Source organism: Oryza glaberrima, chromosome 2 (genome assembly GCF_000147395.1).
Source record: "Oryza glaberrima chromosome 2, OglaRS2, whole genome shotgun sequence".
Classification (NCBI taxonomy): Eukaryota; Viridiplantae; Streptophyta; class Magnoliopsida; order Poales; family Poaceae; genus Oryza; species Oryza glaberrima.
Window position 1 is genome coordinate 9,120,108 of NC_068327.1, and position 72,089 is coordinate 9,192,196.

At 40.8% G+C, this 72,089-nt stretch overlaps 2 protein-coding genes, 2 long non-coding RNA genes and 3 pseudogenes across 4 annotated transcripts in view; 4 read left to right on the plus strand and 3 right to left on the minus strand.

Annotated features, from left to right (window-relative positions):
- The first annotated feature begins 822 nt into the window (after positions 1–822).
- Positions 823–9,609, plus strand: LOC127761089 (putative disease resistance protein RGA4; annotated as a pseudogene).
- On the minus strand, positions 6,251–9,143 carry LOC127761090 (uncharacterized). Its single transcript, XR_008015201.1, has 3 exons — positions 8,412–9,143; positions 8,197–8,298; positions 6,251–8,109 (listed from the first exon to the last, which is right to left on the minus strand). It is a non-coding gene; the product is annotated as an uncharacterized LOC127761090 (long non-coding RNA).
- A 9,074-nt stretch (positions 9,610–18,683) lies between the features above and the next one.
- LOC127761950 (putative disease resistance protein RGA3) lies at positions 18,684–25,557 on the plus strand (annotated as a pseudogene).
- A 7,746-nt stretch (positions 25,558–33,303) lies between these two features.
- On the plus strand, positions 33,304–38,140 carry LOC127763908 (disease resistance protein RGA2-like; annotated as a pseudogene).
- A 15,551-nt stretch (positions 38,141–53,691) lies between these two features.
- Positions 53,692–59,081, plus strand: LOC127761952 (disease resistance protein RGA2-like). The gene is made up of 4 exons (XM_052286287.1): positions 53,692–54,880; positions 55,211–57,890; positions 58,762–58,813; positions 58,986–59,081. The coding sequence occupies exons 1-4, from the start codon at positions 53,692–53,694 to the stop codon at positions 59,079–59,081; spliced, it is 4,017 nt and encodes a 1,338-aa protein (XP_052142247.1).
- Positions 59,082–61,897: 2,816 nt separating this feature from the next.
- Positions 61,898–64,207, minus strand: LOC127764361 (uncharacterized). Its single transcript, XR_008015860.1, has 3 exons — positions 63,742–64,207; positions 62,857–63,135; positions 61,898–62,679 (listed from the first exon to the last, which is right to left on the minus strand). It is a non-coding gene; the product is annotated as an uncharacterized LOC127764361 (long non-coding RNA).
- A 5,362-nt stretch (positions 64,208–69,569) lies between these two features.
- LOC127761306 (plastid division protein PDV1) overlaps positions 69,570–72,089 on the minus strand; it is a 3,050-nt gene continuing 530 nt past the window's right edge. Inside the window, exon 2 of the mRNA XM_052285578.1 lies at positions 69,570–71,088. Within this exon, the coding sequence (XP_052141538.1) occupies positions 70,597–71,088 (492 nt within the window). The 3' untranslated portion in view covers positions 69,570–70,596. The remainder of the gene's footprint in view (positions 71,089–72,089) is intronic.

The following is a 72,089-nucleotide window of genomic DNA, read 5'->3' on the forward strand; positions in this document are numbered from 1 at the left end:
TAAAAGTTTTCGGTTTTTGGGTATACCAACCATTCACCCCCCCTCTGGTTGGCTTAGTTCTTGTGATTCGATCCTACAAGATGAAGTATGTTGAATAGTCCCACATTGGTTGTGGAAGGGCAAAGGACCTAAGATATAAGTGGGGGAGCCCCTCACCTCAATGGCTAGCTTTTGGGGTGGGAAAGGCCCTTTACGATCCTACAGTTAATATACGGTTACGTTATTTTTCGGTGGTCATTGTTGCTTAATAAGTTGGGCCCATCATGTCAAAATCCTAGCTCCGCCACTACTTCTTTTCTAATACATTTATGATAATATTGATGTGCACATTGTCACCAATTAGTATGAAATTAGGTTTCATGATGATTAAATGTATCACCTTTGCTCCTACAACAAAAAAATTTCCATTAATACCTAGATTTAATCACAGGCCTCCATTTTTAGCTCGCTCTAGGCCTCGAAAAGTTCAGGACAGGCCTTGCCTACACCTGCCTATCTAAGAAGATAAACAAATCTTTCTACCTCTGTCTATAATACCCATGTCATCCTCTAAAAATCATTATATTTTGAGACTGAGGAAGTGCTTGCAATATCTTCTTTTCTAATCCTAAGACGAAAGGCGGAAATGTCCAAAGGACGTCGCAGTTGTCGATGGACCTACGCTGTCCAATTTTTCGGAGGTCCCTACATTGTCCAATTGCGATGTTTCAACAAGTCGTTGATCATTACATTTCTGACTAGTCAAGGGAAATCGATTTATTTGTTACAGAGTGGCCTAGCATAACGGTGTATAATACAGCTGCCTCTTGTAGAGAAACTCAACACAGCTTTAGAGCCATCCACTCCCTGGCAGCTTAGAGCCAATCCTAAGCAAACACTGACCTTGGCAGGCAGCTCCATCTTGGCTGGCCAGCTGAGATCAATCATCGATGGAGGTGGCCGTTGGTGCGGCGAGCTGGCTCGTCGGCAAGGTGGTGACGCAGCTGTCCGATAGCTTGGTGGAGGCCTACGTGGCCAGCACCGAGCTTGGCCTCAACATGGAGCAGATCAAGAGCGATCTCATGTTCACGCAAGGGCTGCTCCACGAGGCTCAGATGAGGAGGGATGTGAGCAACCCTGGCCTGCCTGGGCTTTTGGAGATTCTCAGCAAGAAGGCTGACGAGGCTGAGGACACGCTGGATGAGCTCCAGTACTTCATCATCCAGGACCAAATTCATGGCACCCATGAGGCCACCCCGGTGGTAGACAGCAGCATCCGTGGCCAGGCACTCCATGGCCACCATGTTCTTCACCGTACCGTTGGTAACTGCCTTTCATGCTTTTCTTCTTCTTCTACACGAGATGGTGCCGGTGACCATGTTGGCAAGTTGACATTCAATCGAGTAGATATGTCAAAGAAAATCAAATCAATAATAGAAGGCATACATGCCGCATGTAACCATGTATCCAATTTGCTCAAAATTATCCATCCTACAGTAGGAAGGGTTCTAAAGCGACCTCCCAGCAGCTCAACAATTACACAGAATGAATTATATGGGCGGGAAGACATCTTTAACCAGACTCTTGATGACATGTGCACCATTCGTACTGAAACACTATCAGTTCTTCCCATAGTTGGCCCTGGTGGAATCGGAAAGACTACCTTTGCCCAACACCTATACAATCACAAAAAAACAGTGGCGCACTTCTCTAAAAACAAGGCCTGGGTTTGTGTGTCTACTAATTTTGATGTGGTTAGGCTCACCCAGGAAATCTTGAGGTGGCATATGTCAAAATGGAAATGAGGGAAGTAGTGAAGCACATAAAACATCCAACTTGGATCAGCTCCAAAAATCCATTGAAGAAAGACTGGATCCTAAAAGATTTTTACTTGTCTTGGATGATATGTGGAAATGCAACAGTGAGGCTGAATGGGGAAGTCTACTAGCTCCATTCAAAACAGGAGAAGCCAAAGGAAGTGTGGTTATCGTCACAACTCGCTTTCCATCTATAGCACAAATGATGAAAACAACCAAGCCAATAGAACTGCAAGGTCTAGAGGATGATGAATTCTTGACATTCTTTGAAGAATGTATATTTGGTCAAGACAAGCCTGCATGTTATGAAGATGACTTCATTGATATTGCAAGAAAAATTTCCAAGAAATTGAAGGGTTTTCCACTAGCAGCCAAAAGCGTTGGTCGATTATTGAAGAATAACCTTTCTCAGGAAAGTTGGATGGAAGTTCTTGAAAGAAATGAGTGGAAAAATCGGCAAGGTGACGATGACATAATGCCAGCACTACATATTAGCTATGATTATCTTCCATTTTATCCAAAAAAGTGTTTTTCTTATTGTGCCCTTTACCCTAAGGACCACTGGTTTAATAAATTAGAGATTACTCATTTTTGGGAAGCATTAGGCATCCTATGTTATGGATGTCAAAATAACAAAGATACTGATATAGGATTAAAGTATTTGGATGAACTTTAGGTAATGGTTTTCTCATGAAGGAAGGTGATGATAGTAGGCCATATTATGTAATGCATGACTTATTACATGATCTAGCACAAAATATTTCGTCACAAGAGTGCATCAACATAAGTTCATATAGTTTTAGGTCTAATAGCATCCCGCAATCTATTCGACATGTATCCATCACCTTACAAGATAAGTATGAGGAAAGTTTTGAGAGAGAAATAGAAAAATTCAAGAAAAAAATAGACATAGGAAATTTACGGACATTAATGCTTTTTGGAGAAAGCAATGCAAGCATGGCCTTTTTCAAAGACTTACTAAAACAAACAAAATGTCTTCGTGTTCTGTTTATGCATGCAGACTCACTCGAATCATTCCCACACAACTTCTCGAAACTGATCCACCTTCGATATCTAAAGTTGAAAATACCTTATAACGTAAAATTGTCTCTACCAAACGCAGTAAGTAGATTTTATCACTTGAAACTTTTGGACCTAGGGAATAGAAATTGTATTTTGCCAAAAGACATTAATCATCTAGTCAATTTATGCCTCTTTCTTGCTTCGAAAGAACTTTGTTCCAACATTCCTGGGATTGGCAAGATGAAGTATTTGCGGAGGTTGGAAGAGTACCATGTTAAGAAAGAGGGTATTGGGTTTGAGCTGAGTGAGCTAGGGGATTTGACAGAGCTTGGAGGTGAACTGAAAATATTTAATCTTGAGAACGTGACAACAAGGGAAGAAGCTAATGAAGCCAAGTTGATGATCAAAACAAATCTGAAAACATTGAAGCTAGTTTGGAGTGTGGTGCAACGGACAACACGATCTGATGTTCTTGACGGTCTCCAACCACCTCCTAATCTTAAAACACTTGTCATAATAAACCATGGTGGTTCGGTTGGTCCTAGTTGGTTGTGTAGTTATATTTGTGTAAAATACTTGAAATCATTGCATCTAGAGGGTGTCTGTTGGGGCACTCTCCCACTTTTTGGTCAACTGATGCAGCTAGAGGAACTTACTTTGAAGAGTATTGCAGGTATACATCAGTTGGGACCTGATTTTGGTGGTGTAACACAAAAAAGTTTCTCACACTTGAAGAAAGTTGAACTTATTAATATGCCAGACCTTGTGGAGTGGGTTGGGGGAGCTCATTGCCATTTGTTTTCGAAGATTACAAGCATCAAGTGTGAAAATTGTCCTAATTTCTCTTCGTTGCTGCGGCCATCCTCGGAGTGCTCTGTCTCTCATATACAAGACATAAACACCACATGGTTTCCCAACTTGTGTGATCTTGACATTAGGAGTTGCCCCAAGTTGTCCCTGCCCCCCATGCCTCATACTTCCACGCTGACACGTGTTAGTGTGAGAAAAGGTGATGAAACACTCTTGTATTTACGGGAAGAAGAGCTGACAGCATACCATTATGATGGTGCTTTGGCACTCCACAACCTGGGTAAAGTAAAAGCTATGGAAATTGTAGATATGCTGCATTTTCCATTGGCTGACCTCCAAAATCTAAACTGCCTAACACGACATTCTTTCGAGGATTGCGATAACATTGACAATACTGTTGTTCTCCATTCAGTTCAGTCGCTCTATCTCGATGATTGTCATCTTACTGGAAAATCATTGACAATGGTATTAAGCATTTTTCCGGCTCTTACCTACTTCAATTTGAGAATGTTCGGTGAAAATCATGACATAGAGGAAATAGTGCTGCAGGCCCCAATCACCTGCTCATTGTGCCATATGTCGATATCCTCCAGCAAGAACCTAGTTCTGCCAGTTGAGGACGGAGGAGGTCTGCAGGAACTCTCCTCACTCCAGTCACTCAGGATTTCAGATTGTGGCAGAATGTTCTCTCGATGGTGCATGGTCGATGCAGGAGCTCGTACCAGCAAGCCCCTCCCTTCTTCCCTCAGGGAGCTCAGTATTTGTAGAGAGTCAAGCATGCAGTCGATGGCTCTGCTCTCAAACCTCACATCTCTCACACATCTTACACTATTGGAATGTGAAGACTTAACAGTAGATGGATTTGATCCTCTCATTACACTCAACCTCAAGGAATTGGTGGTTTTAAATAATTGTTATGAGAACAATTATACTTGTTCCATAGCAGCAGATTTGCTCTCAGAAATGACAAGGACCAAAGTATTATCTGCTGGTTCCTTACAACTGGAAGCACTTAAGGTGGACAATATCTCAGGAGTGCTTGTTCCCTCCATTTGCAGCCTCCTTGCTGCCAACCTCCACAAGTTAATTTTCAAATCTGACTTGCAGATGGAAAGCTTCGATGAAGAACAAGAGCAGGCGCTTCAGCTTCTCACCTCCCTCAAACAACTATATTTTGCCGACTGCCTAAGTCTACTTTCCCTCCCCGATGGGTTGCATCGCATTTCTTCTCTCCAGAAATTGCACATATATAATTGTCCTGAAATTGGATTCCTACCCAAGGAGGGCTTCCCCTCTTCATTGAGAGATCTGGTGTTATCAGAGTGTAGCGTCGATCTACAAGATCAATTGAAGAAATTGGAGACATCAAACCCAGATTTATTTGTACACCACATGAGGTAAAAAGGAAAGAAAAAGAGGTGTTCTCTCAACTACTACTTATTTCAGCATCCATCTGTAACCTTCAATACTAAACTAAAACTGCTCTGCTTTGTTTCCTACTTTGCTGTGAAGGATGGGCCGAATCAGTCTGGAGATATAGCGGACTATCTGCATCCGCATGCGAGTAACACAATAGCACATGCGGGCCAAAGGATCGATCGGTTCTTCCCTCTGCAACAATCTGGAAGGTTCTTGAAAAACCAACTTTTTTTAATTTTATGTGGTCGGGAATTTATGATCTCCTTTTTTTAGTGCATGCAAGCGACCACTCTGTTATTCGCCCATGTAGTTCATTGCTTCCTTCACCTAACCAATGTTATATTAACTGTCAGACAGTTTTGGTAACCTTGGCTAGAGACTCAGCATGGTGATAATGCATGCAGCAGGCTGATAGCTATGCGGTAAATTTGAGACGCGCCTTGCCCTGGTCTGACCTCTACAACATCAGTTACACCTAGGTGGTCAGTAACCTCTCCTCAACTCATCTCGTCTCTCTCTCTCTCTCTTGATCTCTCCAAAATAGGGAAGTTAGAGGATATGTCCTTTAAAACTACTCCCTCTGTCCCGAAATAAGTTAATATAATATGACATGTAATATTTTCAAGTAAAGTATGCTAAAAAAAACAAGTATGCTAAAAATGACTCTAAAGTATGTATAGGGTAAAAGTATTCTAGGCAATTTTTAAAATGCCTCTAAAAGGTGTTTACACTTTTGAACTCCCGAATTTAGAGACAATTTGAAATTCTCTTCTACAAAAGTGTCTCAACATAAGGTTTTTGTTATAGTGTGAGCTTGGCATTGAGTGTGTATTCTTTCTGTGGAAACCTATCAATCCAAAAGCTTGTCCAGAACTCATCAGTTTGACATGGTACAGTAAAGTTCAGACCTGCCTGCCAGTTCATGTAATCATTTGCTCTTTAGCTTATTAGCCTTAGCGAAAATTTGAATTTCAGAACTTAATTTTAGGGTTGATTTTATTAATTGTTTTCCATCATAGTTTGTTTTCTGGCATTGTGTCACGCCCACGCCTACCATCTTTCATTGGCAGCTTACAACGGACAAATGAAGAACAATAGAACATCATTGCTTAAAATAAAGACAGATGATGATCAAAAGATCACCACAGTTGACATGAGTTCTGTGGAGCATCGATTCCATTTCATCATCTGGTATGTTCATCTATGTAAGCAGTTTTAGATGACAGCATCAGGCCCAAATACGAATTATACCCTTACATACTCTTTTGTCCTTGCTCTAAGTAGAAATTTAACAAATAATATATTATGATTGAAACAAATGAGTTTATATGTTTTACAGCCCATCTAAACTTTTCATTGAGACTGGTCCCACCAACTCCAAACAACATAGACCACACAGCTCTACTAGACTACTAATAAACTGGCAATGGATTCTGGTGTTGGTAACAGAGGCATATATGGTCTTTCTTCTTTTTTTTTTAATTGAAGAGGTGCATATGGTCATCGATAGGAGAATCATTTTGAGCTTATTAGTTTGTTAAGTCCCATTTAATCATTCATTATGGAATGCTAAACCGATTGCACATAATACTGATATAACTGGAATGATATAATATTTCTTGACTACTAGATAATACCCCGCGCGTTGCTGCGGACATAATAAATAACTTTCAAACATGCAATATGTGCATAACATTTGAGAAGAAAAAAGAAAAAAACTACTTATTACCATATAATTGATGGAGTATATACAGTGGTAATTATAACTAAATATTACATGATGGAGTATCTCCCCAGGTAGCAGTGGTTGGCCAATGCAACTAACAGAATTACAACTCAAATATATGGCTGTTGACCGGATAGAGCAAGTATTAATAAACAAAATTGAAGGCCACTAAACATTACTGGAAAATGAAAAATATACACCATCAATAAAATTACCCAAAATTATGTACTATGTGTTTATGAACATAGCATGTATGAAAAATAACAGTAGAAAAGCAAGTAAGGTGTCATACTGTTGTCCTCGTTAACTTGATAGCCTTTATTCAGCATGACATTTTTCCTAGTACCGCTTCCCTCGCTGACCCATTGATCTCAGTTTTGGAAATTCTGTAGTTAATCTTGCAAATGAATGCCAATTGATTCATGAATAAGGTGCTAGAATATCATAAATAATTGTGGTAAGAAATGTTTATTTAACTGGAAGTAGCAATTATTATGCATATCTTATCGTATAAATATGCGATGAACATTAGGAGCGCATTTGTAGTTGCATAGCTGATCAGGAATGTAGTCAAGTCATGTAGCAAACCTAGGTGATGAGTGATGACTACTTTACAATTACAAAACTGATAATAACCATAACTGAAACATCAATATTTTATATTTTTAAACATCTACAAATATAGTCCAATTATCACTGATAGCAAGGAAATCATAACTAAGGTGTCAAACTATTATATAATAATGGTAGAAAATTTTCATGCTTGAGTAAGATATGGGAAGTTGGGAAAAGGATTATTACCTCGTATATATAATTAAGTACTCATCCTTGATTAACTCTTTGGAGTGATTTTAGCTTTCAGAAAACTCCAAAAATATTTATATCACCAAGCTAATTCAAGAGTGACAAAAGATACTTAAAAACATATCTAGAGTATACATGATCAGAAAATAAAATGAACTTTGAGACGGAAGACAACCTAATCTATTTAAGAGCAAACCTGTGTGTCTGTGTGTGGAGAATCTGACATCATTCTTGATGAGGACCTTATCAAAAGTGAAAAGCACATCAACGACATAGATGTACCGAGATATATATAGCTTCACCAGTTAAAGACCATAATTAAAATACCAAAAGAAGAAAGCTCCATCCGCTTAGCAGCCCATATGATTGTTACTTAGCTCGATGAGTTCTTAGATCTGATCGCGTGACGACAAATCAACCAATAGATGCATATTTGCCACGTCTTCAACCACTTAAGAATGAGAAGTGGTCTATAATTCAGGATAAATAAAGAATATGAATCAACTAAATCAGTAGCCAAGAACCTGAAACCTGGAAAAAGAGGATACAGCAACAATAAAATTCTCTGCTGGGTATCAGATTTATTGAAGATAAGGAAAGGGGAAATCGGTAGGTAACCTGTGTTAGATCATTGAAGTAATTGGAGAGGATCGACCAGGTGAGGGCTGCATATGAATCCAGCAAGCAGAGTTGCAAGAACGGTAGTAAAACGCCAGCAGCCTGGTAGAGTGTGGTAGATCGACGAATAAGCGAGATGATAAATTGGATATAGATGCAGAACTGATAAAGGGATAAGAGGAGAAGAAAACGCATTAAGCCATTAATGGATTTACTTGATAACAGCCGTGAAGTGTTTTCCTCGGTGGTTGTCGACGGTTTTCATTAATCATGGTAACCTAAAGAGGCGAACAACCTTAGACATGGGAGAGGAAGGGGAAGCAGCGCACGAGCCGCCATGGGGGCGACAGGAGGGGAAGCGCCACACCCTCATCCTGCCTCTGTGTGGCACGGGAGGCGGATGACATGCCAGCGCCGGTACGGGCGAGCACGATGCGGGAGATGGAGAGGATCACGGCGAGATTGATACGAAGGGGGCGGCGGAGCGAGATGCGGGAGAGGGAATCGATGCGAGCGTGCGAGGGGAGAGGAGAGGAACGATGTGGGAGAGAAGGGTTGATGCGCGTGGGGCCGGTGAAGCAGCGAGATGTGGGAGAGGAGAGGAGCGATGCGACCGCTTGATTGAGATCGAACGGTGGAGAGAAAATGGGGTGATGTGGAAGCACCAGGAAGCAGAGAATTCTAGTAATTGGGATGATTTGTATAGGTATATAGGATTCCTGCTAGGGGAAGGTAATAAACCTGTGATTCCAACCACACAATAATCTTAATTATCTAGACTACACAGTACAAACTGCATATGCAGATAATACTGATGTACGATGGATTGATGGCTCAGTACTAGCCTACGAAGGAACTTTTGATCTAGCAGATGTTTTTCGTCCTAACTCAATGCAAATGTTATATCTGGAGTTTACCATGCATTAGCCTCGTACTTTTTTTTTTCTTTCCAGGTGACTTCCAAGACAAAATTGGTGTTCCATCCAACGACAGCGAGTAACGCAACCTGCACTATCTGTCTCCATATCTTGAAAGAGGCAAAGAGCTGCTTCTTCGTTCCGGGCATTCCCCCTGCTGTTCCTACTGAAGATCACAAAAGAGATAGCCGGCGGTGGCGATGGTGGTGGCGGAAATTGAGAGCCGCGGCCTAAATGCGAGGCCGGCGGTGGCAGACGAGCGGAGGCGGCGGAAAATGCTCGTCAACCTGGTCCGCTGGGAGACGAGCAGTTTCCACGCGTGGGGTTCGGCTGGCGGGCGACGGCGCTCTGCTCTGGGTGGTGGCACACTGGAGAGATGAAACATCTAGAGGGAAAATGGAAAGAGGGGGAGAAATTTGTTTTGTTGCCAAAAGAAAACAAATTTCTTCGAGTACATATTATATATACAGTATATCAAATGGCTCTGATTTCTTCTTGTCTTGGAAATTACAGCCTGACTTATTAGCTTAGAATGAGGTCAATAACATAGCCAACTATTGGCTGCAATAGATGGGCACATCATCTGGAGTAGGATTCAGCTTATCTGACTTCAACCCTCACGATGGCAGAGAGCAGTAGAGGTCATCCAACTATCCACGTTCGATCGAACCGTCTGCCTAGGAAGCGCATCAAATACTCCTCGTCTGACCTGTATTTGTTGTGCTTCCTGGGCGGACGGTTCAATCGAACGTGGACGGTTGGATGACCTCGACTGCTCTCTGCCGTCGTGAGGGGTGAAGTCAGATGAGCTGAATCCCTGGAGTAAGCATTATAGCTAAGTGATACAATAGATATATCATATACTTACTGGAACACAAATATTCTTTTTGTTTTTATAGGCCCACCATCCCTCTACTCTCTTTCTTGCCGGAGGAGGAGATGCATGGGATCCTTCACGTGCTAAGGGTCTGTTTGGTTGCTACCCTGAGCACCAAGCCTGAGAAATTTGTATGCCTGTAGGCATCCGAGATGCTCATGAAGCTTGCCTGGCCAGGCCGCCTGATGCTTTCCTTGTTTGGTTTGCCACTCCTGCCTGAGAGGAAAAACTGATGTTGGGCTTGAGATTATTACTGCTAATACTGATGTTAGAGCCAATACGGTTGGGCTTGAGAAATTGAGATGATTAGTGTAGATGCTAATTGCAGACACAAATCATAGAAGACAACTGAAATCCATGGGGAAAAAATGGGGAAAAAAAGGGAAAGAGAAATAAGAAAGAAATCCCCAAATCCAAGCATGCACCAAATTAAATATTCCATGATTTCTCCCAGCCATGTAAAGCGATTCAATCAATGATATTTCTCTCAGACACACGCAGAGCACTTACTATCAACGAATCCAATGCTAGCAGCCATGGTGGCATCTTCTCGAGGCTGCAGATCTAGCAAGGCGGCCGGACTGCTTCGTGCGCGAAATCCTTTGAGACGACAGCATCGAGGGCTTCGCCCAGCGGCAGGGGGCGAGATGCTTTACGTAGCGGTGGGTTTAGCATGTTGGTGATGACTCACACGCCGGCATCGGAGGCAAAAGCGGCGGTGGTGGGGGTCTTCGCGCGACGACGCCGCCCGCTTTTTCTTAGCGATACTGCGCATGGAGCTCAAGCGACCGATTTTGGTCGCCTGGCTCACGCTAATGACATTACGTGTTTGCTTAGGCCAGGCAAGAGGAAAACAGACTCAGGGTGGCAACCAAACAGGAGGTAATCGAACTCAGGCTAGATCCAGGCCAGGCTAGTTTTGCTCAGGGTAGCAACCAAACAGCCCCTAAGTACAAGGACGAACATCAGTACATCATGGCCGCCGCGTTCATCCGGTCCGGCGCGTGCACGTCTGGCGCTGCTGTACTAGGAGACGACGACTGTGGTGGACGGGGATGGCGGCCGCTGCAAAGGCGGACGAGGGTGGTAGGACGGGTGTGTGTGAGGATGACAGGATGGATGAGGACGAGGATGGCGCGGCGCGGCGGATGTGGGCGAGGACAGTGGGATGGACGAGGACGAGGACAGCGGCCCGGCGCGGTGGATGCGGGCGAGAATGACAGGGTGGACACCGGCGACAACGGCAGCCGCTGAGGATGAGGACAGCGGCGGCCGCGCGGGCGACGATGGCGGCCATGGCATGGCTGATGTAGGCGGCCGGGCTGGACGAGAACCACAACGGCGACGGCCACCGCCGCCGTGGACGAGGTCCGCGGCCGAGGCAGTTGCGGTGGGCGAGGGCCACTGCCAAGGCGAGCAGAGGCGATGGAGACGACAGCCATGGCGGACGAGGGTGGCAACAACAGTAGACAAGGGCGATGGAGACGCCGGCCATGGTGCACGAGGCGGCGGCCCGGTGGAGCGCGACGACGGCAGATGAGGGCGACGGAGACGCTGGCCATGGTCGATGAGGCGGCGGCCCGGTGGAGCGTGACGGCAACAACAGGGAACACAGGCGGAGCGAACGCGCTGGTGGTGATACCGGCGGACGCGGGCGGAGTGGATGGTGATGCAGACGTGCTGGTGGGCCCCGCTGCCTCGGGGCGAGCGTGCAGTCAAGCGACTAATTAGGCCATCCCCAACAAAGAAACTATCTAGTTGGTTTCTATACTTGCCATGTCATATAGACACTATGTATTCAATGGATGGTGTCTTTAAATTAAACTAGCTGGGTGGCCCACGCAATTGCGCGGCTAGCACCCATACAAAATATTTATTTTTTAATATGATTTTACTTCATATTTATTAAATAACTATTTTGTTGTCTTAAGACTTTGAAAGGTCAAACCTTATCATCCCCATGTTTATGCCTTTATAGATTTTAAAAGTCACTCCTGTCGCTACTCCTATGTCTGTTACCTTTTTATTTGTTTGTTTGATCTATCACTATTTCTATTCATTCTTCTTGGAACATTTAAAAATTAGACTTTATAGTTTGTTTTTTGAGTTTATTGTCTCGTTGGGTTTTTATAATTTTTAGAAGTCCCGTCAAACACTGCCACTAACTCATCTATGGTTCGTCCGCTGCCGCTTCTCTTTATTATCATTGGGGTTTTATAAATTGAATATAATTATCGTTTGGGTTCAATTTTTTTTTTGCTTTTTAGAAGTCCCGCCAAACCGTCAACGGCTTTGCCACTATATTCCTCTACGGCTCACACGCTGCCTCTCTTCTTTATTGTTATTGAGATATAAAATCAAAAATGATTATCATTATTTTTCTTTACTTTCTATAAGTCTCAAACCTTTCAAAATTGGACCTCATAGTTTTTATAGTTTGTTGTCTCGTTGGGTTTCATTTTTATAATTTCTAGAAATCCCATCAAACGCGGCTATTATACCTCTCTACAGCATATCCGTTGTCTCCTCTATTTATTGTTATTGGGATTTTAAAAATCAAACATAATTATTATTTAGGTTTATTTTTTTGTCTTTCAAGAAGTCCTGCCAAACCATGAGCGACATTGTCACTATACTCCTCTACGGCTTGCTCGCTGTCTCCCCTCTTTATTGTCACTGAGATTTTAAAATCAAACGTGATTATCATTAGGGTTGATTTAATTAATCTCGTGTTCTACCCTATCTAGACTATTCTTTCGATATGCTTTATTTTCTATTTCAAATTTTAATTATTTATAAATTCTATTCCTATTAGAACTCTTCATTATTATTGGGATTTTAAAAATATAACCTGACCATTCTTTGGTTTTCTTTTTTAGTTTGTAGAAGTCTCGCTAGCCGTCATTGCCCATTTCCTTTGTCACCCTCGTTTTGTCCTCTTAATAATACAACAGAATTCTTTTTTTTTCTTTTATTCTATATGGTAGTTCTCTTTCAATATTTTTCTTTCTAATTCTAGTTATTTTTAATTGTATTCTTACTTGAACTTTTATTTTTTTTTAATTTGAATTTTATTTTATTTTTCATTTCCGAATTTGATTAATCTCACGTTATGCTCTAGATAGGCTGTTATTTAAATATTTACTTATTTTTATTTTGAATTTTAGTTATTTTTAAAAATATATTCCTACTTGAACTCTATTTTTCCCTCCGATTAATGTGATAATTTTTACTTCAGATTTCAGTTATTTATAAATTTATTCCTATTTGAACTTTCATTTTTCTTTTTCTAATTTTGTAATTTATTTTATTTTTTATTTTAAATTTCAGCTATTGATAAATTTTATTCATAATTGAATACAGTTAATGTTGATTTTTTAAAAGATAACCAAATACTATTTAGAAAACGAGCTTATCAGTTGCCCCTTGCCCGATTGGGAGTTCAAATAGATATATTCTTGTTTTGTTCTCGGGTACTTTTATATTTTTCTAGTATTTTTATAACTTGTGAGTAGGATTTGCCCAGTACTTATTTCTGGGCAATCGTTCTCAACCACTATAACATATGTCCACCATGAATTGGTACAGATTGTTCGTTAAAAAAATTGGTGTAGTTCTTTTTATTTTTCTTTTTATTATTTATTAATTTTGTAATTTTTAGATCTCCTTATATAATATTTGGATGTATTATTAATTGTATGCGCCATTGCTGCCTGTAGCGGGCAGATTGCCAATTAAGAGGATTGAATTTTTGGTTTTTTTTTTACAAAGTTTGAGTAGGACTCTTAATAATATCTGTCCAATCAATCTCAATGGTTAAATTATAGATCTACCATAATTCAATGGTGTAGATTATTCACTTTTTCTTCGATTAATGTGGGAATTTCTAGCCCCCACAGCGAACGTGGTGCCTCCTTTCAAGGCAGTTTTAATAATATAATAGATTCTCATCCAATCACATCTTTTCTCTCTTCTTTTATCAACATATTCCCATATTTTTATTCTTGGTTCTTGTGTAGAGATGGTTTCTTCATCTTTTTACCTCTCTTCTCGTTAACTTTTTTGCCACATACTCCCTCCGTTTCTAAATATTTGACGCCGTTAAATTTTTTACATATGTTTGACTATCCGTCTTATTTAAAAAATTTAAGTAATTATTAATTTTTCTCCTATCATTTGATTCATTGTTAAATATACTTATATGTATATATATAATTTCACATATTTCACAAAAGTTTTTGAATAAGACGAACGGTTAAACATATGTTAAAAAGTCAACGGTGTCAAATATTTAGAAATAGAAGGAGTATGATTTTTGCTTATGTGAGGTATTTAATGCTATGGAAACTAGATGGCATGGAGGGTTGGGATGGCCTTAGTCGTCCGCTGCTACTCTCTCCTCCATATCATAAAAAAATCTTACGTGGACCTTATATCGCCCATTATTGTAACCGCTCTTACGGAGAGGAATCACTAGACATGATACTGTTTGACACGCGACTGTTGATCAAATTAGTGCATCACTAAAAAACAATCTTTTCCGTACTTATGAATTGCTGCACGACAACAAAACCAATGTTTTCTATAATTACGAACAAAATTAGTTACTACTATTCCTTTTGCAGGATGATTATGATTTCTCGATTTGTCATGTAATTTTTTTTAAAAAAAACAAATCAGCACAAGATTGTGTCCACTCTATTACTAGCTACCTCCGCAAAAGAAATATATTTCTACCGAATTTCAGAAAGATAATTATACCACCTATAATCGTATCCGGTTTTGTCAGAAATACAACATAACTAGCTTCAGAAAAACTAACCGACGATATCCCGTACGGGGGAAGTGGGGACGGGATACATAATGAATGGTCATCGTCCTTATCCGTCTGCATCCTTTTCCGCCCGACTCGATCCCCAATCTCCTTTGTCGCTCTTCTCTTGCACCTACGCCTCGCATCCGCCGCCACTCTTCTCCTTCCTCTCCTCTTCTTCCTTGCCTAGCTACAAGCTTGAAAATGGCTAGAGCTCCTTTCTCCTGCTACACCTACCCTCCTGTTCCATCCCCCCTCACCATCAACGAGCCAAGGAGAGGGCTGCCAGCACCAGATCTAGAGATATCTAGGGCCTCCCCGTCATTGGATCCGCCTGAGCCATGTCAGTGATGAGGTGATGATCGCACCGGCCCATGTGGCCTCCACCTCGATGTCATGCCATCGAGGAGGATGCCAATCGATGTGAATCCTCCCACGCAACTGTTAGTGGTGATGAAGGGGAGACAAATGAAGGTGCTAGATTTGGAGTTTCGATTGACAATCGACGTGGTGTTGCAGACATCGTGTTGCTCGTCGACGTTGTGCGCAGGTATGTCGTGCATGTGGCGTATCACCATGGCTCAGCTGGTACCTACAGGTATCAGGCATGGTACCAGTGGTATCATGTTGATACCTACAGGTTTCAGGGCTGGTACCTATGGTATCATGGTTGATACCTATGGGTACCAGACCTAGTACTAGTGGTATCATGGTTGATACCTACAAGTTTCAGACATGGTAACTTTGGTATCATGGTTGATACCTACAGGTTTCAAGGCTGATACCTGTGGTATCATGGTTGATACATATGGGTACCAGACCTGGTACTAGTGGTATCATGGTTGATACTCACAAGTTTCAGACCTGGTACCTTTGGTAGCATGGTTAATACCTACAGGTTTTAGACTTGGTATAGGTACCAACCAATATCACATAGGTACCAAGTACAAGGTATAACGTGCGTCACTGCCGCTTGGGCAGGTGGTGAGCTATCGACCACCAGCGTTTTGTCTCGTCTTCTCCCTTCTATTCCTTTCCAAATGTCCATGCCTTTTCTTCTCAATCTGGTGTTGGTACAAGGGTCACCAGGCTGCTACAGCCTGCAGGGACCAACTTTGCCACCTAAGCCACTACTGGTACTGTGGCCTTCTCCTAGCGCCTCGCGCGTGCTCCTCCACCAGCTAGGGCGTGAGCGCGTAGGGCGGCGCTGAGTGGTGGACTCGTGAGTGGATAAAGTGGTGGCGGAGCTAACGTCATCAATATAAAGTATCTCGTTTAGACGGGATGCCGTACCCTAGCTAGCAGCCCTCTATAGCTTTATATGGAACGAAAATACCATATACCTAGATTTATATGGAAGGGTATATATATATTTGAGTATGAAATTTCTATTGGCTTAAAAAAATAATATGGGCATTCTACGAATAACATGTAAATGCCATTCAATATGTCAGAATCCGATCGATTCGTGTAATATAAGGTCTTATATGCTCCTATCCCACTTGTAGTTTTCAAGTTCTAATTGAACAGTCATACCCATATAAATACAAAGACTCCCATTGAGACATAGCATCAAATTATAAACCATAGCCATAAGCCAGATCAAACACCAACTAGCCATGAGGAAACCTAAAGCTAGCCGCCGAGGCGCCGACTACAAGTCATCGGATTAGTCCTCATTGAAGACTACTTAGGCTTAGATTAGTTAGCTTGCCTCTAATTTTATAATCGGTGTGAAACATCATCGAACGATACATATAAATTGGATTAGGGCTATTTACCTATCAAGGGGTCTGAACAAGCTAGTATAAACAATATATATTTCCGAAAACTGAACCAGTATATTTCTTGTCTCCGTGTCGACGGGGGATACCAGCACACTGGAAGAATATGGTATAGGGGTATGTTGGTACGAGGATCTACACGATACGACATCAAGCAAACCCGGAGACAAGGATTATACTGATTCAGACCCCTCATAAGGTAATAGCCATAATCCAATCTATATGAGATTGATATGGAAGAACCACGGATTACAATAGAGAACCAACGATTCCGAGATTACCAGCGAGATCCTTGTCGAGATGGTTTCGACGAGATCTTCTAGCGAGTAGGCTTCACGTCCTCCGGATTATAGGCTACAATGGTGGTGTTGGTGCTATGATTCGATGATCTAGACCCCTTAGGGGTGTGTCTTTTATAACATGAATCACCTTAGTCTCCAAGTAAAACTCGGTGACTATGGACCCCACACGATATAGTATAACCTAACCCTCTCCGAGTAGGACTCTGTTGTTCACTTGCTCGTGAGGATAATTTCTATAATCTCTTGTTAATTTCCTCATCGTATACGGAAATATATCGTACACACGAAGGTATGTCGTATCCATATATTCTATAAATCGTAGGATAGGAGATATACCTTATCCGTAATCATGATAGGCTAGTAGCGTTGTTTTGCCACGCCAGCCACGGTGGGGTGGCAAGAGGCTAGCATGATAGGACAGCACTGCCATGCCAGCTGCGCGTGGCGTGCCAAAGTTATTTGGCCAAGCCAGGCGGGCTGGAGTAGCCAAAAGGTTCAGATTCGGACATATTTTTTCGAAAGGTCTATTTATAAAATTAAAAAAATAAAAAGTCTAAAAAATAAAAAAATTTCGCAGGTAACTGGTGCCTCTTATTTCTTAACAGAAAAACTCTCGAACCTCTATTCTAGTGTGATAGGTATAGCAGTTCTTTCACTAGATGCTACCTTGAGACAATCTCACCAGAATAAGTTGATTGAACAGGTTTCTGGGTACTGCAACAGTGTTTTAGGAAAACAAATTCAGCCACACTCCATATATTCATTGAAATATCTCAATACAAATTCCACCCCCGGGAACTTGGGCCAGCCAGCAGGTTCTAGGTTCCATAGATTACATAGAACAGAACTTATCACACAACAGAGATCAAAAACTCAGGTTGTCCCATCAACATAGCAACATGTTTGAGAATTCAAGCATGGTAATTCAGAGCATTGTTCCAGATCCAACGCCCAGCAGCAAAGCAACACTTCGTACATCTTCTTGGTCCTTTATTCTCACAAAAAAATGTTTCCCATTTCATCACCCATATTACCATATAAAATGCCTATAAAATATGTCAGACAGCCAAAAAAAATCGATACTCATGTGAGAAGCTCCACAACAACCACCTCTGATGCAGAACAAACGTCGTGTGCAGACTGCTACGGCGGCAGTGACAGAGTCGGGCATGTCAAAGGAGGGAGAAGGCGCGCGCCAGGTGTGGGACAAAGACACGCCTGAGCTGAGGAACAGCGTCGCGCGTCGAGGAGCGCGAAATGCGGCGGCATCCAACTCAGATAGTCACATTTGTTCACGAGGATGAGGAGATTGCGTCGTTGCGTGCTTAGCTGACTGCATTACTTCATTTCCGATCACACCCTAGTAGATTGAAAGGCCGGATTTAGTTTAGTACCTGGTGGTACCATTTGTTGGATTGGAACACAGCTCATCTCTTTTGTCTCCGGAAGTACTTGACGCCTCTCCAGGTACTTTTGCCACCCTGCAAGTCACCGCCTTTTTCCCTGCTTCCTACTCCACACGCCACCTCTCATCCAGAGTTGACTACCATGCACCCAGCCATGTGAGGGATGGCATCTCGATGCATGACCACTTCATGGGGAAGACAAAACTAAAATTTTCCCTTTTGTTGCATTAGTTGTACACGCGAATGATGAATGGATTCCAGTAGTAAAGGAGCAAAGCCATCAGAGGGCGCAGGGTACTTCTCTCAAGTCTCAACTGCTGCATTCAGCTAGCATTGTACTTACTATCCACCAACACTCAAAACCAATTGACCCATCATCTTTCTCGCGGCCAGCCGGCAGAGGAGATCCATGGAGGTGGCCATCGGTGCGGCAAGCTGGCTCCTCGGCAAGGTGGTGACGCAGCTGTCCAATGACCTGGTGGCGGCATACTTGGCCAGCACCAACCTTGGCCTCAACATTAGGCAGATCAAGACTGACCTTGCATACACGCAAGGGCTGCTTAACGCGGCTGAGGGGAGGGATTTCAGCAACAACCACGGCCTGCGGATACTGCTAGAGGAGCTGGCCAAGAAGGCGGACGAGACTGAGGACACGCTGGACGAGCTGCACTACTTCATCTTGCAGGACCAGATCGACGGCACCCATGAGACAATCCCGGAGGTACATGATTGCCTCCGTGGTCAAGCCATCCATGGGCGCCACGCTTTTCACCACACTGTCGGTAGCTGGTTTCCATGCTTTTCTTGTTTCTCTACGCGACACAAGGCCAGTGGCCTCCATGGTTATACAGCCAAGTCACATAGTGATGTTGTTGACCATGTTAGCAAGTTGTCATTCAATAGAGTAGAAATGTCCAACAAAATTAAGTTACTGATAGAAAGTATAAATGCCTTATGTACCCGTGTATCCGACTTGCTCAAAATTAACCGTACAATAGGAAGGATTGCCACCCTAAAGCAACCACCCACTAGTTCAACTATTACGCAAGATATTTTGTATGGGAGGAAAGACATCTTTGAACATACCCTTAATGACGTGGTTAACTACACTATTCATAGTGGAACACTACCAGTTCTTACAATAGTTGGCCCTGGTGGAATTGGGAAGACAACTTTCGCCCAACACCTGTACAATGACAAAAGAACAGAGGCACACTTTTCTATCAATAAGGCTTGGGTTTGTGTCTCAACTAACTTCGATGTGCTTAGGCTCACACAAGAGATCCTCAAGTGCATACTTGACATCTTCTATTATATACTAAAAGTCCATTAAATTTCCTATAAACACTCTCAAGCTGACATATGGCATCCTCAAAACGATCTCTAGCTGCCACATGGCACAACAAGATATATAGGGACCCACATTTGCAGCCCCACTCAATGTATCGTGTATTTGTGTGTATAGAAAGCGAGGGCCCACATGTGCATTCCCGCACGATGCATCCATCTTATGTAGATTAGTTTGATGCTTCTTCCATATAAGATACCAAATCTATCTCTAAGCAAAAGCAAGCCAGATTAGTTACTCCTACGGGACTAGCAAATTATATCTCCTACATACAGGACGCTGTCAGTAAATTATATATCCTACGTAGCTCAAAGATAAAATTTGAATTTACAATTAAAATTCATATTCTTTCATCAATGGACAGATTCAAAATATTTCAAATCCTAACGCCACAAAAATTTTGACAATTTATATAAGGTGCCAATTGTTTTAAAAAGTCAAATAGATTCATTTGTCAAGTTTGTAATAATTAAAATCAAATAATCATATCCTAATTATTTTTTACGCACCCTAATTTTATCTTCATATCTATCTATAACATATTAAAAGTTTATTAAACTTTTTATAAACGCTCCTAAGTCGTCAATGTGACGCCCTAAAAATACTCCCAAGCCACCGCATGGTATTTTAATAAAATAGAGAAAACTGACCATCCATTTTTATTTAAATCAGTGGACCGATTATTTTAGAATGTTAGATATATCTTAAAAACCAAAACCTCTCAACGCCGCGCCTCCGTGCAGCACGCAAGTATTGCTTTCTTTTTTTTCATCGCAATCACAATTAAAATTAAAATTATCTTTATGGAAAAAAAAAGACCCACAAAAAGACATCATATGTCCACTAAACATACTATAAATGTCTCTAACAGTTGCGTGGCACTTTTAAATTACAGAAACATTAAACCATTGGTTTCCACTTAAATCGATGGACACATTATTTTACGTCGTTATTAGATTTTTTTTAAAAAAAATCCCAAACAATCAGGACATTAAAGTACGTAAATGCTTTAGTAAGCTGCTACTAATCTCGCTTAAATTACAGAAAGTCCTAATAAATCTGAGAAAAAAATAAAAACATCCGGCCATCGGTTTTGACTTAAACATCAACACATTATTTCAGATCATTAGATAAATATTTTTTAGAAGAAAAGATACATCCCAACCCTCCCTCCATCCCTATTCCTGCGGCATTACTTTTCTCTATTTATTCCATCTCTATAACAATTAAAATTAAAATTATCTTTATGGGCAAAGAAAAGACCACAATTTAACCTCCATATATTAGGTCCAGCTAGCTATCCCTATGGCCCTTATGATCTGTTTGAATTACCATATTATTTATGTGAAGTCAATAATTTAATACCCATATGGACTATATTTTGCTAACAAAAATTTACATTCTAGACCCACATCCATATTGAGGCCTCCACTAAATAAAAGAAAATTCTAAAATTTCTCACTAAAAATCAAAATATCCCACCTTAATTTTTCATAAAACTGGTAGACCCATTACTTATATTCCATTAGACATCTAATGACTTTCTATCTACTTAATTATATTTTTCCCTCAGCATGTATATAAGAGCTATTTACCCATACATTCCGATATTGATCTTTTATCAATAAATGATCTTTTTAAGAGATAAATAAATAATCTTAAGATGATCCTAGCATCTAAATTATATATGTGATATATGAAGTCGCGTAACCAGTTGAATATCATATTGATCGTACAGAGCACGTTGGTTGCACTAAGGAATCTTAACATTGAAATAACCATGATGTCGCCTTAGCAATATATAAGCTAATTCCATATAGGAATAAGAAAAATGTCCATTTAAACTTGATACGGTACATCATGAATTCCCGACATTTAGCATAGAACATTCTAGAAGCGTGTATTTGTTATATGACACTCCAGTTTAGTGGTAATTTGCTAAAAAACTATGACCTTTATTTAAAACTTTCTTACTTAATTGGAGAGAGATAATTAAGAATGGATACCTTTACCCCATGCCGGGTTATAGGATCAACCCACATATTTTCATCCCGAATTACAGGGATCAAAGCATTTCAAGGATGTTTCATAGAATGGAATTCTCCCAAAAAAAAAGAGATGAAAGGAAATGAAAATTGAACCAAAAATTATTAATTCTAAATAGAAACATTTAAACATTTTAGCAAGACTAATAAAATGAGTATATCTAAAAAAAAATTAAACATTCGAAAAACTAAATCAGCATTAAACAAGGTGCCCGTGCATGTGCACGGGCTACCTTCCTAGTTGATAATGAAGGAAGCAGTCGAATACATGAATCATCCAACTTGGACCAGCTCCAAAAATGTATTGCACAAAGACTGAAATCCAAAAGATTTTTACTCGTCTTGGATGATATTTGGAAATGCAGCAGTGAAGATGAGTGGAAATGCCTACTATCACCATTCACAAAGGGGGAGGCCAGAGGCAGCGTGGTTATTGTCACAACCCGGTTTCCATATATAGCACAAATGGTGAAGACAACTAATATGATAGAACTGCAAGGTCTAGAACACAATGAGTTCTTCGCATTCTTTGAAGCATGTATATTTGCTGATTGCAAACCTGAGATTTATGTTGACGACTTAATTGATATTGCAAAAGAAATTTCTATGAAATTGAAGGGTTTCCCACTAGCAGCAAAAACAGTTCGCCGGCTATTGAAGAAGAACCTTTCCCAGGAATGTTGGATAGAAGTTCTTGAAAGGAATGAGTGGAAAAATATGCAAAATGGCGATGGGATGATGCCTGCACTAAAAATTAGCTATGATTACCTTCCTTTCTATCTAAAAAAGTGTTTTTCATACTGTTCCCTTTACCCTGAGAACTACCAGTTTAATAATTTAGAAATCACCTTTTTCTGGGAAGCAATAGGCATCATAAATTCTAGTGATCATAATAAAGCTGAGGATATAGGATTAAGTTATCTGGACGAACTAGTAGGTAATGGCTTTTTAGTGAAGGTTAGTGATGATAAGAGGCAATATTATGTCATGCACGATTTATTACATGAGTTAGCACAAAATGTTTCCTCACATGAGTGTGTCAGTATACGGTCATATAGCTTTAGGTCAAATAATGTCCCACAATCTGTTCGCCATATATCCATCACCTTACAAGATAAATATGACAATGATTTTGAGGGTGAAATGGAAAAATTCAAGAGAAAAATAGATATAGGAAATATACAGACTTTGATGTATTTTGGAGAATACAATAAAGATATGACTATATTTTTCAAAAATATATTCAAAGAAACAAAGTGCATTCGTGTTCTATATATGTTTGCAAACTTCCTTGAATCATTCCCATACAACTTCTCAAAATTACTCCACCTTCGCTACTTAAAACTTGAATTACCATATGACTCGGAATTTTCTTTACCAAGTGCAATGTGCAGATTTTATCACTTAAAATCCTTGGACCTAGGGTATAGTAAGTGTATTTTGCCACAAGACATTTCTTGCCTAGTCAATTTGCGCCATTTAATTTCTAAAATGGAGCTATGTTCCAATATTCCTGGGATTGGAAAGATGAAGTATTTACAGTGGCTGGAAGAGTACCATGTTAAGAAAGAGGACATTGGATTTGAACTGAGTGAGTTGGGGAATTTGACAGAGCTTGGAGGAGAGCTAAAGATATTTAACCTTGAAAATGTGGCAACAAGAGAAGAAGCAAATGATGCTAAATTGATATCGAAAAGGAATCTGAAAGCATTGACACTAGTTTGGAGTGTGCAAAGCAACTCTCCATAGGATCTGGCGTTCTTGATGGTCTGCAACCACATCCTAATCTTAGAGCACTTGACATACGAAACCATGGTGGTTCCACTGGACCTACTTGGTTATGTGGTGATGTTTGTGTCAAAGGCTTGAAATCTCTCCATCTAGAAGGCTTATCTTGGGGAACTCTCCCACCTTTCGGGCAACTAATGCATCTGGAGGAACTTACTTTGATCAATGTTGCTGGCATACGTAAGTTTGGACCTGATTTTGGTGGTGTTACCCAAAAGAGTTTTTTACACTTGAAGAAAATTAAATTTGTTGGCATGCCAGAACTTGTGGAGTGGGTTGGGGGAGCTCATTGGCATTTGTTTTTAAAGCTTGCAAGCATCAGATGTGAAGATTGTCCCAATTTCTCGGTGCTACTGTTGCCATTCTCTAAGTGCTCTGTCATTTGCACACAAGACAAACACAGTATGGTACGTTCCCAAACCTGTGTTCTCTTGAGATTCGAAATTGCCCCAAGTTGTCATTGCCCCCCATGCCTCACAATACCATGCTAACACGTGTTACTGTGAAAGAAGATAATCAAGAAAAGCTGCATTTTGAAGAAGAGACACTGAGAATAGATGGTTATGGGGGTGCTTTGGCTTTCCATAACCTGGACAAAGTAAAAGATGTGACAATTGAAAACATGTTCCACATTTCATTGACTGATCTCCAAAAGCTGAATTCATTAACAAGCCTTGATGTCACAGGATGCAAAAGCATGTTATCCAGTGAAGTAGACAATGGTTTTATCTTTTGTTCAGTTCAGCAACTCAATCTCAGAGATTGTCATCTTACCGAAAAATCATTGGGTAAGTTATTAAATTGTTTCCCAGCTCTTACCCATTTCTTCTTGAGCATGTTTCCTGAATCTGAAGAGGAAGAGGAAGTAGTACTGCGATTCCTATCGCCCAGCTCATTGCACGTTACCTCAATCTCAAATCACAGGAATCTGGTTCTTCCAGTGGAGGATGTGGATGGAGGCTGTCTCCAACATCTCTCCTACTCGAAACACTCGAGATCAATGGATGTGGCAACATGTTTTCTCAGTGGTCCATGGTAGAGGCAGGAGCTCAGACCAGGAAGCCCTTCCCTACTTCCCTCAAGGAACTCAGTATTGTGGGAGAGTCAAGCATGCAATCGATGGCTCCACTCTCAAACCTCACATCCCTCACCAGTTTAACACTAAAGCACTGTGTTAACTTAACCGTGGATGGGTTCAATCCTTTCATCACATACAGCCTCAAGGAATTGGTGGTTTATAATAACCCCGAAAGCGGCAATAATAATCATCGGTGCTCCATAGCAAAGGATATGTTCTCAGAGGTGGCAAGGACCAAAGTTATGCCTGCAGGTGGCTCCTTCCAACAGCTGGTACGACTTGATGTGGACAGTATCTCAGCAGTGTTTGTTGAAACCATTTGTAGCCTCCTCGCTGCGACCCTCATCGAGTTGAGATTCACGTCTGACTTGATTACTGATCAAAGCTTCACAGAAAAGCAGGAGCAGGTACTTCAGCTCCTTGCCTCCCTCCAATACCTAGAATTCTATGGGTGTTCTCGCCTAAAGTCCCTCCCTAAAGGGTTGCATCGCTTTTCTTCTCTCTATGGACTAGACATCTCTTGATGTCCTCAAATAAGATTGTTGCCAAAGGAGGGCTTCCCCGCTTCACTGCAAGATCTAAGTATGGAGGGATGCAGCATCAATCTAATGGATCAAGTCAAAAAATTAGAAGCATCAAACCCACATTTAAAAGTACATGATACATCAGTGACTTATATCGTGAGGTTAGTTCATCGAAAACCAACTTATTACCCTCAATTTTTGTGATTTTTTCTGCACTAGGCAGTAGGTACTAGCTAGCAACCACTTTGGCTTTCAGCCCCTATAGTCCATAGAGTTCCTTGATCTGTTATCTAACCAATGTTACATTAGTTGTACAAATATGGTAGTTTACTACTTCCTCTGCTATTACACTTTTTTTCTTGAAACAGAAAGGTGAGAGCAAGATGTCTCAGGGGCAGAGGCACATTGACCCAGTATGGTCCACTGGGCACAATGTAAATTTGCTTCTCCCCTGTTGTCAGAGCCATGTGGATACATGATTTGCATTACCAGTGGGATCTCAACTCCTAAGCCGAACTGTCAGCAAGCCCAAGATAAACTCTTTATCTTGATCAGATCCTTTAAACCGAAGGTACTTTCAATTTCTTCCAAGTATTTCACTTTAGAGCATCTTTCCCATCCTTGAGGGAGTACCATGAGGTACCATGAAGTACGAGGTACCATGAGGTACCAATCTAATCTAACGGTTGATTTAGAAGGGGTATGATTGGACTAAATAAAGTTAAGGTGCCGCAAATCACCGCCCACTCAACCAATAGCGATACCCTGTTCCCGTCTCCTACCTTCTACCTCATCTCCGGCCGCCGTCGCATCATGGCCACCGCGGCCACGCGTCACACAAGCTTCAGCCTCCGTCACATCGAGGCCGCCGCGGCTGTGCGTCGCACACGCGTCTGCCGCCGTCGTACCGAGGCCGCCGCGGCCGCCGTCGCATTGAGGCCGCCGAGCAGCCGTCACATCGACCCCGCCACGGCCGCCGTGGCTTCAACGCCGCCGCATAGACGTCGCCGCCTCCACCCGCCGCATCCGCCGTCGCAGGCGCATCAACATCGCCGCCTCCACCCCGTCCCATCCGCCGTCGTAGCCACCCCGAAGACTCCGGCATCTTTTCCACCATCTGGTGTGGACTCTGTCGTAATAAGAACTAAATTTGAAATGTGCTTCATCTGGATTTGTTATTTGTTGGTACATTTTATGGTTGAAGAAGTGATGAAGGTGGTAAATTATTTGGCAGGTTCACTGTGCCGTGTACAGTGGAAGGTGTTGGTAGCAGAACAAATATGCTGTATGATGTTGTTGTTTGTCTAAGTTTGAGCTGAATTTACGTTGTATGCTGTGTGCATAAGTTGTTTCAACCATTGTTGTTTGTATCTTGTACAACTTTCATAAAGTAAGTACTTGAATCTTGTTGGTCTAAGTTTGATCTCTGTTCAAGAAGCAGCAGTGCCAGCAATTTTCAGTTTTCAGCATCAAAAAGCAGTACCAAGCAGCAAATTTAAATTTGTAGCAGTAATTCCAGCAAGAGAAGCAATAAGTTCAGGCAAACTGCAATTGTGACACAGTCAATTCAGCAGCATATATGTGTATTTCATCTCAGCAACACCAACTTCAGTTCCGCAGACAGCATCCACTAGTAACAAATAATCAGCAAGCATGCACCAGTAATAAATCTCGCAAGAAGCATCCATACAAAATGCACACAAACAGGGGCATCAATTATGCAAACCATACCACTAGAATTGACTGATAGACATATTACATCGGCACTTCAGTGAACAGAAACACACAAACATCAGCTTGCTCGAAAAGATTGGCTCCAACCAAAGCATTCCATCCAGTTGTGAGGGTTGCTCGCTTATCCTTGAATTTCATCAGTTTCATCGGCATCCAACCATCGCCGGCCTCCCGCCGATGCAGCGCCGCCGTCGCATCGAGGCCGTTGCCCTCCGACCCTGACGAATCGCCACCGCCACCGATGCAGCACAGCCGTCGCATCTAGACAGCCATGCCCGCCGTCGCCGACGAATCGCCGCCGCCGCCAATGCAGCGCAGCCGTCGCATCCAGACTGCCGCGCCCGCCGCCGTTGATGATTCGCCGAGGCTACCCGATCTAGGCCGCCATCGGGTCGCCAGTCCAACCTGCTCCCGCCGCCATCTATCGCCGCCATGCATTCTAGGGTTTCTTTCTCTCGTTGCTCTAGCCCGTCGAATACGCGGGTTCTGTTCTCTCGCCAAACAGAGAAGGGATGCTGCGTGTGTGATGCGGAATAGACGCGAAAGTACATAACTACCCTCCCACCCACGGTACCGCTTCAAGGCAGAGGTGCGGTACCATGAGGTACAGATGATTTTTGACCGTCCGATGAGGCCTGATCAACGGTCACGATTTGGTACTGCATAGCCTCAAGGACAGTAAAAATGCTCTTCACTTTATCTTCAGTGTAATCACAATTTTCTGTCCTGAGGACTTGATTGATTGCCCCCCCCCCCCCCTCCCAACTGCCCAAGTGGCACCGCACACCCACCCAAAGTATATAATAGTGTCAATATAGTTGGTATATGTCAGGGAATACAAGGCAGCGAATTGAAAGATTAAATGTACTCCCTCATTTTCATATTATAAGTCGTTTTGACTTTTTCTTAGTCAAACTTCTTTTAGTTTAATCAAATTTATAGAAAAACATAGTATCATTTTCAACACAAAACAAACATATCATCAACATATATTCAAAGTAAGATTTAGCGACCCCGCAAAAAAAAAAGTAAGATTTAGCGAAACCGATTTGATGTTTTAGACATTGCTTTTTTTAATAAATTTTATCAAATTTAAAAAGTTTAACTATGAAAAAAGTCAAAATAATTTATCATATAAAAGGGATGTCTACTTTTTCTTAGATGGTTAATGAAATAACCCTCGTGGTTAGATATTGTGTTTTGATGCTGATGGTGCTCATTTTATATGTGTTTTATTTTTTGAGAATACATTTTTATGTGTGTTTCGTACTCCTACTTTCAATAATGCACTTGCGATAGCGATACAATTATCTTGTTTTGTTGAGCATTAATGTAACATTTACAAATGAATGGTTCCTTTTGTTCTAGATTCACCCTGGCGAGCCTTTTTCAGCCATGTAATACGGCAAATGTCTGACGACATAATATAACTCCTCAAAATAACGTTAAATTAATTTGGGACTTGCTTTTGCATTTGCTTCCTCAAATCAAATTGTTTCCATGAGTTCAACCTAGAGATTCTGCAGAACAGTTATTACAGTCCAATGCATTGTTTTTTCCAGGTGGTTTCCAAGACAAATTGGTGTTCCATCGGACGAGTAATGCAGCCGGCATCTGTCGTTATATCTTGACAGAGCCGAGAAGGAAAATCCTCCAGAGATTAGGCACCATTTGCATGGTCAGTTGATTCTCCATTAGTCCATTACCCTACCCTTGCTGCTCCTATAGAAGCTCAGAAGCGCTTGTTTTGCGATGAACCACTTACACTGTATCTGTTCATCATTGCAGGCTTGCAGCAACCGGATGGCGAGCAAGGTTACAGAGACGGCGCCGGGGGCCCTCTCCAATGGGCTGTGGCTTGCCTGGGCCGAATGCGCTCAAACAAATCAGCCCATGTGTGTGTTTGGGGTGGCCCAGGGGCCAGCCAGACTCTTGGGCTTCTCCTCTCTCTACTCCTCCACGCATTGCAAGCAGAGAGGCGCGAGGTCTCTTCTTCCTCCGCGCATGACGCCTCCGGATGAGTAGCGAACTAACGATCGCATCCTGCATGCATCTCACAAGGGACGCCGCGTCGACGCCGATGCCATCCGCCGTCACGATCCGCAGAAGCATGCATCTGCTCAGGCGCCTCGCGCTCCCTCTGGCGCGGGATGATACGCTTTTGGATCATTGGATGGCAGCGGGTTTGTTCGATCGAGGGATAGGTTTTTGCTTCTCTCGAGGCTCGAGCTATCTCCCTCTGCAACCCTTCTCGCTTTGTTCGACGGATAAGTTTTAGCTGATTGGTGGTGTTGGCGTGGGTCGTTCAGTGGTGGGTTCATGTCTAGGCTTAGCACTCTCTGATCTTGCTTAGCGGTGGTTGGTGCGGCGTTAATTTTCTTTTATTGTTATATTAATATAAAACATCGTACTAACTTTGTAGTTTTGTTTATTTTAAAAGATGTCCAAACATGAGTAGGGATGGAGGCATGGAGCTACTATTGAGAGGGGGTGTCTGATTAAGAAATTTTTTAAGCTATATATAGTTCATCTATTTTGACTATATATGTATCTTTCTCAATGTAAATTTAAGAACCTGTATCAATTTAAATTTGGATAAAAAAAGAGTAAGGGAAGCATGTGACACCCCCTTTTCATTTTGCTATAACTCTGCCCTGAACATGAAAGAAACGGTGCGGAAAGAGATAATTTGCGTCCTAGAGTATCCGAAAGCTTTAGACACTAGATTAGTATGCATGCATAGGTTCGTACCTACAGTTCCTAATCTCTTATCAATGTTGACAACCATTATTGGTGATCACTATGTAATTCATATCATCATATGTGGTGGACTACTTCCTCCGTCCCATTTTAAGTGTAGCCAACTCACATGCCATTAAGGACCCCTGATGCTGTACTCTTAATGTAACAATGATTATCATGCTAGGCTAGTGTACCAATAATTGCAGAGTAATGCAAATCATTTACACTTACCACTTGTGCAATTGCCATCGTGGAAGCAGGATTGCAAGAGACGACTGACTTGCAGCCTTTCTTGACTACTTTACTTTGTTTGCATTTTATTAGTTTATTTAAAAGGCCTGATCACGGATTAGTGGTTAGTATGTGAAAACTCATCTGTATCGAGCGAGCAGCCATCACCGATGGGGTCATCTTTGTCGGACCTAAATAAAAACTTGTTACTGATAGGGTTTTACCCAGCGCGCGAGGCATCCTATAGTCCATCACGATGACTCATTCGTGACGGGCTCCAACTCTTACTCATAAAAGGTGACTTTGTCATCCGACTGAGTCTTGCTCTCCATTCTTGGTCCAACATGTGTTGTTGTCCTTCATGAATCCTCAACATATTAGATGAGGGTGCATATCTACTCTTCCGACAAACATCTTCTCATTTTTTTCAATCTACACATGAACAAGTCATAGATCCGTATTATGTACACATCAAAAATATCAATGACATAGATGGCCCCGTTGACCGTTACAATGGTACTGACAAACCATGCCTTACTAGTCTAGACTCTAGAGCCCACATGTTGTTATAGATCTAATTTCCGACCAAAGATGATACCAAAATATGAAGCAACTAAACCCTACAATGACATAGATGGCCCCGTTGAGAATTTGCTTTTCAATGGAGTAGCCATGTCATTGTCCAGCAAAATCAAGACAATTATAGAGAAGGTAGTAGGTGCGCGTGTTGTCTCTGTCTCCAACTTTGCCTCAAATAGACATTGGCAATAGTATTAATAGTAAGCTTTAATTGACTCCAAATGACATGACTTATTTTGTTCTTCCCATAGTTGAATGATATACGGAAATTCAATAGCGACAGTGGCTCGAAGTAGATCAGCTTCATTCATACAAAGGGGTAAACGATGGGCAACTCAATCTCCCATCTATATCACGTACTAGTACACATCCCGGCAGAATAACTGCTAGGTTTTTCGATCATAATTTTGATCATCGTGGTTTAATGGTTTAAATCTTTTTTCTGTTCTTTTATTAATGTGAGAATTTCTAGTCTTCCTAGTATAAATATGGTGGCTTCTTTTTAAGATGTTTTAATAATATAATGATCCCTATAATAAATAGATAGATTGGTAGTACCACCGATTTTTTTACATCTAAACATATGCAGTCCAATAATTACATATGTGAGCACGCATTGTTTGGAATTCTAATTCTAACAAACCTTCACACAAGTACTTGACCACTGTCAATATCGGGTTGACCAAGAGGACCTAATGAAGTAGTATATGGGGGTTTTGCGGTCTTGTTTCTAGCACTATCGTGCGAGCAGCCCAATAGTATTAATCCTCTTCTTTTTCTTCAGCTAATAGCAATAGTTTTGGTCTCATAGCTCACATTGTATTGTAGAGCATATGTAAATAATGTAAGAAATACATATGCTACAATGAGTTGTAAAAGGAAAACAACACAATTAAACCATGCATGCTCCCGTAATGATGCATTTGACCAATTGGTGATGTGGGTTATTGCGCTAACGTTCTTAATTCAGCGGCCCATTAGTCTGTTGGTCAAGTGGTTCAATGGAAGCACCGTGCTTCATGTGAGCATCTTGCCTATGCATCTAAATGTGGTTGTTGCGTGCTTATTTTTGTAATTACTGGATTGCATGTGCTTACATCTAAAAAATTCGGGTGATACCACCACTTAACTATACTAATGCTCCAGGTGGATACTTCTATTTTTCGAGTAGTGTCAATCAACAAATTCCTTTTATTTTACGCTGATGAACTAATATCATTAGACCACATTCACAAATCAAGGGGCTCCTCATCTTCGTCACCACCAGGCTCAGGACTATTTAAAACAAATCGATGCATCTTCTTCCATATAAACTAAATAATCTTTTTAAAAGAGAAAAAAACAGAACAATCCATGTCCTTATCAAACACAAAAGATTGGTGGTGGCAATGGACAGTATTGAACAACAAGATTTTGGGCAGAATCAACACATAGCCATGTGACGAATGCCATATTGATGCTTGGGACGTCATGAGGCAGACATCAAACATGAGTAGTTTGTTTCATCAAGCAATCAAGCCTGGTACAGATAGAATCATCAGGGACTCAGAGCCAATCTGAAGTCTGAAACTTATACGTCCAGCACCAAACACTCAATAAACAAGGGTTGTTTATTTGCATGCGTCCCAGATCCCGCATCAAGCAATAAAGGTGTATGACCTGACAATTCTCTATTCAGAGCTTTGACTGTTGCTAACGGGAATTTCACTTCCCAATCCGTGCTCATAAGCACCCTATCCAACTTCTCAAAAGTTTGATTTTGTAGAGCATTCGCCCACGTAAATTTACGTCCAGTGAGCTCCAGCTCTCTCAAGTCTAAGCTATCTATGACAGCGTTAAACAAGAAAGGCCACTTATCACTATACTTGTCATTGTTTTTCTCGCTAGGGTTTCGAATTATATTGAAATCCCCTCCAATTAGAATCGGCAAAGACTCTTTTCTACAAGATCTGACGAGTTCAGTAAGGAAAGCCTCCTTATACTCCTCTTGTGCAGCCCCGTAAACTGCTACAAAGATCCATTGGAAGGCATTTTCCTTATTCCGCACATGAAACTTTACATAGAAGTCTCCTTCATCAATACTAGAAACGTCAAAAAATTCCAAATTTACTCCCAAAAGAATACCCCCAGATCTCCCTTTTGGTCTAGTCCAATGCCACAAAAAGTCTTTACCTCCACAAATGTTCTTAAGGCATGCATTTGAAAAATCACTTTTGCATGTCTCCAAGAGAGCAATAAAGTCTAGCTTTTGCTCCTTGGTTATGTCCGAAAGAAATCTGAATTTAGCCAAGTCCCTAAGACCTCTGCTATTCCAAAAGATCCCTAATTTTGATCGTCGCGGTTTAATAGTTTAAATCTTTTCTTTTCCTTGATTAATGTGAGAATTTCTAGTCTCTGTAGCAAATATGGTGGCTTCTTTTTAAGATATTTTAATAATATAATAATCCCTATAATAAATAGATAGATTGATACCACCACTTAACTATACTAATGCTCCAAGTGGATACTTCTATTTTTCGAGTAGTTGTGTCAATGAACAAATCCCTTTTATTTTACGCTGACGAACTAATATCATTAGACCACATTCACAAATCAAGGGGCTCCTCATCTTCGTCACTACCAAACTCAGGACTATTTAAAACAAATCGATGCATCTTCTTCCATATAAACTAAATAATCTTTTTAAAAGAAATAAAAAACTGAACAATCCATGTCCTTACCAACCACAAAAGATTGGTGGTGGCAATGGACAGTATTGAACAACAAGATTTTGGATAGAATCAACGTATAGCCATGTGACGAATGCCATACTGATGCTTGGGACGTCATGAGGCAGACATCAAACATGAGTAGTTTGTTTCATCAAGCAATCAAGCCTGGTTACTGGTACAAATAGAATCATCAGGGACTCAGAGCCAATCTGAAGTCTGAAACTTATACGTCCAGCACCAAACACTCAAACCCAATTAACCCCAGCTGCATCTGGCACCATCTTTCTCGATCGGCAGGCGGAGGAGATCCATCCATGGATGTGGCCGTCGGTGCGGCGAGCTGGCTCCTCGGAAAGGTGGTGACACAGCTGTCCGATGGCATGGTGGCAGCGTACGTGGCCAGCACAGAGCTTGGCCTCAACATGGAGCAAATCAAGACCGATCTTGCATACACGCAAGGTCTTCTTGACGCGGCCGAAGAGAGAGATGTCAGAAACAACCATGGCCTACGGGTGCTCCTAGAAATCCTGACCAAGCAGGCTGACGAGGCTGAGGACGTTTTGGACGAGCTCCAGTACTTCATCATCCAGGACCAGATCGACGGCACCCATGAGGCCACTCCCATGGTAGACGATGGCCTTCGTGGTCAAGTGCTCATCCATGGCCGCCATGCTCTTCATCATACCACCGGTAACTGGCTTTCATGTTTTTGTTGTTCCTCTGCACGAGATGACGCGGATGATCCACATGATATACCCAAGTCCCATAGTGATGTTCCTGACCATGTTAGCAAGTTGACATTCAATCGAGTAGACATGTCCAACAAAATCAAGTTGGTGATAGAGGGCATACATGCCTCATGTACACCTGTATCCAATTTGCTCAAAATTATCCATCCTGCAGTAGGAAGGGCATTACCACCGAAGCGACCTCCTACCAGCTCAACAATTACACAGGATAAATTGTATGGGCGGGAAAACATCTTTAATCAGACTCTTGATGCCATGACTAACTTTACTATTCATAGTAGAACACTATCAGTTATTCCTATAGTTGGTCCTGGTGGAATTGGGAAGACAACTTTCGCCCAATACCTATACAATGACAAAACAATAGAGGCACACTTCTCTATAAAGGTCTGGGTTTGCGTGTCTACTCATTTTGATGTGGTTAAACTCACTCAGGAGATCTTGAAGTGCATATATCATGCTGAAAATGAGGGAAGCCGCAGAGTGGATGAATTATCCAACTTGGATCAGCTCCAAATAACCATTGCACAAAGACTGAAATCCAATAGATTTTTACTTGTCTTGGATGATATGTGGAAATGCGGTAGTGAAGCTGAGTGGGGAAGCCTACTAGCTCCATTCAGCAAAGGGGATGCCAAAGGTAGCATGGTTCTTGTCACAACTCGATTTCCATCCATAGCACAGATGGTAAAAACAACTAAGCCAATAGACTGCAAGGTCTTGGGGATAGTGAATTCTTCACATTTTTTGAAGAATGTATATTTGGTCATGATAAGCCCGAGTATTATGAAGACAACATAATTGATATTGCAAGAAAAATTTCTAAGAAATTGAAGGGTTTCCCGCTAGCAGCCAAAAGTGTTGGTCGATTATTGAAGTATCGCATTTCACAGGAACGTTGGATAGAAATTCTTGAAAGAAATGAGTGGCAACATCAGAGAAATGATGATGACATAATGCCAGCACTACAAATTAGCTATGACTACCTTCCCTTTTATCTAAAAAGGTGTTTTTCTTATTGTGCCCTTTACCCTGAGGACTACCATTTTAATAATATAGAGATTAGTCATTTTTGGGAAGCATTAGGCATCATAGATTCTGGAAGTCATAAAAATAGAGCTGAGGATATTGGATTAAAGTATTTGGACGAACTAGAAGGTAATGGTTTTCTTGTGAAGAAAGTTGATGATAGGACAGGGAGGCAATATTATGTAATGCACGACTTATTACATGAGCTAGCACAAAATATTTCATCACAAGAGTGCATCAATATAAGTTCATATGATTTCAGGTCTGATAACATTCCATGGTCCATTCGTCATGTATCCATCACCTTACAAGACAACTATGAGGATAGTTTTGAGAGAGAAATGGAAAATTTTAAGAGAAAAATAGACATAGGAAATTTACGGACATTGATGCTTTTTGGAGAAGGCAATGCAAGCATGCTTATCCTTATCAAAGATTTATTAAAAGAAACAAAACGTCTCCGTGTTCTATTCATGCATGCAAACTCGCTCCAATCTTTCCCGCACAACTTTTCCAAACTGATCCACCTTCGGTATCTAAAGTTGGAAATACCTTATGACGTAGAACTGTCTCTACCAAATGCAGTAAGTAGATTTTATCACTTGAAATTTTTGGACTTAGGGTACAGTAAATGTATTTTGCCAAAAGACATCAATCATCTAGTCAATTTATGCCTCTTAAATGCTAGAAAAGAACTCTGTTCCAATATTCCTGGGATTGGCAAGATGAAGTATTTACAAAGGTCGGAAGAGTACCATGTTAAAAAACGGGACATTGGGTTTGAACTAAGTGAGCTAGGGGATTTGACAGATCTTGGAGGTGAATTGAAAATATTTAATCTTGAGAAAGTGGCAACAAGGGAAGAAGCTAATAAAGCAAAATTGATGTCCAAACGGAATATGGAAAAGTTGGTGCTAGCTTGGGGTATGGTGCAACGGACCACAAGATCTGATGTTCTTGAAGGTCTTCAACCACCTTCTAATCTTAAAGCACTTGTCATAAAGAACCCAGGTGGTTCCATTGGTCCTAGTTGGTTGTGTGGTAATATTTGTGTAAACTACTTGAAATCTCTGCATATAGAAGGTGTATCTTGGGGCATTCTCCCACCTTTTGGTCAACTTATGCAGCTAGAGGAACTAACTTTGAACAATATTCCAAGCACGCGTCGGTTTGGACCTAATTTTGGTGGTGTTACACAAAAAAGTTTCTCACACTTAAAGAAAGTTGAATTTGTTAATATGCCAGAACTTGTGGAGTGGGTTGGGGGAGCTCATTGTCATTTGTTTTCAAAGATTACAAGCATCAGGTGTGAAAATTGTCCCAATCTCTCTATGCTGCTTGTGCCATCCTATGCACAAGACATAAACACCATATGGTTTCCCAACCTGTGTTCTCTTGAGATTGAAAATTGCCCCAAGTTATCACTGCCCCCTATACCTCACACTTCCATGTTGACATGTGTTATTGTCTCAGAGCATAAGAGAGATTTGTTGTTCTCTTCAAAAAAAAAAGAGAGATTTGTTGTGTCTTCAAGAAAACAAGCTGATCTCACATGGATACAGAGGTGCTTTGGTCTTTGATAACCTGGACAAAGTAGAAGATATGAGTATCGAAGAAATGCCACACGTTTCATTGACTGATCTCCAAAAGCTCAGCTCCCTAACAAGACTTGCCGTCAAAGGATGTGAAAGCATGTTATTTAGTGAAGTTGAAGAGGGTGTTATCTTCCCTTCAGTTCAGCAGCTCGAAATCAGTGATTGTCGTCTTACCAGAAATTCATTGACAAAGCTACTAAACCGTTTCCCAGCTCTTACTGAGTTCCACTTGAAATTCTCTTCATTTGAGGTTGGAGAGGAAGCAGTATTGCAACTCCCATCCTCCAACTTATTGAGCTATGTCAAAATCTGGTGCTGCAAGAACCTGGTTCTTCCTGTGGCGGATGGAGGGGGTCTCCATGATCTATCCTCACTCCAAGAAGTCGAAATTAGGGGATGTGGCAAGATGTTCGATCGGTGTTCCATGGTAGAGGCCGGAGCTCGGAGCAACAAGTTCTTCCCTGCTTCCCTCAGGGAACTCAATATCAGCGACGAGTTGAGCATTCAGTCCATGGCTCTGCTCACAAATCTCACATCCCTCACTCATCTAACACTGATAAACTGTGATAACCTGACAGTGCATGGTTTCGATCCTCTCATCACGTGCAGCCTCAAGGAATTGGTGGTCTACAAGAAAGCCGATGACGAAATTCATCTCTACTCCGTAGCAGATGATTTGTTCTTAGAGGTGGCAACAAGGATGACGAAAGTAATACCTGCGGGAGGTTCCTACTTCCAACAGCTGGAAAAACTTGAGGTGGACAGCATCTCGGCAGTGCTTGTTAGCCCCATTTGCAGTCTCCTCGCTGCCAACCTCCGCGAGTTGCGATTCAGGTATGATTTGTGGATGGAAAGCTTCACAGAAGAACAGGAAGAGGCACTTCAGCTCCTCACCTCCCTCCAATGCCTGAAATTCCGGAAGTGCCTTCGTCTGCAGTCCCTCCCCGAAGGGTTGCATTGCCTTTATTCTCTCTATAAACTAAATATCAATGGATGTCCGGGAATCATGTCGCTGCCCAAGGACGGCTTCCCGGCCTCATTGGAACGTCTAAGAATACGGGACTGCAGCATCGATTTAATGGTTCAAGTCAAGGAATTAGAAGCATCAAACCTAGATTTACATATACGGCTCCGCTAGCTAACTGACCACCCAAGGTAAAACAAGGTGCTCTCCCAACTCCTACCTCTCTTTTCCCCATTTCGTCTCTAACCTTTCGAACTAACTAAAACTCATTTTTGTATTGTTTGTTGTTAATGATCTAGCTATCCAGCACCATTGCCTCATCTGGAACCTTTTAGTTCTTCCATCATCGTATAGCTGACAATCTAAATGCGAATTACACGACAACACATGAAGGTAAAGAGCTCTGGATGGAAGAGCATTTTTTTGTCCTTAATGCTGTGATTTCTTTTCATGTGCAAGACTGCAAGCAGCCACTTTGGCTTTCAGACATAATGGATGTCCTTTATCTATTATCCAATTAATGTTATATTGATCATTAAAATTTTGGTAACTTACGTTCTCTGTCATTACACTTCTTTCCATCTCAAACTGCATGGTGTCATTTGGCAGGTTGCAGCTGTGTGATTTCGAAACCCACCTGGCACTTGTATGATCTGTACAGATCCAATAGCAACATTTTGCCAATCAGCCGTGCTAGTTTTTTTAGAAAATGGATTAAACTGGCCTCTACACCCAAAATGGATGCATGTACACAGCCAAGCCGTGTTGGTTACTAAATATGCTTATGTCATTCTGCTTTTTTTTTTTTCCTTCCTGGTCTTACTTTCTGCTTATTATACACTATTCTGATGTCAGACTTAACGTTGGATTGTTGGTTTCACCACCTTCACTAGACAATTAGACATACACTGTATGAATTCTTCATTGACAGACTTCAGTTCTCAATATCAAACAAAGAGAGGAGGTATATGTCAATGTCACTATTTTTTTAACAGAATAACTTTAGCCTAACTGATGAAGCTGATACCATCCCTGTTGTGTTGAGCATTTGATTTTTTTAGATAATGGATTAAACCGGCCTCTACACCCAAAAAAGGATGTACACAGCCCCAACGAAACTTACAAGAGTACATAGACTCACACCCTTACACAAGGTTTAACACCATCACAAGCAACTAGACCCGAGCACTTAGGCTCTAGCAACAGCAATTCTTAAAAAGTTAGTACAAAGTTTCAACAATACCACACAAGAAAACAAGATAGCATTAATCTCCCAATCTTTTCCTTAAGTTCCATCCCTTCATTGCGAAAAAGCCAGAAACGCTCTTCTCTAGAATCAAGCAACCTTCTCTCACTTTTTGGCCATCTTCCTCCTTAAGTAGCAAAGACCATTGTCTTGCCCAAAAAGTCCCCCTGAAAATCACCTGCAACAGAAAATTAGTATTGGAGCCATTAAAGACTACATCATTCCGGCATAACCAAACCGCCCAACACAAAGTTGAAATCCCCACAAGGATTTGAGCTCTTAGCTTGGGTTGAACCCCCTTTAGCCAATTGCCGAACATACTAGCAACATTCCTAGGCGGGTGAATTCCAAAAGATATATAGACTGCATTCCACATGAATCTTGCCAAAATACAATCAAAGAAAAGGTGTTGAATTGATTCGTTAGAATCACAAAAACAACACTTAACATTACCCTTCCACTTCCTATTGGCTAAATTATCCTTTGTTAAAATTACTCCATTCTTTAAGTACCACAAGAAAATTTTAATTTTTAGTGGTATTCTGAGTTTCCAAATCATGTCCTTTTTAGGAACGACTTCCCTGTACATAATTGCTTTGTACATTGAGTTAACTCAGAAACGCCCATTCTTTTGTATCTCCCACAAAAAGGCATCATTCTGCTCGGTCAATTTTATTGATATAACCTTTGAGACCACTTCCAACCAGCTTTTAAATTATGACCCACATTAGCCCTCCTAAAGGACACTTTTAGAGGTCTTTTACTCATAACCACTGCCACTGATTCATTCTTGTTTATCACAAGGTTGTATAAGGCCGGGTAACGAGCAGCAAAGGGAGTATTCCCGTTCCATTTATCCTCCCAGAATCTAACCTGAGTCCCATTGTGCACTTTTAATGATCCACAAGAAAGGAAGATGTTCTTAACCATCATGAGTCCTGACCAGAAATGAGAATCCCCTGTTTTTTTCTCTACATGAGTCAAAGTTTTCTTAGATAGGTATTTTCTTCTTAACAAGTTTTGCTAAACTCCCTCTTCATTCCAAAGTTTATATAACCATTTGCTTAGCATGCATTTGTTTTGTAGTTCTAGGTTCTGTATCCCAAGACCCCCACATTCCTTTGGCTTGCATAAAATGCTCCACTTAGCCAACCTATACTTCTTATGTTCTTCACATTGCCAAAAGAAACGTGACCTATAATAGTCCAGCTTCTTGAGAATACCTTTAGGTACCTCAAAAAAAGAGAGCATGAACATAGCCAAGCTGCTAAGCACCGAGTTTATCAACACTAATCTACCACCTACCGATAGATGCTTTCCTTTCGAACTACTCATTTTTTTCTGAATTCTCTCTTCGATTGTAAGCCAATCTTTGTTTGACAATTTTTTGTGATGCATTGGGATCCCTAGATATCTAAATGGATACCTATCGGAACCACAGCCAAACAACGTGACATACTCTCTCTCCACTTCCTTAGCCCTACCAAAACAGAACAATTCACTCTTGTGGAAGTTGATCTTTAGACCCGCTAACCTCTCGAATGTACTTAGTACAAGTTTGAGGTTTTTGGCTTCTTCTAGATCATGTTCCATAAAGATGATTGTATCATCTGCATATTGCAAGATAGATAGCCCATTATCTACCAGATGCGGTATCACCCCATGAAAGCTCCCTCGTTCATTTGCCCTTTTAATCAAGATTGCTAACATGTCAGCCACCAAATTAAAGAGGATCGGCGATAACGGATCCCCTTGTCTTAAGCCTTTTTTTGTTTGAAAGAAGTTTCCAGCTTCATCGTTCACCTTAATTGCTACACTACCCTCTCTGACAATCTTATCTATCCACCGACACCAAAGTGGTGAGAATCCTTTCATTCTCAACGTCTGTTGGAGAAATCTCCAGTCTACTTTATCGTAAGCTTTTTCAAAGTCGAGTTTAAAAATTACCCCTTCATTCTTCTTCTTATGCATTTCATGAATTGTTTCATGTAAAATAACCACACCTTCCATAATGTTTCTTCCTGGTAAAAAGGCTGTCTGAGAAGGTCTAATGACTTTTTGAGCTACTAGAGCTATTCTATTAGCCATTACCTTCGTGAAAATTTTGAAACTCACGTTCAACAGACATATAGGTCTGTACTACTGAATTTGCTTAGCATCCTTTTGTTTGGGTAATAAAGTTATTGTACCAAAATTCAAACTATGCAGCGGCAACTCTTCTTTGTAAAAGTCATTAAACATGGCCATTAAGTCATCTTTAATGACCTCCCAAAACACTTGAAAGAACTCCGTAGGAAATCCATCAGGACGCGGAGCCTTATTGTGTTCCATTTGGAAAATAGCCTGTTTTACTTCTTGTTTGGAGAATTCCTTTGTTAGGATTTCATTTTCCTCACTCGAGACTTGAGGAATGTCCTCTTTTCTAGACTCCATCATGGAAAAATTATTTTCCTCTGGGGGTCCAAAAAGGTTTTTATAATACCTTGTAATGTACTTCCTTAGTTGTACATCACCTTTGATTATACCCTCTTCCTGTTCCAACTAAAAAATTCGGGTTTTCCTATGCTTTCCATTAGCTATCATATGATAATATCTTGTATTTCTATCGCCCTCTACAATTTTCTTTGTTTTGGCCCTTTGGTACCATTTTATTTCTTCTTCTCTTAGCAAAAGTGCTAATCTATCTTTAACAAAGTTCTTGAGATTTAATTCTTGTTCAGACAAACATTGCACCTCAGCCTTCTTATCTAATTCATCCGCCTTTGCTAGCAGGCTAGCCTTTTCTTTCTTGTAGGCCCCACTTGTATATTTTGCCCAACCTCTCAAAAATTGACGCAGCCTTCGTAACCTTTTTTGCCACTTTTCCAACCTTGTAACCCCCCTAACCTCCTTTTTCCAAACATCCGCTACCATATCATAGAATCCATCTCTTAACAACCATCCAAGCTCAAACTTGAATAGTGGTTGTTTGAGAGAATTAACACCAGTATCCAACAATAATGGCGTATGATCGGAGAGCTCCCTACTCAAAGCTCGAGCAGTAGACAACGGGTATTTCTGTTCCCATTCTGTACTCATCAAAATTCTATCTAGCTTCTCAAATGTTGGTTTTGATGACGAATTAGCCCAAGTAAACTTACGTCCTGTGAGCTCCAACTCTCTTAAGTCCAAACTATCTATGACGGCATTAAAAAGGAATGGCCACTTCTCACTATAATTATCATTATTCTTTTCGGTGGGATTCCTTATAATGTTGAAATCGCCACCGAGTAGAATTGGTAGCGCCTCCTTATTACAAGAATTGACCAACTCAACAAGGAAAGCTTCTTTATAATCCTCCTGTGCAGCCCCATATATTGCCACGAGGATCCATTGAAAGCCATCATCCTTATTCTTAACATGAAATTTAACATAAAAATCACCTTCATCAACACTAGAAATGTCAAGAACCTCCTCATTAATCCCTAGCAAGATACCCCCTGATCTCTCTTTTGGCCTTGTCTAATGCCAAAAAAAATCTCTACCTCCACAAAAATTCTTAAGGCAAGAGTTCGAAAAATCATTTTTACCCGTCTCCAAAAGAGCAATAAAGTCTAGCTTTTGCTCTTTTGAGGTATCCGACAGAAATCTAAATTTAGCCAAGTCACCAAGACCTCTGCTATTCCAAAACATTCCTCTCATGATGACCCCTTTTTAAAAACAGCAATTTTAACCTTCTTTCTTTTGCTCCTACTCTCAATCCTTTTCCCAATGCCCTTAATGGGGAGATTATTAAAATCACAGCTTAGGTGACCATTCTCCCCATCCATAACCTCCTCCACTAAGCCACCACATAAGTGGCCAAGAACAAGGTTGTCTAGCTCCTCTTCTTCCTCCGAACCATATCCCTCATTATTTAACTTATTGCAATTAAAAGTCGAAGAACCTTTCAAACTCTCGGACAACCTTTCCTCTTCTATTTTTCTAAGGTTCAACACAGATTCTGAAATTTTGCTACAAGAGCCCCCAAGATCTATGCCTAGGTTAAGCAAATCTGAAACAATAGAATCATTTGAAAATGAAAGGAACGAATTATTTAAATTGTTTCATCCATACAGTGAGTGCAAGCCTTGTACCCTTTGTTGGACTGCCCAGATAGGTTGCTAAGTGCAGGCCAATCGTTGATGGTTACGAACAGCAGCGCTCGTAGGTTAAACTCCTCCTGTTTGTCCTCGTCCCACACGGGGACACCTTCCTTTTTCCACAACAGTTTAAGATCTTCGACCAGTGGGGCCTTGAATAATAATCGGCATCATTATGTACTTCCTCTTCATGCATAGCCAAAGGGGGAGGTTGTAGATACACATCGTAATGGGCCAAGTGCTATGGCCGCTGCTCATCTCTCCAAAAGGATTCATGCCATTCGTACTTAAACCAAACCGTATGTTTCGTGTGTCCTTTCCAAAGTCTTCAAATTTTCTGTCGACGTTTCGCCACTGCGAACCATCGGCGGGGTGTCTCCGCATCCCGTCCTGTTGATGTTCTTCAGCGTGCCAATGCATCATTCTAGCATTCCCCTTGTTTCTGAACAAAAGCCTCAGCCGTGGTATTATAGGGAAATACCACATGACCTTAGCAGGAATTCTCTTCTTTGTTGGCTGCCCGTCAACTTCAGCTGGATCCTCTCGTCTAATCTTGTATCGTAGTGCTTTACAAACAGGGCATGCTTATAGGTTCTCGTACTCCTCACCACGATATAGGATACAATCATTCGGACATGCATGAATCTTCTGAACTTCCAGTCCTAGAGGGCAGACTATCTTCTTAGCCTCATACGTTGACTCGGGCAATTTGTTTCCCTCCGGAAGAATGTTCTTGACAAGTTTCAATAAATCGCCAAATGCCTTGTCACTAACACCATTTTTTGCCTTCCATTGCAAGAACTCCAGAGTGGTATCCAACTTTTTGTGCCCCTGCTCGCAACCTAGGTACAACGACGTTTTGTGGTCCTCTAACATCCGCTCCAATTTATAGGCCTCCTTTTCACTTTCACAGTCCTCCTTTGCGTCCTGCAACATCTGACCAAGATCATCCGCAGCGTCGTTATCGCCAGCATCCCTGTCCACCTCGCCTGTTTGATTTCCTTCAAATCCAGCGTACTAAGCCCAGTCGAGAATGTTCTCGTCCTCCGCTTCATCTTCTTCCATTTCAACCCCTTGCTCACCGTGTGATGTCCAACAATTATAGCTTCGCATGAACCCCGACTCAAACAAGTGAAAATGAATAGTCCTGGATGCAGAATACTCCTTCTGGTTCTTACACTTATTGCATGGACAACAAATAAAACCGTTACGCTTGTTAGCTTCGGCCACTCTCAAAAAATAATGCACGCCCTCGATAAACTCTTTGGACCGCCGGTCAGCGTACATCCATTGCCGATCCATCTACATGAAATGAAAAAAAATCGTACATAAATAAATTTTCGTACAATAATGACAGTCACACAATAATGATAAAATATAATTATAAAATAATCCAACAAACAATTCTTATTAACAAATTTTGAAGTTCTACACTAATGTTAATGTTGTACTTCTCTTAATTTTCAATTCAGTTTGTTTTCTATTTTTTAAAGATTAATTTTCATCATATTTTAAACTATGAGAATAAAATTCTTTTAAGTAAACAAACAAAATTTCTATATATTTTTCTTCCCCACACAAATTTTCTCTCTCATCAACTTACATCAAAGTTTTGTAGACAAAAAAAAATGTGTGAAACATAGCTCCAAAAGTAATATAACAACAAAAAACATTGGAGGATGAACTTACTAACCTTTTAGATACCTCCGATTTGTATATAATCACTAAAAAAACTCCACAAGAAATTTGGGCATGACCTCCCCTCTTTCTTTGAGAAATTTTGAAGCTTGCTTGGGCTGGAGGAGGAAGAAGACATATATAAAAGGGTGGATCTTTAGTCCCGGTTGGTGTTATCAACCGGGGCTACAGATCGCCGGGATCTTTAGTCCCGGTTGGTGTTACCAACCGGGACTAAAGATCACATATGCCCGTTGAAGCCACCAACCGGGACTAAAGATCATCTTTAGTCCCGGTTTTAAATGGATCCGGGACTATTGTGGATTTCGGCCGACCGACCAAAGATGGTTTCTCCACCAGTGTCAAAATATGTGATTTATTTCACAATATATATTTCTTTTTTTTATGATTATAAGGTAATCTATGATTCTTATATACAGTAAATATAGTGAGATATGACTTCTTTTAGTATTCTTTTTACAAACAACAAAATAAATTGCCCGTGCATCTGCGCGGGTTTCCTTCCTAGTTCTTATAAATAAATGCTATAATTTCATCAATTACTCCATCCGGACATAAATATTTGAATTTTAGGACAATATTCAATCTAACTATTAAAATATTGACCATCACTTTTATATCAGAATAACGGGCCGAGCATATTTGTACACGGAAAATAATTTGTGAATAAACTTTTATATATGTGTTCTTAGTGCTCTAAAAGTAAAGGCTGAAAAATAAACTTTGGTGAAAAACCCCCCAAAATCAACTCCAAATTTTAAGATCGAAAATTCAAATTTTGGCTGATAAGCATAAGCATAAACAAAAAGATGAGGCCCTAAATTTATAAAATCAAATGAGTTTACAATAATGTGGTAATAATTTTGAAAGAAAATACATGCATACCACTTTTTTTAAAAAAAAGCTTTTGAGAAGTTATTGGTATTCAAATTTTCAAAGTTTTAATTAAATAATGTTCTAAACATCGAATATTTATAACCATTGGGTGAATAGGAAGCTGTTAAAAAGGCAGATAATCTCCATACCCAAACCTAGCCACCTAATTGGGCCAAAGCAGAAAGCACAGAGCATTACGAAGTCCAGAGCATGCAACCCATGGCAGGCAGAAGTGGCCCAAGATGTAGGTGGCATTTTGGCATTTATCTCCACAATTCTCATGTTTCGAAAGATTTGTATTCAATCAATTTTCTTGGCAGATAGCTGATTTCTTAGGTAAGGCGTACTCTTGTTAATCCAGACCGCCAAGGTTACATTTCTTGACACTTTCTAAAGTTTATAATTTTTGTAGTTTTCTTGACTATCAGAACGCCAAGAAAAGTTCTCTCACAGTTAGCTGTCAAGAAATATGGATTTCCCTGGTTCTCTAGCCTTGGCGGCCGGGTAGCCATCAAAATATATTGCCTTAACGGTTTTGATGCTATTGTTGGTGGTTTTTAGCCGTCAACAATCTTGGAAAGAATGCTCTGATCCAAGACCTGATGTTATATGCCCTTATCGCTTACGGAGTTCTTTTTTTAACTTTTTGCAATCAATTCCTTATGAAGTTATAGATCTTCGACATATACTGCAAATGTTTTGCAAGAACAAACAAGCATCTCCTCAATAGTAGACGAAATTGAGATCGTTTCTGTGCCCTCTTTCTCCCTTTCTTTTTCCTGCAGCAAAAAAGAGGTTGTCTTGTCGAGCTAAGAAGTGAACATTTTTAATCATTTATTCACTTTTTTTATCCTTTATTCCTCACTGTTAGTGTCTCTCTTTCCTTTTTTTCCTTTATGGATGCCAAATTTCAAAAGAACAAACCATGAAACCATAAGCATAGAATCTCGCCTCTTTTTTCTAACCGAAGTGAAATGCCATGAAAAAGGGGCATGAGTGATACTATGATTAGCCAAAGCAACCATGTATTCAAGTTAAATATGGTTTTTAACGTTGATACCACTGATAAGTGGGCAGTGAGAGCATACCAGATTATGCAGAATTCCCATGAGGCTTATGTACAGATGTAGTAAAGATTTTTTAGTACCCGTATGGCAGAATAAAGCAAATGGTTAGTATTGAAGAAAAGGCTTCCATGTAATCACAGGTACTCAACATTAACAATCTATGCAGCAGCAGACAGCAGTATGCAAATAGCCAACAAATCAACAAAGCAAAAGCAGTAAACAGCTGTAAAGGAGTGGCCAAGGCCAAGTTTGTTTTTATTAACGAGTCGCACAAGAGAGTGCGAAGTTCATAACGATAGAGCAAAAAAAATTTACAAGATTACAACCCTGGGAGGCCGTAACCAGGAAAGGAAAAAAGTATACAACCACTCACACAACGACAGCGCCAAACACCAACCCAGGAGAAGAAGCCTACCACCGGACCGGTCGCCGCTAGACCAATAAAGGAGCTACAACTAGGATCACCCAGAACCCAGCCCTTACAACCAACACAAAGTTGTACTCTATCCACATATGAGGGATTTAGGGAGAGAGGGTGAGAGAGAAGAATGGAACCGCTCTCCCCCCGAGGCCCTCCGATATGGCCAACTTGTATAAACTAGGGCGCCGATACAAGAGGATGTGACTCTAGAGCAAGCTTGCAGCAGAAGTTTGGGTGGTTCTGGCAAGGGTGCTGCCTAGACGGCGTCTCCAGGGAGAGAAGCGACGAAAGCACCGCCAATGCCGTATCTCAAGGTCTCTAGAACCTTGATTGGATTTTCACCTGGCAGCCCCACTAGAGGGGGTGAGACGGCACGACAACACCCTCAGGAGGGAGAGTGACGCTCAAGCGCCATCGTTGCCGCCGCCATCCACCGCCTGCCTATCCACTGTTGACGCACCAACACTCCATCGCTATCTGAACCTCCACCTGTGCGTGGGCACCACTGCACCAGCGCCCCCCGCCGAGCAGCCTCCGCATGCCACCATCAGCCACACCATGTCGCCTCTCACTGCGCCCGGGCGCTGCACCACAATGGCACAGTCCTCTCGACAACCGCAACCACTTCCTCCGCCGACCGAGCCTCCTCACGACGCGGCCAACCCCGTTGCTGCTGTCCGCGCCTCACCGGCCTACACAGCCACCAGCCATGTCGCGCCTCCGCGCCTCCTCGCGCCGCGGGTCCGTAAGTACAACAAGTAAATCTTAGCCATTGGCTAATTATATTTTTCTTCCTCGCAAAAAATATGTTTCTTTTCTAAGTAAACAAAAAATATGTGTGATTTGCATGCTCAAATAATAAATGACAGCATAAGGGAAAAAGTCAGCACATATATAATTGCCCATCCACACCTTAAGTATGTTCAGAGATAAAGTTTGTTGTAAGCTCAATGTCTATTTAGAGACAACCCTCGTATAACAGTGAAGACGACAAAGGTTTTTAACAACTAACCCACGGAAATAGTTTTTTTATTAGCTTTTTCCTTCATTCATCCTGATTCAGCAAAATTTCCTTTTATAAATCTAAGAGTTCATATTAAGCTATTGTTAAGCTTAACAATGATGTTTCTTGCTTCTTTCTCCTCTCTTCCATGTCAGCCCGTTGTCAGCAAACATGCCTTATGTTACTAACCCTCATAGTCTACTATATATTAATTGTTCTTATAATTGTGCCGCTGAAGTTTAGGGGCTTGTAAATTATCAACCACTTCCAAAGTTGTTTAATGAGATTGCGGGCAATTTGTAGCTTCGATTTTATTTTTTATATGCCTCGGTCAAAGAATTTTTCTCCCAGCCTTTCCCTGCGTAGTGTGTTTAGCTTCGGCCATGGAGAGCCCCCTTGATTCACGCTGCACATGCCGGAGGTTGATCGGACAGCTAACGGCAGTGTTCTGAGCTTTAAAAAACTTTAGTCAACTTATTTATAACAACTGTAGTGGCATGCATATCTTGGCTTTTATAATTAAGTCAACGCCCAATCTGGCTTTTATGAGACTTGTTAGTTTCTTTTTCGCCTATTACTTGCCAGCTAAACCCACTATCCGGCCTCGACCTACCCATGTGAGTGATGGCATCTTAGAAGAATGGGTGATTTATGAGGAAGACAACACGGAATTTTATTTCGTTGCGTTGCTAAGATTTCTAGGTTAGCAAATATTAATTTTAGGTCAAAATAAATTAAAATGATTTAGGATATGGCCAGTGAAAATGTGCATCCCTAGTAGTTGTTTATTGTTGGACCTTTTACGGTCCTCCTTACATCCAGGGAGATAAAGTATGCAAGTGCAGAGTAAATCTTAGCCATTGGCTAATTATATATGTTTGTTCTTCGCATCTCCTAACAAACTCCAACTGAAGTGGTTGCACTCTCACCATGCAGGATTATTCAAATTAGTCAACAGGAACTGTAGTAGGTATGTTACGATTTCGTGGGGAAGCAGTGAATTGACAGGATGAGGGGACCTTCCTTCATGAAAATATCTCTATACATTTACGTCTTACAATGATGCTCCTAGAAACAAGTTTTTCTCTTCTTTGTGTTGTATTAAAGAGAAACACAAGGTTCTCAAGGAAAAAAAACTCAGGCTGTAAAATCAAAGTGTGTTTTGATTCTTATTTTGTGATGAACAATCCGCATCTGAGATTATTGGTTTTGATATTTATAGATTATTGTCGAAGTGGTTTTGAAGATGATTAGATTTGTAGGTGATGAACAGGGACTGCTGATTGTTTGGACCGGTCAGACTGGACAGGTGCTGTCAGTCAGACCGAAGCTATGTGAGCGGTCAGACCGGCCATCCCGCGGTCTGATCGGCCGACTCTGTGTCGGTTTTAGTTTTGGGTTGATTTCTTGGATATCCGTGGATAATTCATGTTTATGATTTCTATATGGATACTATGCGTATGTAATACTGTTGTTTGCTAACAATGAGTCAAGTTGGAGATAGCTTGTGCTTGAATCTGGTTTCTTGGTTGATGCATGTGTAGGTGGTCTTGATGCCTTTGGAGAGTGTTGCCTGTGATGGATCAGAGTCAACTTGGAGAAGATGACGTCCGGACGATCAGGATATCATACGGGATGCTTAGGCTAAACAGGGCCGGTCCGGGGGTTTTGGGGCCCCAAGGCAAAAAACTTATGCATAGGCCCTTATTGACACGAGCGTGGCTACTGGCAAGCCACGATTTGTTGTGTCCACTTGCCGTTTCCATTTACGAGACACCGAGAAGTCGCCGCGAGCGCAGGAGCAGTGAGTGGCGTGATGTGATCGAGGCGAAGCGACAAGAGTCAGATGAATATCGCTTCGGTTTCGCTGAAACATGCCTAGCGATGGACTAAAATTCATTTTCTGAATTAGGCTATCTAGCTGTCTAACTTAATATATAGGCCCATAGCCCATGGATTAAAATTATATAATACGTAGTGTGTGTGTGTTTGTGTGTCTATAGACACACACACACTATATGTGTATAGGGGCCCTAAATTTTGGGGGCCTCGGGCGGCCACACGGCCTGACCCCCCTAGGGCCGGCCCTGAGGCTAAAGATCAATGCACGTGGTTGGCGAAGATTCCATATGGCATACGATGGAGATATTTTGTACGTATAGGATGCAGAGTTGAATTTGGAGGGAGTCCAAATTTGGTAAAATTGGAGTTTGTAAAGTTTGTTACTTGTACGAGAAGGTTTCCTAAGGATTAGGACTTCTTTTACAAGTTTGGTTCGTGGCTTTAACCTTCCTACCTCGGGTATAAATAGAGAGGGAGGGTGTGTCCTCCTGATATCACTTTAGACAAAGTTGAGTTGAGGGAATAGTTAAGGTTTCGAGTTTAGTCAAGATTTTTGTGAGGAGTGCTGTTGTTGCACTTTTTAAACACAGAGAGAAGTAATAAAGTTGCAATCTACTTTGAGAGATCTTCGATTTGTGTTTGCTCGGGTTCGGTGGTCCAACCAACGGAATGCCGGCGGTCAGACCAGCGACGGTGTTAGGAGACAGAGGAGACTTTGAGGCTGTTAGACCGGGCGATCAACACCGGTCAGACCGGCGGCATAGGTGCGGTCAGACCGGCGGACAGACCGGCGGATCAACTCTGATCAGACCAATCTACATTGAATTCGAGGGTAACTTTTAATTCCGCTAAAAGTTTCAGTTTTTGGGTACTACAACCATTCACCCCTCCCCCCTCTGGTTGGCTTAGTTCTTGCTGTTCGATCCTACAAGTGGTATCAAAGCCTTGTTTTCTTCTTTGGATTTTAACCGATCTAAAGTTTTAGCCATGGCTAATAGGTACAACTAAGCCACATGTTTTCAATGGATTGGATTTTCCTTATTGGTGTAACAAGATGCAGTCTTACATTATGGCTGAATATTATGATATTTGGAAAAAGGGGGCTAATCCTTATGTGATTCCCGATGAAATCAATACTGCTGCTTTGAAAACTAAATTTGAAAATAATTGCAAAGCTCGCAATATTTTGTTGAGTGGAATTTCTCGTTCGGATTTTGATCGTGTGTCACATCTTAAAACCACCAATGAGATTTGGAATGCTTTGAGAAACTTTCATCAAGGAACTACAAACCTTAAAGAACTTCGTCGAGACCATTTCAAAAAGGAGTACACAAAATTTGAGATGAAATCTAGAGAGGCTTTGGATGATTATCTTAGTAGATTTAATAAAGATTTTGAGTGATCGATCTTAAATATGTTGATTCTGCTTATGACACTAATTACTCACAATATGAGATTTCTCGTCACTTTTTGAATGGTCTTGATATGTCTATTTGGAATATGAAAGTTACATCTATTCAGGAGTCTGTTGATATGTCCACTTTGACTTTGGATTCACTTTACACAAAAATCAAAACTCATGAGATGGATATTCTTTCTCGCAAAATTGATTCTAAGTCTATTGCTTTGGTTTCTCCCTCGACTTCTTTGGATGTTGGTGCTTCTTCTTCTTCAAATTCTACCGCTCTTGCTTCTATTAATGTCATGTCCGATGATCAACTCAAACTATTCGAGGAGGAGGATTTGGCTTTGGCTATTAACAAGTTGTCTCGAGCTGTGAACAATGTCGGTTTCAAGAAAAGAGGAGGTCGAACTCGTTGCTTTGAATGTGGACAGCTTGATCACATCCGTTCGCATTGTCCTAAGCTTGGAAGAGGCAAGAAGGAAGACAATGGTGGAGACAAAAACAAGGATGACAAGCCCAAGCCCAAGATCACATTCAGGGGGAGGAAATCCAAGGAGACCCTCAAGAAGGTGTTGAATCAAGTCTACGCCGCTTTTGAGCCATTGAGCGATGTAGATGGTGAGAGTGATGGAGATGAAGACAAGGGAAAGAATATCTCCGGTGTTTGCTTCATGGCACGTGGTGAAACGGATTCAGAGTGTGAGGACAATGAGGTAAGTCCTTCTAGAGATTATCTTAAAGAATCAATTTTCTTTCTAAATTCCAAAAATAAGAAGTGTGAGAAGATGTTTAAAAAACAAGAGGTTATGATTGAATCTCTTAATTCTGAAACTAATAGATTGAAATCTCGTATTCCTGATGATGATGATGATTGCAAAAATTGTGATATTTTGATGAATGAAATTTCAAAAATTAAAGATGTCAATGTTTCACACGATTTGAAAAACAGATCTTCTCTTGCTCTTGGATATGCTTTGCACACACGCACAATAAAAAGAAAGTAACTTGTCACGACACTAATAGCAAATCTATTGTGAGGGTAAAAACATAAGTCTATCTAGAAATTAATGTAATCAACATATTATATTATAGAACTAACCAATAAAATAAATTGTTCACTGAATATCAAAAAAATTTAATCAAATCTAAAAGTAATTTATACATATGATAAAAATAATTTACAACATATATATATATATTTATTTATTTATTTATTTGCATCAAAATATGATCATGTACGATCTTGTTATAAAGATTTAATTACAAACATAATGGTATAATCGGATATGTAATTTGAAAGAAAAGTTTATTTAAAGTTTAGCTATTAGGAGTATATTTCCTTGTTGTTGTATGCTTGCATACTCTCCACGTGGGAAAGAGATAACTAGTTATGAAAAATATTGGGTCTCTGATTTATTAGGTTATCAAGAGACCACAAGCTGTGTAGTGGTGTCCATATCCTTAGTTGTGCCGCCCAAGTTTATGGGCTTGCAACCACTTCCAAAGTTGTTTAATGAGATTGCGTGCAATTTGTAGCTTGGAATTTATTTTTGTACTCCCTCCGTTTCAAAATGTTTGACGCCGTTGACTTTTTAGCATATGTTTGACCGTTTGTCTTATTAAAAAAATTTAAGTAATTATTAATTCTTTTCCTATCATTTGATTCATTGTTAAATATAGTTTTATGTAGGCATATAATTTTACATATTTTACAAAAGTTTTTGAATAAGACGAACGGTCAAACATGTGCTAAAAAGTCAACGGTGTCAACATTTTGAAACGGAGGGAGTATTTGTTAGGATCGATCCCTGAATGAGTATGCCTCGGTCAATAATTTTTCTCGTAGCTTTACCCTGCGTAGTGTGTTTAGCTTCGGCCATGGAGAGCCCCCTTGATTCATGCTGCACATGCCGGAGGTTGGACGGACAGCTAACGGCAGTGGACTGAGATTTAAAAAACTTTAGTCAACTTACGTATTACGTATAACAACGATAGTGGCATGCACATGTTGGCTTTCATAATTAGCACTTCCTCCGTACTCGGAAAAGAAGCCGTTTAGAACAATGTTTAAATCAATCTTTGGGAATATAAATCATGAATAAATCTCAAGTTGTTGAGTTTGAAAATGTAAAAATTATATGAATAGATTTGTCTTGAAAAATACTTTCATAAAAGTATACATATATTACTTTTCAATAAATATTTTTATATAAACATGAAGTCAAAGTTATGTTTTGGAGACCGTGTCGCTATCTAAAACGACTTCCTTTATGAGGACGGAGGAAGTAATTACTAAGTCAATAGCCAATCTGGCTTTCATGAGACTTGTTAATTTCTTTTCGCCTTCTTTCTTGCAAGCTACCCACGTGAGGGAAGAATGAATGGGTGATTCATGAGGAACACGGAATTTTTATTTCGTTGCGTTGTGGAGAGCTAGCAGCGACCGGTGAACGGATGATCAGCCTAGTATAAAAGGGGGTCATCAGGGCTTTCTCTGAATTAAGTCTGAACTCCTGCAGCCAGCATTATATCCACCAACACACAACACGCGCGCGTTAACCTAGTCGCCGGCCGGCACCATCTTTCTGGGACGTCGGAGGATGTCCGTGGAGGCGGTTGTCGGCGGCGCGAGCTGGCTCATCGGCAAGGTGTGGACGCAGCTGTCCAATGACTTGGTGGCGGCATATGTGGCCAGCACCAAGCTAGGCCTCAACATGCAGCAAATCAAGAGGGACCTCCTGTACACGCAAGGGCTACTGCAAACGGCCCAGGGGAGGAAGGACCTCAGCGACAACCCTAGCCTACAGAAACTTCTGGAGGATCTCAGCAAGAAGGCCGACGAGGCTGAGGATGCATTGGACGAGCTCCAGTACTTCATCATCCAGGATCAGATTGACGGCACCCATGAGGCCATCCCAGATATACAAGGTCATCAGGCCCTCCATGGCCGTCATGCTCTTCACCACACCATTGGTAACTGGTTTCCATGCTTTTTCCACCCCTCTGCACGAGATGATGCCAATAACTCACATCATACAACCAAGTCCCATGGTGATATTAATGACCATGTTGCCAACTTGACATTCAATCGAGTAGGCATGTGCAACAAAATCAAGTCAGTTATAGAGGACATACATGCCTTATGTACCCTTGTATCCGAATTGCTCAAAATTAACCATGCATCACAAGGAAAGGCTGCATCACTTAAGAGGCCGCCCACCAGCTCAACAATTACACAGGATAAATTGTATGGCCGGGAAAACATCTTTAAACAAACCCTTGATGACATGACTAACTGCACTACTCCTAGTAGAACATTGTCAGTTCTTCCCATAGTTGGCCCTGGTGGAATTGGGAAAACAACTTTCACCCAACACCTATACAATGACAAAAGAACAGAGGTATACTTCTGTATCAAGGTATGGGTTTGTATCTCTACTAATTTCAATGTGCTTAGGCTCACTCAGGAGATACTGAAGTGTATACCACACATTGGTAGCGAGGGAAGCAATGTAATGCACGAATCATCCAACTTAGACCAGCTCCAAAAAACCATTGCACAAAGACTACAATCCAAAAGATTTTTACTTGTTTTGGATGATATGTGGAAATGTGGCACTGAGGCTGAGTGGAAAAGCCTACTAGCTCCATTCACAAAAGGGGAAGCCAAAGGCAGCATGATTCTTGTCACAACTCGGTTTCCATCTATTGCACAAATTTTGAAAACAGCTGAGCCAATAGAATTGCAAGGTCTAGAGGATAGAGAATTCTTCACATTCTTTGAAGAATGTATATTTGGTCAACACAAACCTAATTATTATGAGGATGACTTGATTGATATTGCAAGAAACATTTCAACGAAACTGAGGGGTTCTCCACTAGCAGCCAAAACTGTCGGTCGATTGCTTAAGAACAACTTTTCCCATGAATGTTGGATGGAAGTTCTTGAAAATAATGAGTGGACAAATATGCAAAGTGACGATGATATAATGCCAGCACTAAAAATTAGCTATGACTACCTTCCTTTCCATCTAAAAAGGTGTTTTTCGTATTGTGCCCTCTACCCAGAAGACCACAGATTTAATAATTTAGAGATTACTTATTTTTGGGAAGCAGTAGGCATAATAGGTTGTAGTAGGGCTGAAAACAATAAAATTGAGGACAAAGGATTGGAGTATTTGGACGAACTAATAGGTAAAGGTTTTCTCATGAAGATAGGTGATGATAAATGTTGGTATTATATAATGCACGATTTACTGCATGATCTAGCAAAAAGCGTGTCATCACAAGAGTGTATCAATATAAGTCCACATGGTTTTAGGTCTGATAACATCCCACAATCTATTCGACATGTATCCATCACCTTTCAAGATAGCTATGGGCAGAGTTTTAAGGTAGAAATGGAAAATTTGAAGAGAAAAATAGACATAGAAAATTTAAGGACTTTGATGTTTTTTGGAGACTACAGTGAGGATATGATAATATTTTTCAAAAATATATTCAAAGAAACAAAATGCCTCCGTGTTCTATTTATGTTCGCAACCTCTCTCGAATCTTTTCCATATAACTTTTCAAAACTAATCCACCTGCGATACCTAAAAGTTGAAGTACCTTATGGCATAGAGTTGTCTTTACCAAGTGTAGTATGTAGATTTTATCACTTGAAGTATTTGAATCTGCTAGAGCATAGAGATTATATTTTGCCTAAAGACATTAGTCGTCTAGTCAATTTACACCATCTCATTGGGAGAAAAGAACTTCGCTCCAATATTCATGGGATTGGAAAGATGAAGTATTTACAGAAACTGGAAGAATTCCATGTCAAGAAAGAGAGTATTGGGTTTGAGCTGAGAGAGTTGGGGGATTTGACAGAGCTTCGAGGAGAACTGGAAATACATAATCTTGAAAATATAGCAACGAGGGAAGAAGCTAATGATGCCAAATTGATGTTGAAAAGGAATCTGAAAACATTGAAACTAGTTTGGGGTGTAGAGCAACAGATCACCGGATCTAATGTTATTGATGGTCTCCAACCACACCCTAATCTTAGAGCACTGGACATAAGAAACCATGGTGGTTCTACTGGTCCTAGTTGGTTATGTAGTGATATTTGCCTAAAACGATTGAAATATCTACGTTTAGAGGGTATCTCTTGGGGCACTCTCCCACCTTTTGCGCAACTCATGCATCTGGAAGAACTTATTTTGATCAATGCTGGCATTCAACAATTAGGACCTGATTTTGGTGGTGCTACGCAAAAGAGTTTCCTACACTTGAAGAATATTGAATTTATTGGGATGCAAGAACTTGTGGGATGGGTTGGGGGAGCTCATTGTCATATGTTTTCAAAGCTTGCAAGCATTAGGTGTGAAGATTGTCCCAAACTCTCCATGCTGCTGCTGCCATCGTCTGAGTTCTCGGCCTCTTCTGCACAAGACATAAACACCATATGGTTTCCTAGTCTGTCTTCTCTTGAGATTAAAAATTGCCCCAAGTTGTCATTGCCCCCGATGCCTCACACTACCATTCTTACCCATGTTACTGTGATAGAAGATGAAAAAACATTGCTGTATTTTGATGAAGACAGGCTGAGAATAGAAGGTTACGGCGGTGCTTTGGCATTCCATAACCTGGACAAAGTAGAAGATATGACAATTGAAGACATGTCACATGTTTCATTGAATGATATCCTAAAGCTGAACTCCTTAACAAGCCTTCATGTCATAGGATGCGAAACTATGTTTCTCAGTGAAGTTGAAGAAGATGTTATCTTCCGTTCAGTTCAGCAGCTCAGTATCGCTCGTTGGTATGATCTTATCGGAAAATCCTTGACAAAGCTATCAAAATATTTCCCAGCTCTTACCGAGTTCACGTTGAACATGTCTCCCGAAGGGCAAGGGGAAGAGGATGTAGTACTGCGAGTCCCATGGAGCTCACTGAGCTATTTCCAGATCTCAGGTTATGTGAACCTTGTTCTGCCTATGGAGGATGGAGGGGGTCTCCAGTATTTATCCACACTCCAAAAAATGGAAATTTGGAGTTGTGGCAAGATGTTCACTCTGTGGTCAACGGTAGAGGCAGGAGCTTTGAGCAGCAAGCCCTTCCCTCCTTCCCTCAGGCAACTAGATATTTCCGAAGAGTCAAGCATGCCGTCGATGGCTCTTCTCTCAAACCTCACATCTCTGACTAATCTGAAACTAGTAGAATGTGTTAACTTAACAATTGATGGGTTTGATCCAATCATCACACGTAACCTCAATGAATTGGTGGTTTATAATTATTCGACAAATGATATCAATAACCATCGCTGCTCCATAGCAGAAGATTTGATCTCAGAGGTGGCAAGAATGACCAAAGTAATACCCGAAGCAGGTTGCTTCCAACAGCTGAAAAAACTTGAGGTGGACAGCATCTCGGCAGTATTTGTCGCACCCATTTGCAGCCTCCTCGCCACCACCCTCTGTGACTTGAAACTCATATCTGACTTGCGGATGGAAAACTTCACAGAAAAACAGGAGGAGGCGCTTCAGCTCCTCACCTCCCTCCGGAACCTAGAATTCGAGGAGTGCGTCCGTCTACAGTCCCTCCCCAAAGTATTGCATCGTCTTTCTTCTCTCTGCAGTCTACAAATCAATCAGTGTCCTCACATCAAATCGCTGCCCAACGAGGGCTTCCCAGCTTCACTGAAAGATCTGGTTGTTGAGAGATGCAGCACTGATCTACTGGATCAAGCCAAGAAATTACGGTCATCATACTATAATTTAAATGTATACGACACATCATCGCAGTATTTCTGGAGGTCAGTTCATGTAAAACCAACCCGCAATGTTACATTAGTTGTTGTACATATATATAATTTATAGATTTCCTTTATTTGTTATCTAATCGATCGTTACATTAGTTGTCGTAGTACAATTTTATGTAGCTAACCTTCTTTGCTATTACTCCTATTTTCTTTTCTGAAGGTCTGCCCGGAGAGCTTGGGTCGAGGATATTATGTCCTGGTAGGTCTAGCATGGTTCCCGGGACGGGGTAAAGTTTTTTTGTACATGAGCCCTTTTACAGTACTCCATGCATGAGGCCTTTTACATACATATATATATGGCCGGGACAATTCTAGCATAACTGATGGAAACGGACACCGGGAATAACCGGAGACTAGCTAGTGGTCAGACTGCGATTGGCTTTAGCATTGTGGCCTGGTCGATCAAGAGGGGGCACTGCTCCGTCGATGCCAGGGCCACACACTAGAAAAAAAAAAGGGAAAATCTGAACCATATGCCACACAAATTTTGCAAAATTTGTGATATGCCACCCTAACCCACATGTCATTGGCTCATATGGGTCCTACATGTCATTGAAATACGGGTGGCATATCTCAAATTTTACAAAATTAGGGTGGCATAGTTCCAACAAACCCTATATAAAAACCGCTCCCTTTCCCTGCACCACCGTACAAGACGCCGGCGCCGGCCACCACCAGAGATGAACTCTTTGTCATTCGATTCGATCCTTTAAACTCAACAAGGTACTTTTAATCTATTCCAACTACCTCAATTTATCTTCAGTGTAATCCCTACTCTCTATCGTCAGGATTCAATTTAATGGTGCTTACCCCCTAAAACTAGTGTCAGGCCATAGGTTATCAATTTCCAATTTGATGAATACAGAGAAATTGATATGCACGCATGTGGTACAATTGAGCGCAAGAAACACTGTCAGGTAAGTAATTTACGATTTATTGTTTTCACTGTTCTATCATGTAAGTATATGATGGATAGTTCGAATAATCTGGATATAGCAGGGCAATAAAACACAACTAACTGAAGACAAAAAAAATGTAGTGTATTTAATTTATGTTCATGCAATTAACCATTTGTCCTCATTTTTACAGGCTATTGTGGTCAGATTTTGCATTTTATTGCCGATGGTGGTCGTCTCTATGCGTTTTCGAACATTATGTTTCATCCGTGAACTTTTGCTACAATGACTACAATTGGGTAAGTATTTGTTTTGGTGAGTATTGAATATAACATTGCTTATTTGCTTTACATTGAGAGTACCAGAGGTTTGGTTGTGTCAAACTGATTTGCATAGGACGCTTGTAGGGGTATATCCGTATATGTATCATCTATTCTATTCTATTATATACTCCCTCTATCCCATAATATAAGGCATGGTTAAAATTGACACGGTCTCTAAAACTAATGTTTACCATATAATTTGTCATATATACTATAAAGTTTGTAGCAACAAAAATTATAATCATATGAAAGTAAATTTAAATCTCAATCTAATGATATAATTTTTAACAAATAAAATTCATTTCATATTATACTAAGTGTTCGCCAAATGTTTTAAAAGTTGAATCTTAAAACACGTGCACGCCTTATATTATGGTACGGAGGGAGCACTAAAAGTCTATTAAACAATCTACAAATACTCCCAAGCCGCCATGGTGCACCCTAACAATACTCCCGAGTCATCACGTGGCACTCTAATAAAATAGAGAAATCTTATCATCGATTTTCATTTAAATAGGTAGACCCATTATTTTATTTCGTTAGATCTATCTTTAAAAAAAAAACTCCCACCGTCCCTACCTCCGTGCAGGAGGCACGCATTGTACGCTCCCTCTGTTCCTTTCTCTTTTTTCCCTCTGTTCCTTTCTTTTTTTTCTATCCCAATCACAATCAAAATTAAAATCTATTATATCTATAAAGTAATAGAAAAAGAAGAACATGAAGAAGCCTCCACGTTCGCTCTCACGGTCTAAAAAATCTCACGTTAATCGAAAGAAAATAAGAAAAATAGAAAAATAGAAGGGTATTAGGATTAGGTTTTGTGTAAACGGATAAAAAACAAAGATTGGGTATGGTGTAAACGGACAAAAAAAAAAGTTGGAAACAGAAAAAAAATTGCAAACGGACAAGAAAGATAGAAAAAAGTGAAAACGGACAAGAAAAATAGAAATTCCAATGTTAATAAAAAAGAGAAAAAAATAACCGTTGGGTCATAGTAGATCCAGATTATAACAGTTTAGATTTAATATAGGGTGTGTTTAGATTCCAAAATAATTTAGCCAAAAACATCACATCAAATATTTGGACACATGTATGGAGCATTAAATGCGAACGAAAAAAACAATTGCACAGTTTGCATGTAAATTGCGAGATGAATCTTTTGAGCCTAATTACACCATGATTCGACAATGTGATGCTACAGTAAACATTTGCTAATGACGGATTAATTAGGCTTAATAAATTCATCTCGCAGGAGGAATATGTAATTTGTCTTGTTATCAGTCTACGTATAATAATTGAAATGTGTGTCCGTATACTTTAAAATTTTTACACCTAAATAACTAAACACGACCATAGTATTGAAATGTGTGTCCGTATACTTTAAAATTTTTACACCTAAATAACTAAACACGACCATAGTAGTTATATAACTAATATAAATCTTTTTTCACGGAAGCTTAAAATAACTATAGGAATATAGGAATTGGAGTAAAAAAAGCTTGAGATGGAAACGACCAAATAAACCACATGCACAAAGTTAATTTGTAATTTAACCAATTGGATTAAGAACTAATCCATTAACTTATTTAAGTAATAAGGGCCTGTTTAGATCCACTGACAAGTTTTTTCACTAGTCACATCGAACGTTTGAACACCTGAATGAAGTATTAAATATAGGCGAAAAAATAACTAATTGCACATATTGCGACTCATTTGCGAGATGAATCTTTTAAGCCTAATTGCTACATGATTTGACAATGTGGTGCTACAGTAAACATTTGCTAATGACGGATTATTTAGGCTTAATAAATTCGTCTCGCAGTTTACAGGTAGATTCTGTAATTTGTTTTGTTATTAGACTACGTTTAATACTTTAAATTTATGTCCGCATATCCGATGTGACACGCCAAAACTTTACACCCCTGATCTAAACACACCCTCCTCCTCCTTGATTTAACTTTGTCGCAACAAATCAGCTAGCATCTTCTTCTTCAAAACCGCACGGGGAGGACCTGGGAGCAAGGGATAGGGAGGAGGGTGGCATCGGCGTCGACGTCGACGTCGAGCAGGATGGGGTCGTTGCTGGCTGCGTAGTAGTGCGAGGAGGAGGGCGTGATGGGTGGGAGGCGGAGGCGGATGCGGACGACGACGACGACGATGACGCCGCCTCGGCGTGGAAGCCAGCAGCCACTGGAGCAGCAGCAGCAGCCGCCGCCACGGCGGTGGAACCAGGGCCGGTAAGGCGCCTGCCCGCCCTCGCCGCAACGTCGAAGCCCCGCGGACCCAACCGTCGCCCGCACGCCCTCGCCGCGGCCGCCGCCGCCGATAGGTGGGTTTCACGCCCTCAGTCCCTATCCATTCTCTCAAGGGTACAAACGTAAATTCATATTTCCTAAAACCCTTTTTTTATTTCCTTTTGTATTTCTTTAACACAAAACGTGGGACCCACCAAACGGCTGTTACAATAAGGTGTAGACAGCTGGTTCAGATTCAAAAATTAGGGGTAAAACTGCAAACCCTAAAAAGTGAAAACAGCAATTGAGTTTGAAAGTAGGGGCATAGATGCAATTGTCCCTTTTTTAAAAACAATCCCAAACCATCTTCCCTTCCTCTCCATCCTTATAGGCATTAAAGTACATAAGTGCTTTGCTAAGCTGCTACTTGTCCCGCTTAAATTACAGAAAATCCTAACAAATTTGTGAAAAAAAAACATCTAACCATCGGTTTTGAATTAAACATCAACCCATTATTTTAGGTCATTATATAAATCTAGTCATACGGCAGCACTGCGTTTGAGGACTTGTAGCATCATAGCTGACAATGAGTATGCCAGTTAAACCACTACAGGAGGGCCAACAATCTGGAGGTCAGCTCTCATGGAAAACCAAATTATGGTTCTCAATTTTGTGATTTATTTCCTGCTGCAAGCAACAAAATATTTTGGCTTTCAGTCCATATAGTCCGCTGATTTCCTTTATCTGTTATTATCCAGCCAGTCCATATAGTTGTTGTACCATTTTGGTAGCTTACGTTCTCTGACATTACACTTTATTTCCTTCTGAAACAGTTTTCATGTTGCAGCTGCGAGATAAATTTGAAACCAGCCAACACTGGTATGATCTGTACAGATCCTAACAGCACAATTAGACCGTGATGGTCAGTAACATCTCCTCTTGTTTCGTCGTTTGTTTCTTGTTCTGTATTTTTGTTGAAAGTAGTACTATGATGTTCCTTTCTTTGTCTTACTTTCTAGTATTGTACTATTCTGTTGTCGGACAGACTTGTGTTCGTTTGCCAGTCTCACCACCTTCACTAGATGTACAGTTGTATTTTCTTCGTTGTCAGACTTCAATTATCAATGCAAAACAAGCGAGAAGGTATGTGTCCGTGTTACTATCTTTCACTCAATAGCACTAGTTTGGTTTACTATGACAAAAATAGCTTTAGCTGAACTGATAAAACTTGTACTACCCGTGATGTCTTGGGCATTTTGAAGGTGATATTTCAAGATTTTGTGCCAAACAAATAGTCCTATTCCGTTGTTCGTGGGTATTGCTCATGAACCTGTCATTGAGCAAAGCATAAACATGTTACAGAAGCTTGTTCTTTCTGTGGAAATACCAAGCTAAAAGCTTTTCCAGTACTCATCAATTTGACATGCATCCTGGTACAGCGCAGTTCAGATTCCCCAGTTCATCTATTAAAATTTAAATGTCGAGAGGTAAATAAACGATGATGTACCTTGTTCTGGTTCAACGGTTCAACCTGGTCTTTTGATGGAACCTACTTCATGTAATGTACGCCTGCTAACTTCAAAATCTTCTTCGTTGCATAGGCAAAACCTGTCCAGATATATTTATTTAAGAAGTTTGCCATGGAACATTTAGAAGTGGTGAGAAAGGTAAATCTTCTGGTTGTACACTTCTGTTCTGTTTCATGGAAGTAATCAATTAGTAGTAGCTCTATATCTGCCATTTATCGGCGCATTGAGTCACGCCTATCTTTGAATGGCAGGTAGGCCTGCAAAATGAAGGACATTGCTTGAAACACAGGCAGAATATGTAAAGATCTCTACAGCCGTACATCGCTCACAATGAATCAAAGGTGTTCTACTGTTATCTTCCTGCAACGATAATTTCTTATGTTTTCACGAATTCCACCATTATTTCTATGCCTCTCAAGTAGTACTAAATGACTTCTGGAATTGAGTTTCGTAGCGTGCAAATTGCTTCAGAAGTGTTTAATTTCAAGCAAGGATTAATGCTAGGTTTACATGATCGATGACTCTTTCATAACTGAGGGGCATTATTTTTCCTAACATATCAGGTCGTGTCCAAAGATGCTTGGGCCATCAAAACAGTCATTATGCAGGGAAATTTGTTACACTATTCATTGTCCTCCCTCTCCATTAGTAGAACGTGGTAAGGACTAAGCCCCTGCTTTTAAACTCAGAATAATTTTCCCTTCTATAAAAAATGCACTTGTAATTATTAGCAGTGAAAATTAAGTCAGTGATACAGCTTATAACCGTTTGGGATAACAAAATTAACAAGCTTTCTTAGAACAAAGATTATGAAAAAAAAACATGTGATTTGGAGAACTGGGATTCAAAATTAAGAAAATTACCACCAAAGCAGAGCATCCCGATTTGGGGAACGAGGATGGGAGGCAGCGACAGCGCCCCAATGGCTGAAGAGAGGCCGGGACGAGACGATGCCCGTGATGCGAATCGGGGCTACGAAGACGATGCCGGCGACGCGGATCGAGCCAGTATGAAGCTGGCGGCGGCGAGCGAGCCGGCGAGTGTAGGGAGGAGGGTCGTGGTCGCGGCGGCGCGAGTAGATCGGAGAGCAGCGAGGAGGGACCCAACAAAAATTCAACGGAAAAAATTACCAGTGTGACGGGCCAGGTTAGGAACCCTATCCCCTTATCCCCTTACATGTAAAACGCTCTTTTTACAAGAACCACTTAGGTGAAGACAGATCTCGCTCCGCAGCAATAAACTTCAATTTCCTCCAGGAACAGGTGCAAGACCTCACAGATCTAGAGGAACCTTTTTCGGAAGACGAAATAAAAGAGGCAATCTTCCAAGCACGATCAGACAATGCCCCCGGTCCCAACGGCTTCACAGGTGCTTTCTTCAAAAAGTGTTGGGACATAATTAAGGAAGATATCGTCATGGCCGTAAATCAGGTTGCTAATCACCACACATAGTCGATGGCTATTAAACTCAGCCTACATTGCCCTTCTACCGAAAAAGGCTGATGCTCTAAGGGTAGGTGATTACAGGCCAATCAGCCTCATACATGCTTTCGGAAAGCTCTTCTCCAAGTCACTAGCAAACAGATTGGCCCCAAAATTGCAACAGATGGTCTCAACAAATCAAAGTGCCTTCATAAAAGGCAGAAACATCCAAGACAACTTCCTATTCGTAAACAACATGGTGCGTGAGTTCCAATCCTCCAAAATCCCCGCGATCCTGCTAAAACTCGACATTGCAAAAGCTTTCGACTCGATCAGCTGGCCTTATCTTCTAGACAGACTCAAATATTTGGGATTCGGAGACAGATGGATTGGATGGATTATTTCCATTCTAGCAACGTCCTCATCAAAGATCCTCCTAAATGGGAAGGCAGGAAACAGCTTCTTGCATGGACGAGGATTACGTCAGGGAGACCCTCTATCACCCATGCTCTTCATTCTTGCGATTGATCCTCTGCAAAAACTCCTTGCCGCAGCACAGGAAGCAGGTCTCCTCCAACCGCTCCACAGGCGGACTGCTCGTTTCAATATGGCCTTATATGCAGATGACGCTGTAGTGTTCCTTAGACCAGATAAACAGGAACTCCAAACGGTCCAAATGATTCTTCAAAATTTCGGCCTCGCGACAGGCATGGTGACCAATTTATCCAAAAGCGAAGTCTATGCCATTAGATGTGACACCCTCGACTTACAGGATATTCTCTCCCCCTTCCCGGCACAGATGAAACACTTCCCTTGTACCTATCTAGGACTTCCACTCCACATCAGGAAACTCAGAAAATCAGATGTTCAACCTCTCATCGATAGGTTCTCAGCTAGGCTCCCAACATGGAAAGGAAAGTTCCTAAACAAGACTGGCTGGACGGTTCTGATAAAATCTACCCTCTCTGCCCTCCCGACCTATCACCTCACTGTTTTCCCCCTTAAAAATGGGCTGAAAAAAAGATCGACAAAATTCGTAGGGGTTTCCTCTGGACAGGGTCAGAACATGCACAGGGGGGACACTGCCTAGTTAACTGGAAGAGGGTCTGTAGACCAAAAAACATGGGAGGCCTTGGTATAACAAACCTTGAACTTTTTGGTCGCTCTTTAAGATTCTGCTGGCTTTGGCAGGAATGGACCACCATCGACAAACCTTGGCAAGGATCAAGTCTTCCTTGTGATGAAACAGATAAGCAGCTGTTCAGAGCTTCGACCATGATAACCCTTGGAAATGGCAACAAATCAAAATTCTGGCATGACAGATGGTTGAACGAATCACCCCTGAAAGAACTTTACCCTTCCCTCTATCAGTTGGCCACGAGAAAGAACAGATCAGTGGCACAGGAGATACAAGGGAACCACTGGTTGAAACAGATGAGACGAATGAATACCACAACACAGGTTAGGGAATTCATCCTTCTATGGCACCAAATCCAATAGGTGGAGTTGCAGGAAGGCATAGACGATGCGATAGCTTGGAGATGGACTCCAAATGGATCATACTCAGCAAACTCCGCCTACAGGATCCAATTCGTTGGAGGCATACAAGACAATAGGTCTGATTTCTTCTGAAAGGCGAAGGTAGAAAACAAATGCAAATTCTTTGGTTGGCTCATGATCCACAGAAAGATCTTCACAGCCGACAAACTCCAGCTTCGTGGATGGGACAACAGCCACGTTTGTCCTCTGTGTGGAGTAGAACCGGAGACAGCAATGCACCTCCTCATGGAATGCGCCTTTGCTAAACAGGTATGGAGACACATCTGGCAAAAGGCAGGGCTCCACATGCCGGTGGCTTCCACCTTCAATGGAGATATGCTACGATGGTGATCAGCCTGCAGAAGAGAGATGGCCAAAGAACAAAGAAGAAATTTTGATGGCCTCTTCATCTACACAGCTTGGGGCATTTGGCTACAGCGCAACGCAAGAATCTTCAATGGCACTTATAGTACAGTGATGCAAGTGGTTGATTCAATTATCGCTATGTGCAAAGCCTACGTTGGAGCGCATGTTCTAGATGAGTAGTGCCCGTATCCCTGGTTTTGCCTTGATAGAAGAATGCTTGGGATCCTTGCTGTAATCTGGGTTTGTAAAAAACCTTTGTTGCCTTTTCTCTTCTCTCCTTAATGAAATTGGCAGAGCTCCTGCCGTTTACCCCTCAAAAAAAAAAAGAAGCGATGATTCACTGTAACTACTACCTATACTATCTCTTGTAAAAGTACTTACCAAAACCTCTTATATTTTAGACAGATGGAGTACTAATTACACATACTCTATATAAGATACTTATGTGTTTTACCTGTACTAGCTGAATACACGTGCTTTGCTACGTGTAAAAAATATATATTATAATATTGGCTGAAAAAAATATATATTTTTCATGAAATGTGTTAGCCATCCTCTTTTTCTATAGGAAATATTCATCTCAAATTGATTTTATATGTGATTATATATCCATTTACATTTGATTGTTTTAAAATATTTAGAAGTTAGAGTAATTTGCAAAATTTATAGTGGGAGTAGGCAGGGTGACAAATTCACTGTCACAACCACTACTCTTTTTAAGTATTATAAATACACATTCTAAATTTATTCGAACAATGATAAAAATCAAATCGGATGGGAGAAACCAACCAAGAAATTGCTAGAACATGTTGGACAATCACCATCTTGTCTTACTGTGCTCTAACAAGCCTAACCTTGGCATTATGGAAACTTTGCAGAAATTAGATCGTGGATGTTCTGTACGTTGCTTTATTGGGAGTGCTGACCAAACCATTTGCCACACATAGCTTGTTTTTTCAAGAGAATTACAGTTTTGATTAAGGAGCAACACCCCACAAATGCTTGTGGAGCTAGCCTCGTTGTCTCTATTTCATCATCTGGTATGTTCATCTATCTTAAGCAATTTTAGATTTAGATGAGAGCAACTGTAATTGTTTATGGTTCTGGTAACATAGTTACATGGTCATTGGTAGGAAAATTCTTTGACCTTATTAAATTGTTCCATTTCAGCAAAGCATTGTGAAATGGTGTTTTTTAGCCTATTCAGAACCAGTTAAGGTAAAACATATTGGACAGGATACTGACGTGGTTATTTTTTCATGGGCTCTTGATCACTTATACTATCACCTAATTTATGTTAGGGACAAAGCATTTATTCTGGGGTATCAACCCCTCCATCTTGTACATACTGCAGAGCATTATCTACATATCCAGATATACTGACGTTGGCTCAGTAGAATCCTGCAGAGTTTACCATCTAGAAAACGTTTTACATCCTGCATATTTCGGAAATCTTTGCATTAGCTAAATCTGCTTTCCTTCAGTTCAATCTACAGATTACAGTTGTTGCAATCTGATGCATACTTTCTCCAGGTACTTGCTTCCAATACAAAAGTGGTGTCCATCCAAATTGCAACGGAAAAACAGTTCAAATCTTTATATATTATTAACAGAGCCGAGAAGGAATCCTCCATGTACCATCTGCACGGTAAGATGGTCCTCCATTCCCCTTCTTGTTCCTACTGAAGCTGAAAAAAAGAAAAACTGATGACTCAATAATCTTGTTTTGTGACACTTTGTGATCTGTCTCATGTGCCATGTATGCGTGCAGATGATCCAGTCATGCATGTAATTGTCCGGAGGAAATCATGATTCTCAACGGAGTATCATGTCATTGCGGCACCGGAAAGGCGGCAAGGTTGGCAACAGAGATGGCCGGCCATGCTCCCCCAAGCTAGCCGCCGTGGTAGCTCGCCGTCGTTGATCCGGCGGGCTCGAGCTTGCCATTACTGAACCCGGCGAACCTGGCATCGAGGCTGCTGGCTAGAAGAGGGAAGAATCACGATACCATTGGATTGAAAACCAGAGCATCAGTTGACTGATGAATACTAGCAAAAAGATAATGATATGTTCAGACCATATGTTATCTGATATCTCATATGTGAACTATATCACTGAACATGAGTATATGCATTGGTTTGGTGACTATATATGACAATGTGTAATTGAAGCGTGTATCGTTTCTTCTTTTTTTTTTTTTTAACACACTTACACTGAACATTTCTGTAAACAGCTAGCTACCAAAGTATTAACAGCCCATGTTAGTTGACTGATAGCAAAAGGATAATATGCTATGTTCAGAGCATATGTTTTCTCAAATGTGAACTGTATCACAGATTGTGCTTGCCCAAGCATATCCATGGGTTGGTGACTATATGACAATTTGTAATTCAAGCGTGTGTTGCCATTTCTTTGGTTACCTGGAACATTTCTGTAAATAACTTCTATAAACTTCTCTCCTTTATTAATGAGCTAGGCAATCCTTTAACCTACTTTCAAAAAAAAAAAAAAAAAAAAAAGGTCATCTGGTACTACAGGTTTTTTACATCAGTCACAACGCACACGGTCATCTAAATTCATATAAATAAATGAGAGAAAAGTTATCAATTACTTCATCCGGTCATAAATATTTTATATTTGAAGACAAGATTCAGTCTAACTATTAATTTTTTTTACCATAAATTTTATATTAGAATAAATTGAATAAGTTGAAAGCAAAAGTATGCATACCTTTTTTGAAAAAACAAAAGCATTTGACAAGTTATTGGTGTTTAAAGTTTTAAAATATTAATTTAATCTTGTCTTAATGTCGAATATTTATAGTTATTAATACAGATCTGTTAAAAAAGCAGAAAAAACCTAGCCAAGAGTGGGCCCCAGTTGGGCCAAATCAACAGCACAAAGCAGTGCGATGTCTAGAGCATGCAATCCATGGCAGCCAGAAGTGGCCCAAGATGTAGCCGGCATTCGGGTATTTTTCTCTCAACAATTCTCACATGTTCCGAAAGATTATATTGGCATGTAACTAGGAACGAATAAAGTATGATGAAATTGACTGGAATAGCAACCAAGACCTGATTTACAACATCTACTACAAATGTTTTGCAGGAAAAAGAACAACATCTCCTCCATATCAGTGTTTAACGGAGGATAAAATATTAATCGGCGACGCTGAGATCGTTTCTGTGCCCTCTTTTTCCTTCTTTTTTCCCAGCCAAAAGAGGTTGTCTTGTCGAGCATGATTAGTAAGAAGTGAACATCTTTAATCATTTATTCACTTTTTTAATCCTTTATTCCCTCACTGTTAGCGTTTATCTTCTCTTTTTTTTCCTTTATGGATGCCAAATTTCGAAAGAACAAACCATGAAACCATAAGCATAGAATCTCGCCTTTTTTTTTCTCCAACATGGGAGTGAAATGCCCTGAAAAGGGGCATGAGAGTGATTAGCCAAAGCAACCATAGTATTCAAGTTAAATATGGTTTTTAACGTTGATACCACTGATAAAGTGGGCCAGTAAGAGCATACCAAATTATGCAGAATTCCCGTGAGGCTTATGTACAGATGTACTAAATATTTTTTTTCTAGTACCCATATGGCTGAATAAAGCTAATGGTTAGTACGTATTGAAGAAAAGGCTTCCATGTAATCACAGGTACTCAACATTAACAATCTTTGCAGCAGGAGACAGCAGTATGCAAAGAGCCGGCAAACCAACAAAGCAAAAGCAGTAAACAGAGGTAAAGGAGTGGCCAAGGCGAAGTATGGACCTAACCAAAGAAGCTTCGGCACCAGATATGATCCAGACTTGACAGATAAATGCCAGGAGGATGTAGGAATCACCAAGCACAAGCACATGACACAGGAAAGTTATACCCTCAAGTGCACTGCCTTAAAAGAACACAAGCATGAAGCATCACATGTACTTGTAAGGTAGCCGATGTCGAAAATAGTCAATAATCAAGAAAAGAAAAGAAAAAACTGGACTTCTCAGTTAAGCAAAGAACCTTGAATCCTTGAATGCTTCAACACCCCTCAATCCTCATAACTCATGAGGGCACAACAAACAGTTGTCCTATCAACACTCCTCAATCCTCATAACTCATGAGGACACAACAAACCTAACACAGCAATTCCAATCGGCTGACAGAATACAGACTTACAAGCATTCCATCCATCTCTAATGAAAAATCCATTTACAGGTTTAGAGGTATGACGTCTATTAATTGGAATGTAGTCCAACACGTCCAAACGAATTAACAATTAGTATCCTAGTAGCCTGAAACATAGTCCATTTCGTCATAAAGAATGATTAGTGCCCTAACAAAACCGGTGAAAACTGGTATTTGGTCAAAACTTCTGTACAGGCAACAGCAAGTGACTTGATGATTCCTCAACCTCTGGCTAGGTACACTTCGAGTTGCTTTCCTTTGCCACTCTGTAGTGAGCTCCCAGAATGGTAACTGTGCCTCCTGTAATCCATTGCTGGAGATTTGCTTCCAAAGGCAACTTGATGCAGCTGCAAGAAAGCAAACATACTTACAGCAAACGCTGCAGCGTTACCCAGAGCACTACCGATTTTGTCCACTCGAAATGAGTTCTTGGCCAAAGATAGACTACAAGATAACACATTCCCCATAATACTTGAACCGTTGCTCCCACTGTCCATTACATCCTCCCCTGACTGGTTATGAGTTGCACGAACATCTTCCGGTGAGATGAATCGACTCTTGTCACCAACTTCGCCTACAAACGCCAAGGCCTCATCAATGACTCTATACTTCTTCCCCTGATGTTCAGCTAGCCTCATGGCAAGGACTAGTCGGCTCTGTTCCAATCTAGCAATTGCAGCATCCTGCTCTGCCCGCTGTTGTGATTGAACGGTCTGTGGAGGAAGAACAATATTAACGACTAAGAAACACAAGCTTCATAACCATACCATTAAGTAGGAAAGATAGAACTGAATTAGCTAAACACACAGGGGACTGTGCATTGCCTATATGTATGCACAGGTTTCCAACCCACCACTCATAAAAGGACAGTTAGGCACTTGAGAATGTGGAAACTTATTTACAACCGTAACCAAATTATGCTCAGAACTAACTAAAATGGAACATGACAAAGCAAGAGCTACTTCACTCTGTTTCATTCTGGTAAGGTACTACAGCAAAATTAGCCTCTCTTACATACCTTGGCCAATGTTATGCTGAACTTTTAACCAGTGATGAATGATTATAGAACAAATAATATCTTCAAGTATCATATTAATCATGGTTTTATGCTATGAACTTTTATCCAGTGACAAATGACTACAGAAAAAATGATGTTTTTTCTTGCCTAGACAAATAGCAAGCATCAACTAAAAAAACAACAAAAAAGAGAATAAAGCCATGTGGACTATCACTTTTTTAACATCCACATGCCTTCATTTCCAATCTATTTGCGCCTTAATTAGCAAATTTATAGTCAAAAGCATATGCACAACCAAACACCCAAAGAAAAAGGCCAAAATCCAGCACCCATGACATGATATTAACAAACCACATAATTCAGCATAACTCATGAGCAGCAACTCAATGATCCTACCATGCGAATAGCATGATGCAATCAACATCCAATCGAAACATCAAACGAAGCGCCAGGTGGATAGCAACAGAAGCTAGCTCCCATGAAGAAATTGAAATCATTAGCCCCATCTCAAACTACAGTCTACAGGCCGCGCAATGAAAACGAAGCTAAATGATAGCCGCAATCACGTGAACAACGCACTCTCCCCCAGCCTGACGAGGATCCATTCCCCCCACTCCCCCATTCATTGCAACAACTCATACGTGGTCCTCCAGGTAACCAATCCAGAGCAAAAAAAAAAACCCTAGAAGAACAGAG

Excerpts from the sequence above, each read along its gene's own strand:
- LOC127761952 (XM_052286287.1), top strand. The coding sequence starts at position 53,692 with ATGTCCGTGGAGGCGGTTGTCGGCGGCGCGAGCTGGCTCATCGGCAAG. Across the intron at positions 57,891-58,761 it reads TCATCGCAGTATTTCTGGAG|AGAAATTGATATGCACGCAT; the intron begins GTCAGTTCATGT and ends TGATGAATACAG. Across the intron at positions 58,814-58,985 it reads AGCGCAAGAAACACTGTCAG|GCTATTGTGGTCAGATTTTG; the intron begins GTAAGTAATTTA and ends TCATTTTTACAG.